Source organism: Crinia signifera, chromosome 1 (genome assembly GCF_055691185.1).
Source record: "Crinia signifera chromosome 1, ASM5569118v1, whole genome shotgun sequence".
In the NCBI taxonomy this organism is placed as follows: domain Eukaryota; kingdom Metazoa; phylum Chordata; class Amphibia; order Anura; family Myobatrachidae; genus Crinia; species Crinia signifera.
Window position 1 is genome coordinate 232,754,091 of NC_139217.1, and position 60,948 is coordinate 232,815,038.

General features: G+C 43.4%; 1 protein-coding gene across 1 annotated transcript; it reads right to left on the bottom strand.

Moving 5' to 3' along the window:
- Positions 1 to 19,960: 19,960 nt before the first annotated feature.
- ABHD17A (abhydrolase domain containing 17A, depalmitoylase) lies at positions 19,961 to 55,016 on the bottom strand. The gene is made up of 4 exons (XM_083179429.1): positions 53,741 to 55,016; positions 52,060 to 52,254; positions 24,288 to 24,467; positions 19,961 to 22,819 (listed from the first exon to the last, which is right to left on the bottom strand). The coding sequence occupies exons 1-4, from the start codon at positions 54,052 to 54,054 to the stop codon at positions 22,588 to 22,590; spliced, it is 921 nt and encodes a 306-aa protein (XP_083035555.1). The 5' UTR covers positions 54,055 to 55,016; the 3' UTR covers positions 19,961 to 22,587.
- Between the last annotated feature and the right edge of the window lie 5,932 nt (positions 55,017 to 60,948).

The following is a 60,948-nucleotide window of genomic DNA, read 5'->3' on the forward strand; positions in this document are numbered from 1 at the left end:
TCAAATTCAACCTCTTTGACTTATAACTACTGACTTGAGTAAGTCATATCTATAGGATTCCCTTAGTGGCCAAAATGTATCCAGTTTTGATTTAAATTCATTAACAGTAGTTTCTGTAACCACCCCCACTCGAAAGGGGAAGCGGTCATCTGTCAGATCAGACTTAGGTTGACAGTCATTAGGTCGACCTCGGAAGGTCGACTGGCCCCAAGGTCGACAGGGTTAAAGGTCGACATGACTTAAGGTCGACATGGGCCAAGGTCGACATGGGTTTAGGTCGACAGTCATTAGGTCGACATGAGTTTTTCACTTTTTTTGTTGAGCCGACATGCGGTATTTCATGCCCTACCATCCACTAGGGTGTGGTGGGAGAATAAAATAGTGTGCCGTGCCCGAAGCATTGAGAGCGATGCGAGGGGCTGCGGTTCAACTCCAACTGTGTCCATATCGACTGTGTCGACATTCGGGTAAAAAAAACATTGAAAAACTCATGTCGACCTAATGACTGTCGACCTAAACCCATGTCGACCTTGGCCCATGTCGACCTTAAGTCATGTCGACCTTGGGGCCAGTCGACTTTCCGGGGTCGACCTAATGACTGTAAACCTAAGTCTGTTCTGACAGATGTACCAGTTCCAGGATTTTACTGCTCTAATGGTGAAGAATCCTCTTCTTAATTCAGTACGGAATTTCTTTTGCTCGAGCCTCAGTATATGCCAGTGTGTCCGTATAGGCCTGTTACTCTGTCACTGAACAAATCATCTCCCAGTTCTATATGATTCCCAATCCTGTATATGAACATACTAATCATATCACCTCTCAACCTCCGTTTCTCCAGTGAAAACATGTTCAGCCTGGTTAGCCTAACTTTGTATTCTATTGATTCGAGACCTTTAACTAGTTTAGTCTCCCTTCTCTCTACCTGTTCCAATTCATTTATGTCCTTTTTAAGGTGTGGCACCCAGAACAACACAGTATTCTCACCAAAGTGTGGTCTCACCAATGCCTTGCAAAGAGGCACTATCACATTGGCATCCCTTGAATCCATTCCCCTTTTAATGTATGCCAGCGTCTTGATTGCTTTTGCTGCTGCACTTGTGCAGTGTGCACTATTATCCAATTTATCATCTATGATGACCCTATGTGGCCAGAATAAGTCCTTCTCCACTGCAGAATTCCCTATATTAACCCCATTAAGCCTATAAAGTAGCTTCTTTTTTGTTCCCATAATGAATTACTTTACATTTTGCAATGTTAAACCGCATGTTCCATCTTTCCAGTTTAAATAAGCTTTTTTGTAGTGTATCCACATCCTCTCCTGAGTTAATTTCCTTACTCAATTTTGTGTCGTTCACAAATATTGCAATCTTACTCTCTGTCACTACCTATATCATTAATGAATACATTTTTTTAATAACCTTTTATGAGGCACCATGTCAAAAGCTTTAGGGAAATCAAGTAGTATTAGATCAACAGATTTCCCTAACTCCACCTTCCTACTGATTTCTTTATAGACCCTAATCTGGCACAATCTATGTTTGACAAACCATGCTGAGCCTTAAGGTCCCCATACACACCGCTATAAGCAGCGTGCAATGCGATGCTCGCTCCCGCGGGCATCGCATCGCACAGTACAAAAAGTATGTGCTGCACATATTTTTTGTACTGCCTGCAGATCGCATCGCACGCAAAATGCATGCGTTGCGATGCGATCCACCCGATAATGCATCGCATAGCACCTTTACTTATAACCTTCTCCTGTTCGAAGAAATTTTGGATTTTATCTTATTTTTCCTTGTAATATTTTCCCCACAATGGATGTAAGTAGGGATGCCAATCCCGGGGCATTTTTTCAATCCCGGGATCCGGGATTGAAAAATGCTCAATCCCGGGATTCCCGGGATCCCGGGATTGGCATCCTTAGTTTCCTGGCGTGTACCCGATACCCACCCCCACACCAGCCGACCCGCAGATTTACTTACATGGGCGGGCGGGCGGCCGGGAGTGGAGGTGGGTTCTGAGGTGCACGGTGCCGTCGGGCTCGTGCACCTCCTCATCTTATCATCACTGCAGCGGGAGGAAGGCGCAGGACCGGCGTCGGTGAAGGGGCGGGCTGGCCGGCGCAGGAGGAGAGGTGGGGGGCGGGCGGCCAGGAGGAGCGTCAGTAGTGTGGGCAGTAGTCAGTAGTGTGGGCAGCGTGCGTGGCCTGCGCAGCGTGACCGTCACGCTGCGCAGGACGCACGCAGGGGTCTGAAACATCCGGGCACTGGGCAGTGTCTGAGCGAGTGCTCAGACGCTGCCCGGTATTAGACTGCGCATGCGCAGTCTAATACCGAAATCCCGGGATTGGATACTCCAATCCCGGGTTTGAAATCCCGGACTTTTTAGGGCCAAATCCCGGGATCCCGCCGATCCCGATCCCGGGATTGGCCACCCTAGATGTAAGGCTGACTGGTCTATAATTTTTAGGTTTAGTTTTGCTACCTTTCTACCATATTGGTACTACATTAGCTATACGACAGTCACCGACTCTATTGATTCATTAAATATCAGAGATAATGGTAGTGCTATGACAGAGCTCAATTATTTTAGTATCCTAGGAGGTATTTCATCCGGGCCAGATTTGTTACTCTTTAGGTCCTGTAATCTATTTTTACTATTTACTCACTCGAACATACTGTTTGGGGGCAATCAAGAGGTGCGCATTCAATCTGTGGGAGAATGAAGATTCTTCCCTTGTAAATACTGAAGCAAAAAATTTATTGAATATTTCCGCTTTCTCTTTTTCTTCTATTACCAGGGTTCCCTGCTTATTTTTTAGTGGGCCAATATTTTACTTATTTAACTGTTTCCCATTTATATAGCTGTAGAATTTTTTGGGATTAGATTTGCGATCTGTTGCTATTTTTAGTTCGGTCTCTAATTTAACCATCTTGATTGTATTTTTAGATTTCTTATTGCATTCTTTATATGCGGCAAAGGATTCAGGTGTCCCATCTTGTTTAAACGCTTTGAATGTCCTCCTTTTTGGGGGGCAGGGCCTGGACTAGTATGGAGTAGGCAGCAGATTTACTGAGCTGCGTAAATATGTTATTGTTATAGATTGTTAATTATCGTGATCTGCTGCCACCAAGGACCCTAGCCTCTGCAACGGGTGTGGGATATCCTTCATACCACCCCGCTTATCCGCTGGTATATCCCTGGGTACATCTCGGTGCCGGGCTAGAGGAACCTGCATCCACACTGAGCCCCGGGTGCCGCCAATCATCTGCTGTACCGCCGTGGTTCTCACCTAACGCTTCTCTCCTGGGTCATGCAGAGGGCGGAAGGGATGGACGTTGGCTTCTTTCTGTGATTTGAGCAGTGAGAGCGGGAAGCACTCCCATCTGGGACGTGCTGCCGGGGTCCGCGCGGAGAGGGCTGGCGCCATCTTGCCCGTGCATGCCTCCTGGGTTGTAGCGTCTGCCTTCACCTGTTACAGTCTTCCTGGGACCGGTTGAGACTGCTGGCTATTACCTGGTATTGGCATTCCGGATCCTCTGTAACTCACCTATAGCTACGTGTCACAGCTGTCCGGCTACTACTGGTGTTAACGTGGGAGGCGGTACTGGGCCCATACGCCATATCCTCCAATTAGATACCAGGTGCATTTGGTCAGTATACCTGTCCTTTCTTGGCCTTTGCCTATCATACTCCCTGGATTACTCCCACTGTTCGAGAAGGCGGTGCACAGCGGCTTGCAGTTGCCTTCTGGCTATATTACTGGGGTGAGCTAGCCGTCCCCATCCATCACTGGAGCTTCCCTGTGGCTGTGAGGCTGCTACTGCGTCCCCTTTTTGCTACGCTTAAGATGGAAGCCTCACTGCACTGTATCCTGCAGGCTATTACCTCCTCTGCAGACAGGCTAATAACTAAATTATCTGATATGCAGCGGGATACTATTTCTAACTCCTGCATCAATGATGCACTTGTTGACGTGTCTGAAGACATCCTACATACATGCTGTGACGCCGAAACCCCTATGACTCCTGCTTCTCTACTTATTCAGGACATATGCCCACAGGGCCCTGTTTCAGCAATTGGAAGTTCTTCTAAAACCCTGTCCTGGTATTTCATGTTTGCTGACACCTGCTCGGGACTGCCCCACTTTACGGTTATGCTGTATGCTATCCGGTTTCTTCAAGAGTTCCTGAAGGTGAATTACTTATCACTTTTTTGTGCAATTATGGCTCTGTGGACTGGCCGGACTAAGATCTCGCATGACATTGATATTTCTGTTGTTTCATCCAATAACCCTTTATTTTGTCCTTCTTAAGCTGCTCTCCTAACTGAAGTATAGTATACTTTTGTATTTATATCCTGTTTAATATCTTACTGCTAATGTTGTGATTTTAAATGCCACATATTGCTTTGACTATCCTCATACCCCTTGAAAGTGAGTTTGGCATTGTATTGTTACTGGACCAGGGCCTTATGTGTGGCCAGTTTAGCTAGATGGGAGAATTGGACCGTGCTCAATGTGGCCCGGGGCTCTACCTACTCTGTTTGTGGATCACTGGAGGATTAGCCTCCTTTTCTTTTTGTCGCATGTACTCCTGGACTCTTTGAAATCCTTATGCTCAATTTGCCACTATATACTAAAAAGTATCCTGTTTTCTTTGCCTCTGTCAGCTATCCGGTCAATATCCTTTTTGTAGTTGGGTGGGATGGGTGGGGGGAATGTCTTAGTTAGTATAGTTAGTAGGGTAAGGGATATGTTAATTGGGATCCAGGTATACCTAGGCTGGGTAAAGGTCATACAGGGTGGGGGGTTATGGGGAGGTTTGTTTTGGGGCTTTGGGATTTTGTTTTGTAAGTAGAGGGTAGGCTAGATTTAGAGTATTTAATAATTGGACGTCCAATATTTTCTTATCCCATATTTTGGGGCTTTTGCGATATACAATTGTCTTTAAATTATGATTTGATATGAAACAATCGAATACGCCAACAATGCTCTATAATACTCTGTCACTTTACTCTCTCCTCCTTGAGACTGCCTGCCCGAGTGGCGCCTTTGGGTATTGGTATTTCTATAATGAACGTAATACACTGTGTTATACTGCTAACCCTGTTACAATGTACACTCTTGGTTTTTATTTTTTGCTCTTATGTATGAAACTGTCAAACTGTGACATAATTCTACCATATATGTATATATTGCCATAATCATTACGTTCGATTGCTATGTTTGCTGGTGTTAAAATCTTCAATAAAAATTACTGAATAAAAAAAAAAAAAAAAAGAATGCTCTCCTTTTTTTTAGCCATTTCGACATTGTTCACTTATTTAACCTAGGAATACATTTATCAGTGCCCTACTGCAGTCATTTTTTTTTAAGTTTGCCACCTTTGAATAGTATCCATACCTCTAAATAATTATTTCCTGTTTGTATCCCTTATGGACTCCTCAAACTTATTAAAGTTTGCTTTTCTGAAACGTAAGTACCTAGTTGCTCCAATGTAATTATCTTAAAATTAAAAAATGAATTAAAATTTAAATCAAATATGATCATATTGTGATCACTGTTCCCTAGTGTCTCCCTTAGGGTTATGTAAGAAAGAATGTCCCCATTGTTGCTTATCAGAAGATCCAGGATATTATAATTGCTAGTAGGATTTTCAACAAACTGATACAAATAGTGGTCATTTAGGGCAGTGGTTCACAACCTTGGCCCTCAGGGACCCCCATACGGTGCACGTTTTCCAGGTCACCTCACAGATACACAGGTGTCCTAATTACTCACTGGCACATTTTAAAAGATCACAGGTGGAGCTAATTATATCACCTGTGAGTCTGTGAGACCTGCAAAATGTGCACTGTTGGGGTTCCCAGAGGACAGAGGTTGAGAAGCACTGATTTAGGGCAGCCAATAAAACATTTCCCTTAGCAGTACTAGTAAACCTAGCCTTCCAATTTATTTCTGGGTAGTTAAGGTCACCCATAATAGTAATGTTTCCTAAACTGCCCGCTTTTTCCACTTTTAGCAAGAGGTCTTTTTCCTCCTCCATATTTATGTTACTGTAGGTGGTTTAGAACATGTTCCTACTATAAGTTTCTTTAGCCCCTTTTATATTACCTGTGATCTCTACCCAGACCGATTCTATTGACTCCATTGTGCTCTTGTATAGGTCTTCCCCTATGTATGGTTTTAAGGATGGTTTAACATGTAAACATACCCCCCCCCCCCTCCCCTTCTACCTAATCTATTTTTTCTAAACAGACTATAACCTTCTATGTTAGCCTCACACTCATATGATTCCATCACCAAGTTTCGGTAATAAGAACAGAGTGCACCCATGGCGAAATTCACATAGTCTAACTTACACAATAGGCAAGTATACTGCATATCGCAGTTTTGTATATTTTTCTTAAGTGCTAGAAGGACTTAAAAACAGAAAGGACCATAGTGCAAATATTGTTTGCAGCATGAAAAAGATATATTTTTACACAATAAACTCACATGTGAGCAGACTGAATAAGCATATCAGAGGTCTTTTAATTCTGAATGATGTTCTGCCTCCAGATAATCCTGTGTGTGCTTGAAAGAGATATATTTAGTGCAACACTAATTGTAAAACTGTAAAATATATTTATTGGACAAACTCACGTTTCACAAAAAATAAAAGCGTGTTAGCAGCAATGAGGTAATGGATTCCTCCCAATGGGTGGTGGGTCTCAGGACTGCAACAGCGAACCGGGCAGCAGTGAGTGTAGCAGCATCTGATCCTCCAATCCTCCATTCCCAATATTGGAGAGGGGGTCCAGTCAGCGGCAATCACAGGCATAAGCGCTCTTTCGCGCTGGAATACCCTTCGTCAGAAGCATGAAGACTGCCGCTGAGTTTTAACCCTACATCTGAATAAAAAATGACAAGCAGTTGTGTCACTGAGTTCTTAAATCCGGAAGTGACATATCGGTAGTCCTTCTGTCACTCAGGAATCTGGAAGTGACGTTGAGCAAGTCTCCTTTGCGTTTCACATAATTGTTTATTTTTATTGGGATTTCCGGTCTATGGAGTGGGGTCTAGGACATGCGGATATGTACTGAGGCTCGTGGAAATGAAATTCTGAACTGAATTAAGAAGAGGTTTCTTCACCATTAGAGCAGTACAATTCTGGAACTCATTGCCAGTGGGGGTGATTACAGCAACTACTGTTAATGAATTTAAATCAAAACTGGAAGCATTTTTGGTCACTAAGGGAATCCTATAGATATGACTTACTCACGTCAGTCAGTAGTTACAAGTTAAATAAGTTGAAATCGATTAACTAACATCTTTTATCAGCCTTAATTACTATGTATTTTACTAAGTATCTGTTGTTGTGTGGCGAGGGGAAGGCTGGATATATAAGAAATCCATTAAAAAAAGAAACTTTCCACTTGTTTACCTCTATCTACAATTGCCTCTTCAATCCATCCTAAATAAGAAATTATGTTTAGAACTAACGGTAATTGTGGATGTGGGGGTCAATTCAGCCTGATGACTAGTCTTCTTGCCTGACGCACTAAAGGCCAATAACAGTGTTTTGCTTTTTATTGTCATGCGAACATTAGCATCAAACACACCTAATATCGCCCATTCTGAGATAAAAGGTACAAAAGTAACTAATTTGGCTTCCGCGTAACATCTAATGAGGTGCCAGAGTTAGGGAATGATGGGACAACTCCATAGTGGTAGGTGTCTGCATTTTCTTGACAACATTTTGGGCATATATGTGTATCAGAGTTTCCCATATGGAAATGCCGAAGAGGAGACAAATAGGAGTTGTGGTAAACATTCAAGAAGAGTTCATTATACATACCGGCTTTAAGAACTAGTTGGGGTTACAGAGGTAACCAACTCATCCCGACAGGTTATGGACTCTAACGACAATTTATTCTGAATTAAAACAGATTTCCATCTTCATCTTCAACTCCCCAACCCATTGCCTTTTGAGATAGTTCACCTGGATTGGATCCACCTACCCGCACACTAGTGAGGCCATATGCTGCTATCCTCCATTCACCTCCAGCGGTGACTAATCAACTATATTAAGTTGTGGATTCCAGTGGTGAGATTATCATCCTGAGTGTTGTCATTGTACAACACACAATTGGTATATGGAACGGTGTTCCATATACCAATTGTGGAGTATTTTAGGACTTTATGACAACTTCTGAGTGTGTCCATTAATAATTGTATTACCTTTTATACACATGCATGTCTTAGCATTATAATAATAAAAACAATTCTATGAGATTGATCCAATTTATAATACCTTAGCACTATCTATTTATCCTTTGTACACCCCGTACATGTGCAAGAAAAGAAAGAAGGTGATGCTGCTTTGGTGACAGACAACGCAGATCATTCTTCTGACTCTGAATTCCTACCAATGCTGCTGTCCCAATGTATCTCATTTGACCCTACTCATACGTTAACTTATGAAGAAGTAGTACAAGCAATTTGGATACTTTTACACCAATATTAGACCAAAAAGCTATCAAGTTTGCATGAGCCCATAAGGAAGTTAAGGACCATAAGAATCTACAGACATTCAGGTTGTCCAAAATCAAACAAGATAGAAGAACATGATCAGGCTATTACAGACTTAATGCAACAGGTTGAACAAGAATGGAATACCAATTACTTAATAAGGTTGATGATCTTGAGCACCATTCGAAACGGAACAAATTTAAAATTGTTGGTTTACCGAAATCTGTGAAAGGTCCGAGCTGTATAAATTCTTGAAAAGGAGACTTACTGTAGTCCTTAGATCTATTTGTGGATCTTCCAAATCTTATAATTGAAAGGACCCATAGCATGGGTCCATTTTGTGATGCCAAACATCCTTGCACACTAATTTTCTGCTGCTTGAACTTCACAGCATAATTTTTTTTTATTAGATTGTCCCGATTTGTAGATGACTACCTATTATTTCTTTCATCAACATCTTCTTATACTCCTTCTATTCTACAACAGATTAAAGGCCAGATGCACTAAGCTTCAAAAGTGATAAAATGGAGAGTGATAAACAGGCAGCCAATCAGCTCCTACCTGCCATAACACAGGCTGTATTTGAAAAATGTCAGGCAGCAGCTGATTGGTTGTTGGTGTATCACTCTCCATTTTATCACTTTTGAAGCTTAGTGCATCTGGCCCTAAGACATTCAGCTCTATTACAGGATATAAAGTAAATGTATCCAAATCTGAAATACTACTGCTTTCTATACCTGAACATGTGCTACCTTTGCGACAACATTCCCAGTTATCTCCTCTAAACTAAAATATATAGGTATTTATATAACTTGAATTAACCAAATGTACGCAGCTAATTACCCTCCTATAATAGAAAAAAAGTCCCATAAAATCCAAAACTGGATGCAGCTTCCATTGGGTGGCTATAATCAAATCAGTCTTAATTCCTAAATTTGCAGTTCAAATTATCCCATTCTTCTTATCTAAATCAGATGCCAAGAAATGTATAGTATTTCAATGTTTTTGTGAAATCAAAAGAAACCTAGAATAGCTGGAATCAACTAAAAATGAATGAGGATGTGGCTTTGCCCGATTCATACTTACTCATATGCAACGGCCTTTCGCTACATATCAGACTGGTGCCTTAAATCAATCAATTTTTTCCAATTGATTACTGGAAGAAGAATTAACCTTGCCTTATGCTGCTGCCTCTTTATTTCATTTGAAAAACCAGGTTTTACCTGATGGGATCAGATCCAACCTTTAAATTCCATTCCTAGAGTTTCTATTTTTTTTACTCTATGGGGAAACCTGGAATTTCTTCCTTCATTGTCGACATCCTTTTGCAAAGTCTGGATTAGAAAGGTATTTTGGCTATTCAAAATGTTTTTGATACTGATGAAAATCTCCTTTCATTTACCCAAATCCAAAATAAATATGATATAACAAAGACATTATATTAATAACAAAGTCATAAACTTGGACTATGAAAATCTACTGCATATCTGAAAATCTAACCCTTCTAACTCACTCTTTTCCCTAGCTGAAACTTTTAAATATAAATGCTTTCTTTATAATGATTTAATTTCCAAATAATATAATCTTTAATATGGTCCAAAGCAGGGCCGTAACTAGGGGGGGGCTGGGGGGTCACGCGCACCGGGCGCTGGAGGTGGGGGGCGCAATACTGTCACTGTCACTGTCCCTGAAGGGGTCCCCAAGGACGCGCTGTGCTGCGCCTGAACCCGGATGCGGGGTACCTGGCTGTCCTGTCTATGTGCCCCGCTCGGCGCTCAGTCACAGCCGCCTGTCACAATAGAGAATCTATTGAGTGACAGGCGGCTGTGACTATGAGCGCCAAGCGTTGCACAGCACCGCGCGGGGACTGGCCGGCTGATGGATGGAGGCGGACCACAGTGGACCCAGCGGTGGAGGCGGAGCAGCACTGTGTGACTGACTGCCTGCCTGGTAGTGCCTCCCCCTCCTGCTGTCGGGATTGACCACCCAGGGGACAGAGGAGGGACCCGGGCTTATATGCAGGCCTGTTCCAATGGCTGTGGTCGCGGGAATAGAGGTGCAGGAAAGCAGCCTCAGGCTCGGCCGGCACCTGGAGAGCGGCAGCCAGGGAACGCAGACTCGAGCAGCAGCCTCCAGCCCCTGGTAGGAACGAGACCAGCCTTCTCCCCACTTTCTCCACTTCCACCTGTCACCTCACCCCAGCAACCCAACCCTCTAACCCACCATCACCTCATGCCCTCTCACTCCCTCTTGCACCCTGTCAGCTCGCTCCCCATCAGCTCGGCCCCTTTCATTCCCATTGCCTCCAGCCCTCTTGCCCCCCTATAATCACACTCTGTCAGCTTACATCCCCCCCTTTGCATGCCCTGAGGATGTAAACCCCTGGCCCTGAGCATGTAAACCCCTGGCCCTGAGCATGTAAACCCCTGGCCCTGAGCATGTAAACCCCTGTCCCTGAGCATGTAAACCCCTGTCCCTGAGCATGTAAACCCCTGGCCCTGAGCATGTAACCCCTAACCCTGATCATGTAAACCCTAGCAATGTAGGTAATTGGCACTTATGTGGCATAATATATAACGGGCATTACCGTGTGTGGCATATTGTGTAATGGGCATTACGGTGTGTGCTATAATGTGTACTGGGCATTATGGTGTGTGCTATAATGTGTACTGGGCATTATGGTGTGTGCTATAATGTGTACTGGGCATTACGGTGTATGCTATAATGTGTACTGGGCATTACGGTGTGTGCTATAATGTGTACTGGGCAATATGGCGTGTGCTATAATGTGTACTGGGCATTACGGTTTGTGGTGTAATGTGCTCTGGGCATTACGGTTTGTTGTGTAATGTGCTCTGGGCATTACGGTGTGTGCTGGAATGTGTACTGGGCATTACGGTGTGCTCTATAATGTGAATTGATACTACTATATGACCACACCACTCCCCCCAAAAACAAAAACATGCCCTAAATTTTTAACGCGCGCCTACGGCGCGCACTGTCCCTGTTTGATGTCGCCCTTTTGCTGTCTGTAAGCACATAAATGGCTTCTGATTAATGTTTTTCTTTGTGTGCAAAACCAAATGCCAAATGTGTGCCTGCTTCTGAACAAAAAAAAAAAATTATATATATATATATATATATATATATATATATAATTTATTTTTTTTGGGGGGGGGGGGGGGGGGGCACTAAATGGATGTCTTGCCCCGGGCACCAGAAACCCTAGTTTCGGCCCTGTCCAAAGTATGGTTTTTTGGGGGACAGGGGAAAAGGACGGTCAGTCGCACAGGTTTATTTACAAATGTATTTCAGACAGGACCCTCATGGAAGTAGAATTATTCCTTTATATTTAGGAAGAGGGTGTGCTACCACTGGACATGGATCGAGGCTCAAGCAAAAAGGAGAAAAGGAAATGTCTTTCTGTGTGGTGCACCTCATGAGAAAAATAGCATAAAATTTAGCTTTTATTAACTTATATTAAAAGACAAAGAGGCGAAATATAGACAAAACAGTGAAACATAAAACACGGACAGTGTATTAAAAAGGATAAGCGAATTTATCCTCACTCAGTGTGGCCCAATTCCCCTGTGGTCCCCTTTAAGAGTTTGCAAATGGTGTTTCTTTTTTAATTAGAACCGTGCTGATAGGCAGTGAGTACCAGTATTGTGGGAGTACAACATGCTTTACTATATGTGCCCTGTCAGATTGGAGTTGTGTCCAGAAATCTGGAAATGCCTATCACCTTAAGCACTATGGCTTGGAAACTGTGTAACCAATATACCAATTAATCCCAGATAGTGTGGTATTAATTAGGGAGTTACAGAGGCCCCTCCAAAAAGCACACCAGTGTCTGAGCAATCACCATACAATTGGGACTGCAGATCTCCCCAGCCTGCGGTAGCCAATGAGGACTGCCACTCCTCTGGCACCCCGTGTTAGCCGGGGGTATAGAGATGATACACTGGTGGTTAACCCTTCAAGAGCTAAGGCATGCGGTGGCGTGTCAAATACAGCGCCGTCCGAGTTATTGCCCGCTCTAGAAGGTAAGGAGGAAGCTCATACACAGCGAGCAAGGCAGGCGGCAGCGTGTCAAATACAACGCTGTCCGTCTTATAGCCTGCTCCTAATAAATACAAGGTAGCGGCAAAAGTAAACAGAGACTATGGTGAGCGGCGGCGTGCCAAATACAACGCCGTCCGACTTAACACCAGCTCTGTAAAACAGCAAGCTGCAGCACAGACGTCTCACGCTGCAGCCTGAGACAATTAGTGAGCCCAGTGGAGACTGGCATTCACTCGGTCTAAAAATTAAACTAGACACAATCAAAATGCAGTATAAGTGGGGAGGGGAAGAGGGAATAAGACACTGAGGGTTAGGTCCTAACTGTGGTCCAAAGTATGGCCATCATGGGTTAATGTTTTTTTAGATTTCACATTTTACACGGATATTTAAACAAACACCTCCAATGCTTAAATGGGTCTCTACAGCTAAATGACAGGCAATCCATATTAAATTCATTAATAAAACTTTTATATCTCAAGCACAATGGAAACATAACTCAATCTGATTCAAGTTGTTGCCCAAAATGTTTTTATACTCACCGTTTTACCATAATATTTATTCTAAAATTCAATGATTTGGGGGCAAAATTAACAATTTTGTTCAATCTATAGTGGGTACCACTGTATTGGTCAGCTTTTGTACTAACAAATTATTAAAAACGGTCTCTAGCACTACTACCCTCCCATGTGCTGCCCTTTTTGACTATCTTGGTTAATCTAGCTAGGAAATTAATTTTTCAATGCAGGTTATCTAAAAAAAAAATCACCAAAGATAGAAATGTTTAAATTGTTAAATATTATCTACTTGGATAGAAGATCTGCTCTACAAGATATTGAAAAAGGAGTGAATAGATTGGATTTGAAATGGGAGATATATTTGAAATTTCTGCCAGATAATACCACTATGACAGTAATAAAAGTTTTTTAAAAATACTATGTGGTCCCTCCTGAGAAGTCTGACTTGACAGGTCCTCAAGAAACTAGGAAATGTTTCTTAAATTTGATTGCTGGATTCTCATTCTCATTGACGTATAAGTATATGACTTCCGACTCATTTGCAATGCATCCTTCTTGCTTTCCCTCCCCCTCTTTCTCCCCCCCCCCCCCCTTCATTTTTTTCTTACTTTTATCTACATTCCCCAAATACTTGATCTATTCTCCTTTCTTTTCGCTTATCTTTGATTCTATAAAATAAAAACATTTTTTTCTGGATAATTGCAATCCTGAATTAAACAATAAAATTGTTAAATAAAAAAATAGAAAAAGAGACAAACCGCTTAACAAACAAAACATTCTCATGTAGGGGGGGAGATTCTAGGCTGGCCCCAGCTGAGTAAATTAAAAAATACAAGTGTAAGTACCATAGAGCTACAAACATAGGATTCACTTAAGCATAACTGAACATGAATTTCTACTGGTCATAAACAATAAAATTATTGGTCACTGAAAGTTAGTGGACAAATGATATGATGAACATACTGAATCAATGATATTAAGCCCACGTGAAAAATTGAGAACAAATTGGTAAGTAACTGGGTTTCAAAAAGTAGTGGTTAAAGAATATTTAAATATAAGAAAGCTATCATCGTAATATATCCAAATGAGTATATAACTAAAGTGTGTATGTCCATAACACATATGGGGTTATTCAATCCTGGTCAAATTAGTGGTTTTGTCGAGATCCTCTTCTTTTCTGAAAGAAAAAGTAGTCATATTGCTTTCGCCTATTCATTGTTCTGTTTTTCCGACTGTCTAATCCATCTTGCCTGTTTTTGGTTTTCATTTCTATCGTTGGTCGAAATTCTTGTTCTCAACTTTTTTTACCATTTTGTCTAGTTAGAGTTTAGAAAAATGGCATTAACCTATTCAATGTGAAGTTGTCGATTCAGTTTAGACAGTTTTTAGTCATGATTAGGACAATTTGAACTATACAGTTTTTTTCTTCCGGCAGCCGTCTTTATTCATCAAAATCTTGATAGATTTGTATTCTCCAACCTCTTCTGGTCCTAGATGTGAATCTGGTTCCAGTTCTGAAGCTGGTTTTGGTACTGGCTCTGGTGCCGGTCCCCTACAGCTCCTATTACATAACTCCGAACATGACCCATTCCAGGAAGGACACAATGCTCTGTTTCTGGACTTCTCTTTTAATGTATGATTGCCATCACCTGTTCTAAGCAGGTTAATTGGTAAGAAAGGTATCTCAATACAGGTGATTGTAATCATAAATTAAGAAGGAAATGCAGGAATAGACCATTGTGTCCCTCCTGGAGTGGGTCATGTTGGGAGGTATGTATTACAGCATTGCAGTTCGACATACTGGCACCAAACCATACAGAGCAGGGATTTATAGAGAAACTGTCGAGGTGGGAAGGTGAGTTAGGGATGACTATTTTGCGCAACATTGGTCTAAATTCGACAGGAGACATTATGACAGTTTCAAACAGTAAATAGGGAGAAAACTCAACTGTCGAGTTAAGAATTGACAGGCAAACAAAACCAAGTCAAGTTGACAAATTAGAAGGTTATGACCAGGATTGAATACCTCCCCCTTGGTAAGGGAGGAAAAGGTTAGTTTCCCATGCAATCATAGCTGGAATCACGAGGAATGAGTCTGTATCAGCAAAGTAAAATCTTTGATGGAAGATCCAGAAAAGATGCGAAGGCGAGCCGGGAAGATAAGAACTAATTTTTAATTGTTCTTGGCTAAGTGGGAGCATAGCGGTGTACATTCCTTTTGAGCATGAATGAGGAAATGGAACCAAACTTTATATATTTTATGATTATTCATCAGATGTGGATCTGATGAATAATCATAAAATATATAAAGTTTGGTTCCATTTCAAGTTGTCACACTGGTGTCTAGATGCTGACCAAATGGTGTTCTTATGAAAATAAATAAGGTAACTGAAGATTACTGCACACGGTCTACTATCTGGGGAGTCATGCTGCAGGCCAATCCGACATGCCCATTTACTACCATTGCTAGGACTTGAATCTGCAGCATTGCCGGCAAGGTTGATTGTAGGAATGTGATAAGGGCTGGTCCTTTAATGGATTTAGGCAAACAGCTGATCCGAAGATTATTTCTTCTCAATTGTTTCTCAAGATGGTCTATCTTGTTTATGATTTGATAATGTAAATCGGCTACATAATGAGAAATTTCTCCCAAGCATTCACCTTCTTAGTAATACCCCTTTTACACCAAAATCCCTGGTCGGACCCTGGTCTTTGAACATGGGAGTTTCCAGGGTTGGACCCAGCTTCATACCCCATTTACACAGCACTGTGACCCAGGTCGGACCCAGGTCTGCACCGTTTACACTGAACCTGGGTCAGCACTGCTTTTCCCTATGGATGACATTAAAAATGTCCGTTTTAGGATAAACTGCCATCCAACTTTCCCTCAATGATTTAAAATAAAAATGAAAAGACATGACAAAGTAGCACTGAAAAATGTTGTTTTTTTTATTTAGTAAAATATTTTTCAAAAGTTGTATTCACTGCTCAAGCACACATAGTGGTGTAAAAGTGCAGCATCACCCATGTGCTCTCCCCAGCCCCTTCCACTGCAGCAGCAGACCGAATCTCCCATGTGCTCCCCCCCCCCCCCCAAAAAAAAATATAATAATAATATAAATTATACTGCATCCAATTATCCAATTATGATTTATGTGTGCACTGCCCGTATCCTTCCTGCTGTCTTTTGCCACTGCAGCGCACTGTGGAAAGGCGTCCAGCACTTCTGGTATCCTTTCAGCACTACCCAGATGTCCCAACCTGGGTTGGTACCATTTACACCGCCCACGACCCAGGTCCAACCAGTGTTCAACCCTGGTCAGGACCTGGGTAGGAGACCAGTGTTACTGGACCTGGGTTGACCCCTTTTACACCAACGCTGACCTGGGTCCGACCTGGGTTATTTCTTGGTGTAAAAGGGGTATTAATTGCTTTATTTGTGATTTAAAATCCTGTACTGCCCATGTCATTTTGGCAGTATGTGAATCCAGCATTGGACCAAAAGTATCTTGGATTGCTCTCTCTAGGTAAGTTTTTGTCATGGGACCCTCTGATGGAGAAATTGTAGGCAAAAGGGGAGGGGTGGAATCAGGCTGAGAATTAGAGGGGCTGGGGAGAACCTCTACACTTACATACATACATACCTCCCACTGTCCAGATTTTCTCGGGACAGTCACATTTTTCTGTGACTGTCCCGCCCAGAGCCAGCAGTATACCACGGTGGGGGAGGGATCAGTCATCCCTGCTACCCACTGCTCTGCTTAGCAAGTTAAGTCACACTGGCCTCTAGCTACGGACCAAATGGTGTTCTTATGAAAATAGTTAAGGCATCTGAAGATTAGCAGACCAGCAATTAGTAGAGCAGTGGGGTTTATATGCTGTGCGCATGGGGACAGGGAGCATGGCCAGTAGCACAGAGATCTGGCCATGCCCCCAAGGCAGTAAAATGGGGGCTTGGCCCCTTATTGGGAGTCCACAGCTCTGCGGCGCCCAGAGTACATATTTCCAAATTTGGGAGGTATGTACATACAGTATGCTATGTCGGCCATATTGGATTCCTCCTTCACCTTAACAGCCTTCAATCTGCTATTCTGCCAGGGCTGGTGCGGCAAGGGAGCAAACCATCAGGTGTAGATGATGTTCCACTGCAGTATGCGGCATCTGGGTGTGTGGGTCCACAATGCAGCGTGCAACCTGGGGCTACCACAGAGCTCAGGCTGCTGCAGCCGCACTCATTGGAGCTGAAACCGGAAGTATAGACTCATTTTTAATGGTTATCACTGTATGACCAGCATAATCATAGTAGTATGCACAGCACAAAGAAAGGGTGCTCTTTTTTATATATACCACAATACAAAGGAAGCATAGTATTAGCAATGTATGATTACAGTACATATACATTTACTTTGAAAATAATGTGTTTTTTAATAAAAACATTCCTGTAATGGGGAAAAAATTTACTTTAAAAAAAGAAAAAAAAAATCACGTTTGTGCATTTGATAGTACACATCCGCCCTGATTCTGGTTGACTCAGTAAACTGTAAATCTCGCAGCTTACTGAGTCCCAGAGGGTACACTCTGCCGCATTGCCACCTCCACCCCCCTCTCGGGTGTATCCCCTTGCAACCATGTGAGGGCAGCCTGCATGTCCTGCTGGCGAATCATTCTATGGTCACCAACCAGCTTATGATTTCTTCAGGCCACTGAAATACAAGTCAGTGAATATGGACTTATATTTGCCCATGAAACACTGGGCATACCCATGAGTGACACCCGGGCCTGCCGCGAACGGCACAGTGATTTTGTAAATCACCACAGACGTTTGCATAGTGGACTTCCACGTGCGCATGCGCAATGCATCAACCATCGGAACAGGGCCGAATTCAGCCCCGTCTGAATGGAACAGAATGACCCCATTGTCCTCATGTTCTGCCTTGCATCATCATCACCTAAAACACGTTGCTCAGCATACATGCCTAGAACACATTCACTGTTTGATATACAGGTATGCACAGAACTACACATTTGCAAATTACAAATGTAAAATGAAGCAGCATTTTTGCTGTTGTTTAAATCACATTTTTATTTCCATTCACTAAACCTTTCCAACAATAGGCTTTCACCATGCACTCTGTTACTTTTAAAATGAAGTTTCCATTTGTAAGATTAACAAAACGGTTTATAAAATAGAACATACATATGCCTTATTCAGTTACATAAAGGAGATCATTAGCACACACTGCATGCAGAAATTCCATATGAAATCAATTTGCTTTAGCACTCACAGGGCCAGATGTGTCAAGCTTCAAATAGTGATAAAACGGAGAGTGATCAACAAATCAGCTCCTACCTATCATTTTTCAAACCCAGCCTCCTACAGCTAGGAGCTGATTGGCTTGTTGTGGATCACTCTTTTTAATAATTTTTGAAGCTTGATACAGCTAGTCCTTAATTGGTAAATTGTTTACAAAAAATAAAATTTTATTTTTAAATCAAGCCAAAAAACGTAAAAAAAAAAAAAGTAAGTATTTTAGTGAGAAAAACAACATGCCATGGGGTATCTAGTACACCTCATCTGTCTTCACAAATTGCCTCTCCATGCCTGGGTGTGTAGGCCCCCTATACAGAATTACTCACGTCTCACATCGATAGTATATTTCCACCACTTCCACAATGGCAATAATTACCAGTTCTGCACTTGTACAGAATAAAAATATAAAATAAATCCATCCATCTGGCAGCAGTTGTATCCCATGCAGATATGCTAGGTCAGTGGTTAACAGTGATGCCAAGAGAGGGGGTACTAATTACCCGGGCTCAGGTCTGATGTAGGGACGCATTGGGGCCCCCATTATCTGGCAGTAGCTCTTCTCAACCCAACACATGAGGCTCTGTGCTGGGATGCAGTGTGGCCTGGGAGGTGCTTAAAGTACAATTTTATTTTAGATTTTATAATAAGGGTGCACGGCCTCACCTCATACATTTAGGCCACACCAATAAAATGTGCCTGGACCAGGCTCTCTACTGCCCTGGTTAACATAGATTAGCACTGGGGTAGCCAACCCTAGTCCTCGAGAGCTACCAACAGTGTATGTTTTGCAGGTCTCCTCACAGAATCACAAGTGAGCTAATTAGCTCCATCTGTGTTTCTTTTAAAATGTGTCAGTGATTAATGTGTGCAGCTGTGCAGCAGCTAGGTTGTCTGGAAAATGTGAACTGTTGGTAGCTCTCGAGGGCTAGGGTTGGCTACCACTGGATTAGCACATAGCATCCACAAAGCAATTATCTCCAATGATACAACCCACTCTTGTGCAGTCACTTGAGCCAAGAAACGCCTTAATTGTATAATTGAAGGCTTCAGCAGTAGTAGGCATGTTACCTTAAACAAATAGTATCAATTTATAAAAACAAAATATCAGCGCTTTGTAATAGGCTGAAGTTGTAACAGTCTATCTGGTTGGCTGGTTGAAATAACGGTCACTTTGAAAAGTTGAACACATTCTTGAAAGTATAAATACTATGGAGGTCTATTCATGAAGCAGTGAAAAAAAAAGGGATTAGAGAAGTGGGTCAATGGAAAAGTTGCCTATGGCAACCAATCTACTTAGAGGCAACAATTATTAAATGCATGCTATAAATTTATACATAGCCGCTTATGGGTTGTCATGGGTAACTTACCCACTGGCTCACTTTTCCACTCTTTACATTGCTTCATGAATAGACTATATATGTAAAACACAATATATATATATTGCTGGCAAGGGAAAGAAAACATGGTTTGTATACAATTGTGGAGTGGCACCCTTAGAAGTAGGTTCTCTACATACCTCAGTTGGCGTCACCAGTATTAACACAAAAGTCCATGTAAAAAATTATTTCTTTATTAAAAGTCTTTCTTTTCAGTAAAAATGTTCAATGATGACATTTGTTGTACAATTGAAATAAGACGTGTTGCATCACCCAACACATTTCGTCCCCTAGGTGACTTCTTCAGGGTTTTAGCTAGAATAGTTTGGTAATCTTCATGGTAAATGTGACGTTATGGATCCACGATTGTTCTGGATATCCAAGTACTATACACTCTGGTTTTAGTTAGCAGATATACTGATAAGGTGGTTCTATGGCCGCAAAACGTATTGGTGTATGAGGGCTTGATTCCTCATTTAAGTTAAGAATAATTAAAATGCCAATTATTTCCGTAAGGAAGGGTCCCACAGGAAAACGGCTTCAATGAGCCCAAATGAGGTTAGCTGCTGAAATGGATCAATAGTATACAAACATTCTATAGGTGCCCAATTGGTCACCAATTATCTCACAGCCAGGAGGAGTGTTCTCTTGATCATTTTCAGCAAGAATCTTATATACATAGAAGTATACATATACTATTGAACAAATACGCTATGCGATTTGGACCAGATTCCGGCAGTGCGGACCAAGAGATAGGGTGAAATTGGCCCATAATCGCATGTGCATAACATCTGATCCAATATGCATCGGACTGGAGTCGGAGGTCGGGCGTACTGCATGTCCGAACTCTGAGTCGAACCCTCTACCGGTGGTGGGGAACTGGATCACATGCAGAAGGATCTCCGAGAGCGGCTCAAGGGGGATCAGATGTGACCTCTCCCCTCGGAAAGTCACATAATATATGGGGGCCTTTAAACGCACTGCAGGGAACTATTCAGAGCACAACATTTCTGATATTTATTTTTAAAAGAAAAAGTAATTCTTATCTTCATTTTCCTTTTCAATCTTATTATCGGATCACTTAATTTATAGTCAAAGATTAACTATAAATATATAAATTTGCTTTCTTTTTATTAGAACTTTTTTCTCTCGGTGCTGCAGGTATTTTTTGCCAAGAGCCTGGGAGAATGATATAAACCAAAAACTGCCCAACTTCGTGCAATGATAATTACATTATGAAGGCAGAGAGCCCTCCTCTATTATATACATAAGCAGTCTTGTGAAAAGCCAATGGAAACAGTTACTGCCAATATGCACAGAGGAAATGTGACAGTCCTGACCCATGTGCTTGTGTACACTAATCTTCAACACAAATACAGACACATCTGCAGTTATTGCTCTCAAGTTTTTATTCTTCATTCATCACATACAATCCTTGCTCAGTAACCCTAACCCTTTTCATATTAAAAATTATAGTCACCACCAGAAATGTGGACACTTAAGCCCAGGTCAGTATCACATTAATAATATGGGACGTGCCTTTCATGAAAATGACCTGCAGCCATGTCATGGTTCACATAGGTGTATACCACTCGCTAAGAATATGCCTCTAAAACTGTAGTGCCAGCTAGTGATAATACGAATGATGTCCCTCCTTCAATACGATGATCTCTAGATTGCTTCATGCAGTCAGTTTCTCAGGGGCTTCTCTAGCAGATGCAGATTGTTGTGGGATGCATTTGGCGTAACGGTATTCAAGGATGCCGGCAGTGGAAATCTGGAACTCTGACACCACTCACAAAGCAGAGGGCACGCTCCTGACTGTCAGCATAGTGAACTTAAAGTATGCCGGGGATAGTTAGGGTAGGCATTAAAACGGAGGGTTAGAGTGAGGCCTTAAGAGCATACAGTTAGATTCGGGGGGTGATAAAGTGCAGCTACGGAGGGTTAATGGGTAGCATAACAGTGTTGCTACTGTTGGCCTTCTGGGCCCCAGCCAGTCTGGGCAGTAAGGCATGCCGTACCAATATGCCGTACCCAGCCCAGTACTAGTCTTCCCACTCAAACACCACTTCTTCAGTCAGCATTTGGAGACAGCATTACTAAGTTGCCAACAGAGCCCCAGTAAAAGTGATTGCATGTAACACCCAGAGTCCCTGGCTAGAAGGAGAAACATTAGTAAAATATTTTAACCTAGGGGTAGTGTTTCTTTAATATAAAACAGATGTAATTTCATGAAAACCAAAAATAATTGTGATGACCTTTCCAACAGAAATGATTTGCAGTCTGCAATTATTTTAGAAATCAATGTTCCATTAATAGGCTATGAATGAATTTAAATGACAGCGCATAGGACCCACTTATTGCATACTGCCTCATGTCAAAGTACCTAGGAGTACCAGAAACCGGCATCACACAGAAAAAATCCTGCTTCACATATGTACAATATAAGAAATTAATTCATTCTGGACCCACTCACAGGGCTGTATCATGGTTTTTAAAACTTTTCTTTGGCCAGAAGATGAACAACTTATTTGGTAAGATCCATCTGCTTGTGATTTCAGAGTGAGAGGTATAATACATTTTCATCAGGTGCGCTTATTTTGTACTCTGCAGAAAGCACTCATTAAGTTTGCTTAACACAGTCAATTACGACACACAAAAAATAGCAAACTTTATCTAGACTTTTTTAATCAAAAAAAGCTGAATCGCCATTGGCCTCGAATCATTTTGAAAATATAAAAGCCAGGAAATCCTTTTCTTTTTCAGTCAACGGAGAAGTTGGCCATTACTTTGTTCACAGTGTCAGTTACTGTTTTGGGAGGAGATCAACTCTTGCGAGATGAAGCGTCTCAGACGTTCCAGATATTGACTGTACAATTCAATGTCGTTATGCCCAGCACCTTCTACCCACAAAGGCTCCACCGTTTTGGGACAACGCTCATAAAGTGCTAGCCCATGGGAAAAATCAATTACTTCATCTTCTGTCCCATGTATTATCAACACTGGAGATGTGATCTTTGAAACCTTTTCGATACTGAAAAGAACAGAAATATTTGAAAATTGATTAACTGTTTTCCATGTATGTATGTATGTATGTATGTATGTATGTATGTATGTATGTATGTATGTATGTATGTATGTATGTATGTACATACATATCTATCTCTATAGATTTCATTCTAGCACCCGCTATCTTTGACAACCCATGCAGTTCCTCTTCCCTGCCAGGGTGTCGCTGCCTGCTGTAGTGCTTCTAGCACAGTATGTTCTGTATATCAGCACTGATATGCAAACCAGACCTGTGCTAAAAACACCACAGCAGACAGCGACACCCCAGGCAGGGAAGAGGAACTGCATGGGTTGTCGAAGATAGCAGGTTCTAGAATGAACACATTTATTTATTTCACACACATACAGCATATGAGAATGTGGAATACTATCTAAAATGATCTTTCAATAGTTAAAAGAATACATGAAAAAAAGGTAGGGGGTGAATATCCTTACAAAGAATTAAGGATCAAAAACAGTCTAATTTATTCCAAAAGGGTATAAAAGAGGCATACTAAGGGCTGTTTCACACGTTCCGGCTTACGCTTCTTGGCCGGCTGACGAAACCCCACACGGCTAAAAAGCTGTGCCATACACAGTAGTTAACAATTGACAGGATTGTGCACATTCACAGCGGTTGTAGCTGGATGTCACCACTGGAAAGGATGGCTGCCGGGCTGTGGCCATCCTGACCATTGTTTTTCTGGGGAGCGCTCCCTAGGAAAAAAAAAAAAACACCACTGGGTCCCCAGGTCCGGGCAGCGCCCCTGAACCGTGCATCAGACGCTGCCCAGCCCCCCGGCAACCGGCATGATGATGCCGCACAGTCATAGACTGTCACACAGCCAGGGGGGGGGGGAGACTGAAGGGGATGTGCCGCAGAGCAGCTGGGCAGCGTTAAAGCTGATTTCAGCCATCAGCTTAGACCGGCTCTGACCAGCGGTAATTCCAAGAATTTTCCAGGCTGCCAGTCTGGGCAGTAAGGCATAGGCTGGAAAATTCTCAGGATTACCAGTGAAGGGGTTAAACAAAGAGTTAGCTAAGTTAGGGCTTGAGGGGTGCACATGCAAATTCAGGTTGTAGAATTATAAGAAATTGATTTGCCCTTTGTAGAAATGCATATTTCCCTATGCTAGGGTAAGTTATGTGTAAAGTCCAGACAACCAGAAATTTTATAAAAGTGGTAACCTTATCACAAAGCAAGCATGGTTATAGTGTTTGCCAGTGGACTAGGGTTTAGCACTGCATGGATACCTAAATATTGTTTTATTGACACAGATAAGTAAAGAAAGGACAAAATATACAGTGTGATACATTGTGATATTTGGTCACATTGCTGTGAGAATTTGAGCATTTTTGTAGAACTACATAGAAGGCTTTCTCTAGGAGTCTGATCACCTTACAGTATACAAATTATTTCAATAACATTGTAAACACAGCCCTATGGCACTTACTTTGGGAAGGCATCAAAACAGTAGGTTTTCTTAGTGTCAGGAAATGCCACTCTCATGCCAGACGTTAGTGGCGAGTGTAGAATTACAGCTGCACACTCATAACGAGATGCCAGGTCCACTGTTGGAACTGTACCGATGCTCTGTCCATACAGCAGGATGTTCTCAGGGCAGATCCCATAACTAGGAAACATAAAAGGGTAGCTCACTTTAGGATCTGGTACAGGTATTAAAATAAGATATGCAGAAAAACTATTTTTGATATGTAGGATTTATTTTGAGTTTGTTAGTCAGATTAGTTGACTTATTCTTATTGTTCTTGATAAAAGTGCTTTGGGAGCTGAAACGTTGAATATTAAGATATTTGAGTTATTTGTTCTAATTCCTGAGTGAGTGAGAGAGACACACACAAAGAGGGATTCGCCTCTATTATATATAAGTTCAGTGTTGTAATAAGGACACTCACCAGTTCTTTTCAGCAAATGTCAAAAAATATTTATTCGCATAGGCGAGTAACCAACGTTTTGGTCCAATATTCGGACCTTAAGGGCCCCATACATCAGCAATTAATTGTGACAATTTTCAGATATGGAGATGATTGCCACAATTAATTTTAGATGTGTGGGCTCCCCCTTTTGGCAATCCCAATCAAAATCGCCAATCGATTGCTTAATCAGGTTTTTAAACATGTTTAATAATCTGGTATTATCTGCAGATCTTTTTTATATGTGTGGGCATTCCCAATTCGTCTTCTTCATCTATTTACATTATGAACAGCAATCGATTGGGCAATTTCCAGATATGAAGATGCAATCTTTAGATGGAAAAATCTGCCGATCACTGAAATAAAATTGTAATGTGTGGGCAAAGTCAGATAGATTGTAAAATCCATTTATCTGGCCAAAAAATCCCTGGATCTGGAAATCCATTAATTGTGATTGCTGATGTATGGGGCCCATTAACCCCTTCCTGACAGAGCCAGTTTTTGCGTTCCTGACAGAGCCCTTTTTTTCAAATCTGACATGTATCACTTAAGTGAGGATAACTTTTTTTTGCTTTTACTTATCCCAGTGATTTTGAGATTGTTTTTTCGTGACACATTGTACTTCAAATTAGTGGTAAATTTGGGTCGATACAGTCTGTGTTTTTTTGTGAAAAATACCAAAATGTCGTAAAAAAATGGAAAATTTAGCAATTTGCAAAATGTTAAATTTTCTGCTTGTGAGACAAATAATCATACCACTCAAAATAGTTAATAACTAACATAGACCATATGTCTACTTTATGTTTCCATCATTATTTCAACTTCCTTTTAATTTTTTTGGACACTAGGAGGCTTACAATATGAATAGCAAATTCTCAAATTTTCAAGAAAATTTCAAACACTGATTTTTTTAGGGACCAGTTCAGTTCTGATGTGACTTTGAGGGACTTGTATGTGAGACACCCCCATAAATTATACCATTTCAAAAACTGCACCCCTCACAGTATTCAAAACAGCATTTTGGAAGTTTGTTAACCCTTTAGGTGTTTCACAGGAATTAAAACAAAGTGTAGGTGAAATTTCAAAATTTCATTTTTTTTGCAGATTTGCAATTTTAATACATTTTTCTAAGGAACACAGTACATTTTACTAGAGAAATGTGACTAAAAATTGATTCCCCCAATTCTTTTGTTTTCATAAATATCCTATATGTGGCCCTAGTGTGCACGTTGACCAAACCACAGGCTTAATAATAGAAGGAGCACCTACTTGATTTTGGAGCCTCCTTTTTATGAGATTATTTTTTAGGCACCATGTAGGTTTCTAGGCACCATAAGATGCTAAAATTTAGGAACCCCCCCACAAGTGACCCCATTTTGCAAACTACACCCCTCAGGGAATTCATCTAGGGGTATAGTGTACATTTCAAACCCCCAGGGGTTTCACCAATTTTGATACAACTGGGCAGTGAAAATGAAAAATTACATTTTTTACACAAAAATGCAGTTCTGGCTCAAAATTTTTCATTTTCATAAGGTATGAAGGAGAAAAAGCACCCCAAAATCTGTGCCCCAATTTCTCCCGAGTATGGCAATGCCTCATATGTGACCAAAAAATACCATTTGGGTGCATGGCAGGACTCAGAAAGGAAGGAGTGATTTTGGGATTTTGCAGCTCAGATTCTGGTGGAATTTTGGTGGGTGCTATGTTGCATTAGCAAGACCCCCCAAGCACCAATACAGTGGAACCCCCCCCCCCACAAGTGACCCCATTTTGCAAACTACACCCCTCAGGGAATTCATCTAGGGGTATAGTGTACATTTCAAACCCCCAGGGGTTTCACCAATTTTGATACAACTGGGCTGTGCAAATGAAAAATTACATTTTTTACACAAAAATGCTGTTCTGGCTCAAAATTTTTCATAAGGTATAAAGGAGAAAAAGCACCCCAAAATCTGTGCCCCAATTTCTCCCGAGTACGGCAATGCCTCACATGTGACCAAAAAATACCAGTTGGGTGCATGGCAGGACTCAGAAGGGAAGGAGTGATTTTTGGATTTTGCGGCTCTGATTCTGGTGAAATGAATGGTGGGTGCTATGTGGCATTAGCAAGACCCCCGAAGCACGGTGAAATTATGAACCTAATAATCCATAGATGTGTGGTATAATTTAAAACACTCCTTTATACATAGGCCGGGTTTGTCGGGGCAAGTTTCACAGTGGAAAATAGTTTGCTTTCTTATTCCCTTTTTATAGCAAACTTTGCACCTTTTTTGTGTCCTGCCCTTTCTTGCAGTGGAGGGGATTTCGTTGGGAAAATGCTGCCCTGGTACAATACGGGGGCCAGTACTAGAAGTACTGGGGCCCTCTGCCTGCTGGTTCCCAAATATTAGGCCCTTTATGACTTCCTCTTGAAAGTGCATAAATGTCCCCCTCTGGCCGGTAGAACGGAATAGCACGTAAGCGTTATACAGTGCCATCTGGATGATATACACGGCCAGCTTCTTGTACCAGATTTTTGTTTTCCGCAGGGCACTGTACGGCTTCAGTACCTGATCTGAAAGATCCACTCCGCCCATGTACCTATTGTAATCCAGGATACAATTAGGTTTTGAGGTGTGGGTACTGGTACCTCGTACAGGGACGGAGGTGGTACTGTCTCCGTGAATTGTTGTCAGTATAAGGACATCCCTCTTGTCCTTATATTTGACCAACAACATATTTTTGGTGCATATTCCCCTGCTTTCACCCCTTCTCATTACTTGGGCAATGTGCGTTTTTGGGAGGCCTCTTTGGTTCTTGCGCACAGTACCGCAAGCTGCTGTACCTCTTGAACCAAGGGCCTTAAACAGGGGGATGCTAGTGTAAAAGTTATCCACATAGAGGTGATAACCTTTATCCAGGAAGGGGTGCACTAAATCCCAGACAATTTTTCCACTAACACCTACGAGGGAGGGGGGGCATTCTGGCGGTTCAATTCTTGAATCCTTCCCTTCATATATCCTAAACCTGTGAGTGTACCCTGAGGTGCTTTCACACAGCTTATACATTTTTATGCCATACCTTGCCCTCTTATTGGGAAGGTACTGGCGGAATTTAACCCTTCCTTTAAAATGTATAAGGGACTCGTCTATGCAAATGAATTTATCTGGGATGTACATCTCTTCAAATTTGGCACTGAAATGATCAATGACCGGCCTGACTTTGAATAGCCGGTCAAAGGTGGGATCATCTCTGGGTGGGCACTGTGCATTATCGTTGTAATGCAAAAATTTAAGGATCGTCTCAAAACGAGCCCGGGTCATGGCCATACGGTAAAATGGGGTGCTGTACAGAACATCTGTACTCCAATATTGCCTAATTTCTGGCTTTTTTACTATGCCCATATGAAACACCAGACCCCAAAACGTCATCATCTCTACTGCATCTACAGGGGTCCACCTAGCAAATGATGACGTGGGGTTTTGAGCAATAAACTGCTGGGCATATAAATTAGTTTGGTCCACCATTAAATTTATAAAATCATCAGAGAAAAATAATTTTAAAAAGTCAATTTCTCTGAGACCTGTGGAATCAAATTGGATTCCTGGCATGGCCAAAAACTCAGGAACCTGGGGCTCAAAATTGTCTGGTGGTGGGGTCCATACGAGATCAATTATTGGGGGGGGGGTCTCAGCTGCTCTACGGGGGCGTCTTTGAGGGGGTCCCTCATCACCAGAGGAGGAAGAGGAGCTTAAGACGAATCCTTCAAATTCCCTGCTTGCCTCACTGGCTGTGTCAGAGGCAAGCATGGCATATGCCTCCTCCGCTGAATACATTCTTCTGGATGACTGGGATGACATTTGGGATGACATTTGGGATGCCATTTTTATTTTTGTGTTACTGGTAGTGAAATGTTTCAACACGTGTATAGTGTAGGGGGGGTACAAACTTTATTTCAACCCGGGGGGTATGTAGTGTGTATGCAGTGCAGAAAAAAAAAATACTTTATACCCAAAAAAAAAATTGAAGGGGTTAAAAAAAAAAAAAAAAAAAAAGGTCCTGCGCCAAAAATTGAGCACAGATGTTGGTCAGTAACGTCCGTCACTGAACAGCGCTCAAAGGCAACAGGAATTTGATAAAAAAAAAAAAAAAATAGATCAACCCTGTGCCGAAAAAGATGATCAGTGATGTACGTCACTGATCAGCGCACAGTGGCCACAGGACACCCACAAAATCACAGTGTGTGTAAAAAAAATAAAAATAAAAAAAGACCCCACAGCACCCACAAAAAACAAAAAAAGGTGATCAGTGATGCGACACTGATTACCAGTGAGGGGCAGCAGGTGCACAACCTTTGGTGCAACTGACAGTGCAACTGGCAGCAACTGACAGGTATATATATAAAAAAAAAACCTCTGCAACCCCAAAAAGTTGCTGATCACCTCAGATATAGTGATCAGCACAAAAGGCGGGGGCAGCAGACACAAAATTTAGCACTCTCTATCACTCTCTGTCACTATCTCTCTCTATCTCTCACTATCTATCACTCTATGACACTGCAGCAGCAGCACTGACAGTTATATATAGGAAAAATAACCCCTGCACCCCCAAAAAGTTGCTGGGGGTGCACAAAAGGGGGGCAGCAGACACAAAATATAGCAGTCTCTATCACTCTCTGTCACTATCTCTCTCTATCTCTCACTATCTATCACTCTATGACACTGCAGCAGCAGCACTGACAGGTATATATATATATAAAAAAAAACCTGCGCCCCCAAAAAGTTGCTGATCAGTTAATTTATACTGATCAGCACAAAAGGGGGGCAGCAGTCAGTTATATAAAAAATATATAGCACAATCTGTCACTATCTCTCTATCTCTATCTCTCTATCTATAACTATATCACACTGCAGCAGCACAAAATATAGCACTCTGACACTATCTCTCTCTATCTCTCTCTATCTATCTCTCTCTATCTAACGCTATTACACTGCAGCAGCAGCACAAGTTCACAACACAGGAAGTCACAAGTAGTAACAGGATCCAGGAAGCATCCAGCACACTACAAGCAGTGATGAAGCAGCGATCAGGTAAGTATTTTGCTCAGTTCAGGTCAGTAAATGGCGGCAGCTGGGCACGGTGACCGCACTGCACGCAATTCCAGACCGGAATGGCGTCTGCAGTGCAGTCACCGTTAGTTTAAATCCCCCTCCTTGGCTGTGATTGGTCCGTCGGTCCGACGAACCAATCACGGCCTTTGGGGGCGGGCGGGGTGAGGTGGGGTGACACCAGTGTCACCCTTACACCCTGCGGTGATTGGTGCTGTACTTTACAGCACCAATCACCTCCGATCGCGTGTCACCGGCGAACGTTATTCGCCGGTGACACAGAAAACGCTGTGAATGGCTGTTCACACTGAACAGCCAATCACAGCGATCGCCGACGGGGGGGCGGCATCGCAGCCCCCCCTGGGCATGCAGGGACATGTCTGCTGTCAGGGACAGCAGACATGTTGAAACTGTCACCGCGTCTATAGACGCGGTGACAGTTACAAGCCATGACGTACATTTACGCCATGTGTCGGGAAGTACTTCCCGACCATGACGTAAATGTACGTCAAATGTCGGGAAGGGGTTAATCATGCTGACCAATATCCTTCACAAGAGATAGCAGACTTAACTGCCATTTCCACAAACCCATATTTTTAGTACATCAATTATTGGAGTCCCACAACACATGAATCACTGGTCTAGCTTACAGGAAGTCTCACACTGACTGCAAAGACTAAAAAAAACTATTTTTGTCAATTGGTTTATACCAATTCACAACCCCCATCGTCCCCATCAAATATGTATAACAACCATGGAATACTTATCTTTATCCGATACCCGAATTTACCCACTATTCTACTTGATTACTACCAAGGGAGAGCGGCGTGTGTTCCACTGCTGCCGTCTTGCATTCCACTGCTAACAGGAAGCGGAAACGCATCATTGGTGACTCATGTACATCATCCCAAAAAGATGGATGTGCGTTTCACTTGCGCACCACGTATACAAAAGGCAAAATAATTACTTATCCAGCGCTCAGGCTGGTTGTACTGTCAGTCTCTCACATTACCATTTTTTGCGCTCTGCACCTATGATACACCACATTCAAAATACTAATACAGTCTCTTAAATGAGCCTAGCAATAATGCAATCTCCAATAAATATTAGTGGTATCAATTAGGATTTATTCAGAAGCTTCCTATGAATAAATCCTAATTGATACCACTAATATTTATGAATGTCTAATTTGTGTGTGTTGGGATTAGTCAGTGTGTGCAACACAAAAATCACATTTAAACAGGTAAATTCCCTAAACAAATTGAGACTTATGAAGCACCAATAGCTTTCTATGACACCCGATGTGATCAAGCCTATGGGAGACAAAACACACATCATCAATCGGTACCCAGTGCCGTTGGCACTTCCATGGAGACTACACGGCTCTCTGCGGGAGACATACACAACTGCGGCTAGCAAGCTACTCGGTCACCCTCTCACTGATGCCAGACACACAGCAGATCTGCACTGTGCATACACAACAGGACAGTGTGTACCGTGAAGCAGCAGAGGTGACCCTTTAACTTTCTTCTGCCCAACGGTCTGAGCCAGCCTCACTCATCCAGAGTCCACTGCAACAGTAAGACTCAGTGAAAAGCAGAAGGTTGAATCAAGCGGTACTTGTGTAATAGCACGGAGCCCAGCTATGCTACGTTGTCAGCGTAGCCCAACGGCTGCCTAGCGTAGTGACTCCACGGCAGCCCTGCGTAGTCAGCGTGGTGTCCCCGACTGGCAGCAAGTCACTGTACTGTCCCCGGCATGCCTAGTGAGCGCCTCTCACACAGCACCGGTAACCACCAGATGCCCTGCACTGGCGGACGCCAGCGGAGAGGCGCTCCATCTGTCTGAGATGCAGGAGCGTCTCAGTAATTATTGCAGCAGGGTACGGCAACCCTGCCCGTGTTCGCTTCAGGGAGACGGGGTTAGGGAGTTTGGTAGCAGGTGCATCTCATGCACAAGGGGGGGGGGGGGGATGCGGGTGCAAGTGCGTCATGCACAATAAAGAAGGCATTTGCCTGTGCGCCATGTTACATACTGGCGAATGCCTCCTTTTCAAACCCGCACTATCCACATCAGCCCAAAGCATGGCAAGGGGACGCGGTACGCGTCTTCCCGACTTGTTCATACCCCCACTATCCACGTAAGCGTGGAGTTGAATTTATAAAGTGTGGCGAGCGCAGTGAGCCCGAAGCGTGGCGAGCGCAGCATGTCCCCGCAAGGGGATGCTGATTACTTGATGTGTATACTGCATCCTCTCGCGGGGCTCACCACACTTTATAAAATAAAGTAATCAGCATCCCCTTGTGGGGGCATGCTGCGCTCGCCACGCTTTATAAAATCAACTCCACGCCTACGTGGATAGTGGGGGTATGAACAAGTCGGGAGGAGGCGTACCGCGTCCCCTGGCCACGCTTCGGGCTAGCGTGGATAGTGGAGGTGTTTCGCGTGTTTTAGCGTAGCCCAACGTCTGCGGCCGCGGGAACACTATGCTGAATCTGACACGGACGCTACGCTAACTACGTAATGGGCGCCGTGCTATTACACAAGTACCTAAACTAATTTTTAACATTACAATGTACTGCATACTGCACTTTATTTCATTTCCTGACAGTCTCATTGGAGATTGATGGTATATTGCCCTGCAATGTCTTAGAGATAGCCAAGTGGAACAGCTATTGTCCTGTTAACAGCAGAAGTGTATATTTTCCTGTCCCTTCTGACCCCAAAAACCTACCCAACTCCTCTCATCCTGACTCCTCTGCAATTTAGCATGAATCAAGAGAAAGCAGGGCTCAGGAATTAAAGGTCCTACTGTATTTTGTACAATACAGAAGGACAGCATCCAGGACCAATACATTGTCCCGAAATACAGTCCAATTAGGTTCAATCATATTATATGTGTCGTCTGACCAATGGGATAGAGTATGTATACACACACCACTCTTTCCTTTTGGACGGCTACAGGTAATGTGTCCAGGATAAGGAACTGACAGAAATGTGCTTCTCAAACAGTATCCCTAGGCAGAGGGAAAACATTAGGAAATATTGGAAGCCTATGTTGCTCAAGTTCATTGTCACTAAGTCCATAATGTTTCTATTTGTGTGAAACAAAGAAATTACCATTTGTAACCATTTTGCCTACACAAAGCTATTGTGGACACCTTATACTTTGTTATTTTCTTGTACCTTACTGTAGAATGTTACCAGAAGATCTCTATGCTAGCATGTGATCAGATTGTTTGCCCCAGAGGAACATACACACATATATATATGCTATCGGAGTTTGATCAGAGAATTTACCTGTTTAACTGTGATTTTTGTGTTACACACGCTTGGACTAATTCCAGCACACACAAATTAGGCATGTTCATAAAAAGCCTAGCGTGTTTATAACACGTTGGGAATAAATACGGTTACAAAATATGCAGCACCTCTCATTTAAGTCGTATTATTGAATAAAAGTAAAGTTTTACTAATTATCCAATTAAGAGTGCACCTAAAGATGTGAGAGCTTCACTATACCGCAAAACATTTACATGCTTGCTATGTGACTGCAAGATTTTGCAATGGCATTGTGGGGAGGTACCCGGTATGCAGTGCAGCCTTGCCCTGTGCTGGGCATTCAGCCGCATGCTAGCCACAGGTGGGAAACACCCTATTGTAGAGAGAACATTTAGTTAAACCACATTTTGAACATGGAGTACCATTTTAGGCACCACATTGTAAGAGGGATATAGAATAAATTGTTGAAGATTAAAAGCAGGCAACAAACCTAATAAAATCAAATGCAGGCTGCCTTAGATGCTACCTACTTTAATAAATATTCAAAGTCAAAACAGCTTAGTGTAAACTTTACTTACATGTACAATAATTACATTAGAAGTATTAAGCAGTGTGAACAATATTTTCTTTCTTTAGAACCTCAATTTGTTCAAAAACCAGAAAATGTGTTTTCCAAACAATTCAGAGAAACAAAGTAACGCAGTAATTCCTTGCACATTTTTGAAAATGCAACAGGAGCATTCCAGTAATGTTGTTGCAAGGTTAAGCATGGACACAATAGGCTATGTGACTGTAGTTGTTAATACCCAATAACTCTTCATACAATGAGGAAGCCAACTACTGACAATGTATCCCTCCATTTCAGTGTGTAAATCAGGAGCAAAATACTTATAATAGAGAGAGTGGCACATATATATATATATATATTACACACACACACACACACGGAGTAGCCTTGCTCCTGGTGCCACTCTTAGGGGTGGAAGCCCCTCACATCCATACTCCAGCAAAAGGAAGGCACTTAGTAGGCTTTCATAATATAGTAAAAATACTCCACTCTTTATTTGTCAGTCAACGTTTCATGGACCGCATCCACTTCCTCAGGACTATCAAACAACATAGAACATACATAATTAGTAGTGTTCATTCTAGCACCCGCAATCTATGGAAACCCATGCAGTTCCTTTTCCCTGCCTGGGGTGTCGCTGTCTGCTGTGGTGTTTCTAGCACAGGTCTGGTTTGCATATCAGTGCTGATAAACAGACCACACTGTGGTAGAAGCACTACAACAGACAGCGACACCTCAGGCAGGGAAGAGGAATTGTATAGGTTTTCAAAGATGGCGAGTGCTAGAATGAACACTAATTAGTGTAATAACATATATAATAAAAATTGTATTATTATTTAGCAAGGGAGAATAGAAGTATACAAAATCTATGGTATTGTTAAGTGATTATAACAAATATATAGTTACGACAAATATCAATCATTAGAATAATAATGCTAAAAAAATTATATCAATAATTAACACTGGTGAGCGAGACGATACTATTAATGATTTCTCTCCCCTTCGGAAATAAGTCAGTCAGAACTAACTTTTATTTCCTTTGGTGTCCGCCAAAGAGGGGGTGGGTGCTGACATCATGTGATATCAAGTGCCCGCCCCCCAGCAGGCATCAGCCCGTCCGCGTTCCCCACGCTCATAGTTTTCATGGGGACGCACTTAAAATGCGCCCCCTGCATCTCCTACCCTTATGAACCCCTTGGCGACTGTTAATGTTGCCAAATGCATCCGTACAGTGGCCCTGCTCATACGCAGAGCCGCACAATCAGTCCCCGGGGCAAACACGCCAGGGACCGATTGATCTTGAATCATGCCCATAATCTCTATAGCAGAAGTAGTGATGTCCTCCATTCAGTCTTAACAAACAGAGGTAAGTTTAGCATTGACCCGCATAACACTTATGCTATCTATAGACTATCACGAGAGCTATATGGTATCCATTGCCAAGACCCAGCAGTAGCCTTTCTTAATTCAGTGAAGCCTTTCAGACATTGCTGGGTCCTAGGAGAGTAATGTGCAGACTTCAGACCCGATGGCTGGGCTGCGAAACTTTGGAGCCTAGCTTTCAGGTAAACGCTGCCCCACCAGATTCTGCCTGACACGGTGCATGGTTGCAAAATGGGTTCACAGTCATACACACAGGGGGAAATACATTCGCAATCACTCACCATTGAATGAATTTATCCACATGTTACATGTGCACATGTTGTGCCCATTTTAGAAAGACTTTGCATTTGCAATCAACTCTGAATCCGGTCTACTGTAATGTGGATAAAAAAGTAGTGAGGCAGAGCGATTTAATTATTTGCTGCACTTAACCTGGAGCTATTCAATATTTCTCTTAGCAAGCCATAGTTCCTGGGTCATGCAATTTCCGCCAGAGGTGCACTCGCCATAAGCCCCATAAGCACTAGTTAACTCAAACTCTGCTTGCAAACACACACACACACACACAAACAAACACACACACACACACTCTCTCTGGAAGTTAATCATTTAGGTGTGGAGAGAACAATGCGGTTAACGGCAGATGCATTGAAAGGTGACTTATAACACCTTGACTGTACAGGAGTGCTTTTCTATATTTGCCTAGCAACAATCACCATGTATCTATATACAAAATCAGACACAATTACATTTTTATAAATTTCACAAAGTGATAGACGTTCTCAAGCATACCTGGCCATGGTGTCATGTTGCAGCTAGAGCAATAACATTTGCCTATGTCTGACACAGGCTAAGAACCTATAGTCAATTATTCTTTAAATAAACAACCACAACAACAAAAATAAATTAAGCCCCTAAGGATGGGACAGGCCTTTGCTTAATATCATCTGTTTTGAGGGGGAATGACCAGATCATTTAGAATATCCCATCTTCCTCCAAAGCAATACTGTGCATAGTACTGCTTGATGTGGCACCACCTTTATGTTGCTTGGAACTGATTGACTCCACAAGATAATGCCTCCTCTTTATGGATTCTGCTTCGTCATGTATCTTCTCTACACTTTAACTCCAGTAATGCCCCCCTTGCACTCTTGATAGTTAGTCCCAGGTTTGCTTATATCTTATAAGGCCTGGCATATTGCCCCCCCCCCCCCCGTACTCCCCCTTTTTTACTACACTCCTGTTTCTCTTATTTCCAATCCTTCCTCCCAAACACCCATCCCTATGGCCACAGTTACCACAGGGTCATTCTACATCAAATAAACACACTGTTAAAATTTTACCTCATGGCCTCAGAATTTGATAAAATTTGGTAAACTGCCACGTTTGAGCAGCTGGTGCTGATCTACCTTAAGGTGGCCATACACACGCAGATTTATCTTCAGATCTGTCTGGTTGGAACAAAAACATGGTTATGGATGAGAGCAAATGACAGTTGACCATTTGCTTGGAAATGCTGGAAAACTGACAAACTGTCACTCATCCATAACCATGTTTTTGTTCCAACCAGCCAGATCTGAAGATAAATCTTACTAGTGTATGGGCACCTTAAGAGAAGTGACCAACACTATGGACCCCATGCAGTTTGCCTACCAAGCCGAACAGAAGGGTTGAAGATGCAGTCAAAGTAGGGCTGCACCATATCTTACACCTGAACTGTCCATGTGAGGGGTCCTATTTGTCAACTTCAGCTCAGCATTTAACACAATTGTCCTATGCAGCCTGCAGCCAAAACTGCTCTCCTTAAGGGACCCAGAATCAACATGCTCCTGGATCATTGGTTTCCTGACAGCAAGGAAGAAAGTGGTGGAAACCATGACATTCTTCTCCAGTGTGCACACAATCAGCATGGGTGCCCCTCAAGGATGTAACTTCCAAAACGGTTAGCAACTAAAGGCTGTTCACGGCTCCAGCTTAATTTCTCCCTTTCACCCAGTCCTCCTTTGAGTGCCACCAGCAGCCGTGATCTGTTTCTGCATATCTACGTTTAGAAGGCACCAGGGGCCGTTGTCCACTGTACCTGGGAGTGACGTTTTTTTCTGCATCGACTATATATCTCACATACACACACACTTATTTATTATTTAAATATCTCATGTTGCTTCCAAATTATGGGTATGTAAAGTTTGTAAAATCGGAGCTGGTGAGATAAAATCAGTATCTTATTTGACACACTCCTCCTAATGTTTCTTACCACTTCTTATACAATTTATGACAGTTTCCAAAACTCTATTACAGTGCAGGTTTTAAGGATATGGATGCTTGAGTTCAGATGGTTAACGCAAATTGACTGAGGTACAAATTAAGCCACCTGTGCTCAAGCATGGATATCATTAGCACCTGGACTGTATTGGTGGCATTTGGGAATAGTTTATATGACCTTGGATACAGATACCCGTGCTAACAGACTGCAAGTGACTTGTTCACCTGGCAGTGAGAAAGCATAGGCTTGCAAGGTAAATTCAAAACTTTTACGGGATACTGCACAAAAAAAAAAAAAAAAAAAAAAAAATTAATAAACCCACAGCACACATGAAATGCTATTAGAAATAAATATAGATCAAATGGTTTTATAACAGCCGCCTTGTATTATCGATAAAAAGGTTAAAATAAAAAGGTGTTCAATGTGTGCTTATGTGAACAAGGAAATGGGTGCCTAATGCAGCAGTAGGTTCTCATTTGTGAGCTAACCTCACTTTTGCCTGGAGGCAAATTACAGGCCAAAACAAGAAAACGAAGCGAGGTATTTGAGAAGTTATGAACTTTATTTAACACAGAGACATTCTAAAATGAAGCAAGAGAGGAAGGTAAACCAGTAAATACCAACACCATAAAATTATTAACCCCTTCCCGACATTTGACGTATATATACACACACGTCATGACCGGGATGTACTTCCCGACACATGACGTATATATACGTCATGACTTTAAACTGTCACCGCGTCTATAGACGCGGTGACAGTTTGGAGATGTCTGCTGTCCCTGACAGCAGACATCCCCCCTCGCCGCCCAGGGGGGGCAGGGATGCCCCCCCCGGTCGGCGATCGCTGCGATTGGCTGTTCAAAAGTGAACAGCCAATTGCAGCGTTTTCTGTGTTACCGGCGGCTAAGCCGCTCGGTAACACAGAGATCGGTGGTGATCGGTGCTGTTAAGTACAGCACCGATCACCACCGATCGGCAGCCCAACCTTCCACCCACCCGCGGCAGCCTCTCCCACCCGGCAGCCTCCCTCCACCCAGCCAGCAGCGCCAGCCCCCCTGCCACCCCCCCGCCAGCCGCAGCACAGCAGCAGACGTTTATAAATTATAAATGAAATGATATGGGATGAAATTAACATATATATATATATAATATATATATATATATATATATATATATATATATATATATATATATATATATATATATATATATATATATATATACACACACACACACACACACATACACACACACATATATATATATATATATATATATATATATATATATATATATACAGTGATCGGTGCTGTTAAGTACAGCACCGATCGCCAGCCCCCCCCCCCCCTCCCACCCGGCAGACCCCCCTCCCACCCACCCGGCTGCCGCAGCGCCAGCACCCCTCCCACCCCCCCACCAGCCGCAGCGCCAGCCCCCCTCCCAAAGCTGGTGAGCAAAATGGGGTCACATGTGGGGGGGTTCCACTGTATTGGTGCTTCGGGGGTCTTGCTAATGCGACATAGCACCCACCATTCATTCCACCACCAAATATCACTCCTTCCCTTCTGAGTCCTGCCATGCACCCAAATGGTATTTTTTGGTCACATATGAGGCATTGCCGTACTCGGGAGAAATTGGGGCACAGATTTTGGGGTGCTTTGTCTCCTTCATTTCTTGCGAAAATGAAAAATTTTGAGCCAGAACTGCATTTTTGTGTAAAAAATTAAATTTTTACACAAAAATGCAGATCTGGCTCAAAATTTTTCATTTTCGCAAGGAATGAAGGAGACAAAGCACCCCAAAATCTGTGCCCCAATTTCTCCCGAGTATGGCAATGCCTCACATGTGACCAAAAAATACCAGTTGGGTGCATGGCAGGACTCAGAAGGGAAGGAGTGATATTTGGATTTTGCAGCACAGATTCTGGTTGAATGACCCCTGAAGCACCCATACAGTGGAACCCCCCCACAAGTGACCCCATTTTGCAAACTACACCCTTCAGGGAATTCATCAGGGGGTATAGTGTACATTTCAAACCCCCAGGGGTTTCACCAATTTTGATACAACTGAGCTGTGAAAATGAAAAATTAAACTTTTTCATTTTCACAGCCCAGTTGTATCAAAATTGGTGAAACCCCTGGGGGTTTGAAATGTACACTATACCCCTAGATGAATTCCCTGAGGTGTGTAGTTTGCAAAATGGGGTCACTTGTGGGGGGGTTCCTAACTTTTAGCATCTTATGGTGCCTAGAAACCTACATGGTGCCTAAAAAATAATCTCATAAAAAGGAGGCTCCAAAATCAAGTAGGTGCTCCTTCTATTATGAAGCCTGTGGTTTGGTCAACGTGCACACTAGGGCCACATATAGGATATTTATGAAAACAAAAGAATTGGGGGAATCAATTTTTAGTCACATTTCTCTAGTAAAATGTACCGTGTTCCTTAGAAAAATGTATTAAAATTGCAAATCTGCAAAAAAAATGAAATTTTGAAATTTCACCTACACTTTGTTTTAATTCCTGTGAAACACCTAAATGGTTAACAAACTTCCAAAATGCTGTTTTGAATACTGTGAGGGGTGCAGTTTTTGAAATGGCATCATTTATGGGGGTGTCTCACATACAAGTCCCTCAAAGTCTCATCAGAACTGAACTGGTCCCTAAAAAAAATCAGTGTTTGAAATTTTCTTGAAAATTTGAGAATTTGCTATTCATATTTTAAGCCTCCTAGTGTCCAAAAAATTTAAAAGGAAGTTGAAATAATGATGGAAACATAAAGTAGACATATGGTCTATGTTAGTTATTAACTATTTTGAGTGGTATGATTATTTGTCTCACAAGCAGAAAATTTAACATTTTGCAAATTGCTAAATTTTCCATTTTTTTGCGACATTTTGGTATTTTTCACAAAAAAACACAGACTGTATCGACCCAAATTTACCACTAACTTGAAGTACAATGTGTCACGAGAAAACAATTTCAAAATCACTGGGATAAGTAAAAGCAAAAAAAAGTTATCCCCACTTAAGTGATACATGTCAGATTTGAAAAAAAGGGCTCTGTCAGGAAGGCAAAAACTGGCTGTGTCAGGAAGGGGTTAAAGTTTGATTTGTTTTCAAAATAAAATATAATACACACACACACACACACACACACACACTACCCCCTGGGGTTAAGGGCAGTGGTCACATATTTTGACTCCAATGTTGAAGTAAGCACTGGCATTTTAAGAGCTAGGACTTTATTTTCTTAACTCAACTGGGTCACCACACAAATCTCTTACATTTCACATATAGAAGGGAAGGGACCACAGTTAAGTTGCAAGGACAGTCATAAAAATAAGGTAGATGGAAGTACATTTACTAGGGAGGAAGTCCTAACAGAACTGTCAAGACTGGAAGTGGATAAATCAATGGGGCCAGACGGAGTTCATCCAAGGATACTAAAAGATGTGTTGGTAGCGCCATTAACAGATTTATTCAACCAGTCACTAGATACAGGTGCAGTTCCAGAGGACTGGAGAAGAGCAAATGTAGTTCCACTGCACAAAAGTGGAAGCAAAGAAGAAGCAAGTAACTACAGACCAGTGAGCCTTACATCAGTAGTAGGGAAATTAATGGAAACACTATTAAAAGAAAGAATAGTGGAATATCTTAAATTAAACCACTTACAGGATCCAAAACAGCATGGTTTTACTGCAGGGAGATCATGCCAAACAAGTCTCATTGACTTTTTTGACTCTGTGACCAAAATACTAGATGAGAGAGGGGGGCTGTAGATGTGGCATTTCTAGACTTTAAAGCATCTGACACGGTCCCACATCGCAGACTGCTAAATAAACTTGAAAGTGTGGGATTGGATTATAAAACAATTAAATGGGTAAGAACCTGGTTGCAGGATAGGAAAAAGGCAGTTGTAGTAAATGGAGTGCATTCTATGGGACATGTTACCAGTGGAGTACCCTAGGGATCTGTACTTGGACCCGTGCTTTTTAATATCTTTGTTAGTGATATTGCAAATGGTATTGAAGGGAAAGTATGCAGATTTTGCAGATGACACAAAGATATGCAACAGAGTAGACACACCAGGAGGGGTAAATCAAATGACTGATGATCTAAGTAAACGTTAGAATTGGTCAAGAGCATGGCAACTACAGTTTAATGCTAAAAAGGGTACTATAAATGGATACTACTGAGGAGGAAAGATCTAGGAGTCACTATTTCAAGTGACTTAACCCCTTCATGACAGAGCCAGTTTGTGCCTTCATGACAGAGCCCTTTTTTTCAAATCTGACATGTCTCACTTAAGTGGGGATAACTTTTTTTTGCTTTTACTTATCCCAGTGATTTTGAGATTGTTTTCTCGTGACATGTTGTACTTCAAGTTAGTGGTAAATTTGGGTCGATACAGTCTGTGTTTTTTTGTGAAAAATACCAAAATATCGTGAAAAAATGGAAAATTTAGCAATTTGCAAAATGTTAAATTTTCTGCTTGTGAGACAAATAATCATACCACTCAAAATAGTTAATAACTAACATAGACCATATGTCTACTTTATGTTTCCATCATTATTTCAACTTCCTTTTAATTTTTTTGGACACTAGGAGGCTTACAATATGAATAGCAAATTCTCAAATTTTCAAGAAAATTTCAAACACTGATTTTTTTAGGGATCAGTTCAGTTCTGATGTGACTTTGAGGGACTTGTATGTGAGACACCCCCATAAATGATGCCATTTCAAAAACTGCACCCCTCACAGTATTCAAAACAGCATTTTGGAAGTTTGTTAACCCTTTAGGTGTTTCACAGGAATTAAAACAAAGTGTAGGTGAAATTTCAAAATTTCTTTTTTTTTGCAGAGTTTCAATTTTAATACATTTTTCTAACGAATACAGTAGATTTTACTAAAGAAATGTGACTAAAAATTGATTCCCCCAATTCTTTTGTTTTCAAAAATATCCTATATGTGGCCCTAGTGTGCACGTTGACCAAACCACAGGCTTCATAATAGAGCCTCCTTTTTATGAGATTTTTTTTTAGGCACCATGTAGGTTTCTAGGCACCATAAGTGCTAAAAGTTAGGAACCTCCCCCACAAGTCACCCCATTTTGCAATCTACACCCCTCAGGGAATTCATCTAGGGGTATAGTGTACATTTCAAACCCCCAGGGGTTTCACCAATTTTGGTACAACTGGGATGTGAAAATGGAAAATTACATTTTTTTACACAAACATGCAGTTCTGGCTCAAAATTTTTCATTTTCACAAGGTATGAAGGAGAAAAAGCACCCCAAAATCTGTGCCCCAATTTCTCCCGAGTACGGCAATGCCTCACATGTGACCAAAAAATACCAGTTGGGTGCATGGCAGGACTCAGAAGGGAAGGAGTGTTTTTGGGATTTTGCAGCACAGATTTTGGTGGAATGAATGGTGGGTGCTATGTTGCACCAATACAGTGGAACCCCCCCACAAGTCACCCCATTTTGCAAAGTACACCCCTCAGGGAATTCATCTAGGGGTATAGTGTACATTTCAAACCCCCAGGGGTTTCACCAATTTTGATACAAGTGGGCAGTGAAAATGAAAAATTACATTTTTTTACACAAAAATGCAGTTCTGGCTCAAAATTTTTCATTTTCAGAAGGTATGAAGAAGAAAAAGCACCCCAAAATCTGTGCCCCAATTTCTCCCGAGTACGGCAATGCCTCACATTTGACCAAAAAATACCAGTTGGGTGCATGGCAGGACTCAGAAGGGAAGGAGTGATTTTTGGATTTTGCAGCTCAGATTCTGGTGGAATTTTGGTGGGTGCTATGTCGCATTAGCAAGACCCCCCAAGCACCAATACAGTGGAACCCCCCCACAAGTCACCCCATTTTGCAAAGTACACCCCTCAGGGAATTCATCTAGGGGTATAGTGTACATTTCAAACCCCCAGGGGTTTCACCAATTTTGATACAAGTGGGCAGTGAAAATGAAAAATTACATTTTTTTACACAAAAATGCAGTTCTGGCTCAAAATTTTTCATTTTCAGAAGGTATGAAGGAGAAAAAGCACCCCAAAATCTGTGCCCCAATTTCTCCCGAGTACGGCAATGCCTCACATGTGACCAAAAAATACCAGTTGGGCGCATGGCAGGACTCAGAAGGGAAGGAGTGTTTTTTGGATTTTGCAGCACAGATTTTGGTGGAATGAATGGTGGGTGCTATGTTGCATTACCAATACAGTGGAACCCCCCCACAAGTCACCCCATTTTGCAAAGTACAACCCTCAGGGAATTCATCTAGGGGTATAGTGTACATTTCAAACCCCCAGGGGTTTCACCAATTTTGGTACAACTGGGCTGTGAAAATGAAAAATTACATTTTTTTTACACAAAAATGCAGTTCTGGCTCAAAATTTTTCATTTTCACAAGGAATGAAGGAGACAAAGCACCCCAAAGTCTGTGCCCCAATTTCTCCCGAGTACGGCAATGCCTCACATGTGACCAAAAAATACCAGTTGGGCGCATGGCAGGACTCAGAAGGGAAGGAGTGATTTTTGGATTTTGGAGCACAGATTTTGGTGGAATGAATGGTGGGTGCTATGTTGCATTACCAATACAGTGGAACCCCCCCACAAGTCACCCCATTTTGCAAAGTACACCCCTCAGGGAATTCATCTAGGGGTATAGTGTACATTTCAAACCCCCAGGGGTTTCACCAATTGTGGTACAACTGGGCTGTGAAAATGAAAAATTACATTTTTTTTACACAAAAATGCAGTTCTGGCTCAAAATTTTTCATTTTCACAAGGAATGAAGGAGACAAAGCACCCCAAAGTCTGTGCCCCAATTTCTCCCGAGTACGGCAATGCCTCACATGTGACCAAAAAATACCAGTTGGGTGCATGGCAGGACTCAGAAGGGAAGGAGTGATTTTTGGATTTTGCAGCTCAGATTCTGGTGGAATGAATGGTGGGTGCTATATGGCATTAGCAAGACCCCCGAAGCACGGTGAAATGATGAACCTAATAATCCATAGATGTGTGGTATATTTTGAAACACTCCTTCATACATAGGCCGGGTTTGTCGGGGCAAGTTTCACAGTGGAAAATAGTTTCCTTTCTTATTCCCTTTTTATAGCAAACTTTGCACCTTTTTTGTGTCCTGCCCTTTCTTGCAGTGGAGGGGATTTCGTTGGGAAAATGCTGCCCTGGTACAATACGGGGGCCAGTACTAGAAGTACTGGGGCCCTCTGCCTGCTGGTTCCCAAATACTAGGCCCTTTATGACTTCCTCTTGAAAGTGCATAAATGTCCCCCTCTGGCCGGTAGAACGGAATAGCACGTAAGCGTTATACAGTGCCATCTGGATGATATACACGGCCAGCTTCTTGTACCAGATATTTGTTTTCCGCAGGGCACTGTACGGCTTCAGTACCTGATCTGAAAGATCCACTCCGCCCATGTACTTATTGTAATCTAGGATACAATTTGGTTTTGAGGTGTGGGTACTGGTACCTCGTACAGGGATGGAGGTGGTACTGTCTCCATGAATTGTTGTCAGTATAAGGACATCCCTCTTGTCCTTATATTTGACCAACAACATATTTTCGGTGCATATTCCCCTGCTTTCACCCCTTCTTAGTACTTGGGCAATGTGCGTTTTGGGGAGGCCTCTTTGGTTCTTGCGCACAGTACCGCAAGCTGCTGTACCTCTTGAACCAAGGGCCTTAAACAGGGGGATGCTGGTGTAAAAGTTATCCACATAGAGGTGATAACCTTTATCCAGGAAGGGGTGCACTAAATCCCAGACAATTTTTCCACTAACACCTACGAGGGAGGGGGGGCATTCTGGCGGTTCAATTCTTGAATCCTTCCCTTCATATACCCTAAACTTGTGGGTGTACCCTGTGGTGCTTTCACACAGCTTATACATTTTTATGCCATACCTTGCCCTCTTACTGGGAAAGTACTGGCGGAATTTAACCCTTCCTTTAAAATGTATAAGGGACTCGTCGATACTAATACATTTATCAGGGATGTATAGCTCTGCAAATTTGGCACTGAAATGATCAATGACCGGCCTGACCTTGAATAGCCTGTCAAAGGTGGGATCATCTCTGGGTGGGCACTGTGCATTATCGGTGTAATGTATAAATTTATGGATTGCCTCAAAACGAGCCCGGGGCATGGCCATACGGTGAAATGGGGTGCTGTACAGAACATCTGTACTCCAATATTGCCTAATTTGTGGCTTTTTTACTATGCCCATATGTAACACCAGACCCCAAAACGTCATCATCTCTACTGCATCTACAGGGGTCCACCTAGCAAATGATGACGTGGGGTTTTGAGCAATAAACTGCTGGGCATATAAATTAGTTTGGTCCACCATTAAATTTATAAAATCATCAGAGAAAAATAATTTGAAAAAGTCAATTTCTCTGAGACCTGTTGAATCAAATTGGATTCCTGGGATGGCCAAAAACTCAGGAACCTGGGGCTCAAAATTGTCTGGTGGTGGGGTCCATACGAGATCAATTATTGGGGGGGGGTCTCAGCTGCTCTACGGGGGCGTCTTTGAGGGGGTCCCTCATCATCAGAGGAGGAAGAGGAGCTTAAGACAAATCCTTCAAATTCCCCGCTTGCCTCACTGGCTGTGTCAGAGTCAGAGGCAAGCATGGCATATGCCTCCTTCACCGAATACATTCTCCTGGATGACTGGGACGACATTTGGGATGACATTTGGGATGCCATTTATATTTTTGTGTTACTGGTAGTGAAATGTTTCAACACGTGTATAGTGTAGGGGGGGTACAAACTTTATTTCAACCCGGGGGGTATGTAGTGTGTAGTGTGTATGTAGTGCAGAAAAAAAAAAATACAAAAAAAAAAAAATACAAAAAAAAAAAAAATACAAAAAAAAAAAAAATTGAAGGGTTCAAAAAAAAAAAAAAAAAATGGAAGGGGTTAAAAAAAAAAAAATGGAAGGGGTTAAAAACAAAAAAAAATGGAAGGGGTTAAAAAAAAAAAAAGGTCCTGCGCCAAAAATTGAGCACAGATGTTGGTCAGTAACGTCCGTCACTGAACAGCGCTCAAAGGCAACAGGAATTTGATCCAAAAAAAAAAAAAAAAAAAAAAATAGATCAACCCTGTGCCGAAAAAGCTGATCAGTGATGTACGTCACTGATCAGCGCACAGTGGCCACAGGACACACACAAAATCACAGTGTGTGTAAAAAAAAAAAATGTAAAAAAGACCCCACAGCACTCACAAAAAATAAAAAAAGGTGATCAGTGATGCGACACTGATTACCAGTGAGGGGCAGCAGGTGCACAACCTTTGGTGGTACTGACAGGTATATATAAAAAAAAAAACCTCTGTACCCCCAAAAAGTTGCTGATCACCTCAGATATAGTGATCAGCACAAAAGGCGGGGGCAGCAGACACAAAATTTAGCACTCTCTATCACTCTCTGTCACTATCTCTCTCTATCTCTCTATCTCTCACTATCTATCACTCTATGACACTGCAGCAGCAGCACTGACAGGTATATCTATATATAAAAAAAAACCTGCGCCCCCAAAAAGTTGCTGATCAGTTAATTTATACTGATCAGCACAAAAGGGGGGGCAGCAGTCAGTTATATAAAAAATATATAGCACAATCTGTCACTATCTCTCTATATCTCTCTCTATCTCTCTCTATCTATCTATAGCTCTATCACACTGCAGCAGCACAAAATATAGCACTAGGCCTCTCTATCTCTCTTTATCTCTCTCTATCTCTTTCAGTTATATAAAAAATATATAGCACAATCTGTCACTATCTCTCTCTCTCTCTCTCTCTATCTCTCTCTATCTCTCTCTATCTCTCTCTATCTCTCTCTCTATCTATAGCTCTATCACACTGCAGCAGCACAAAATATAGCACTAGGCCTCTCTATCTCTCTCTCTCTCTCTCTCTATCTAATAAATCGCAGCAGCACAAGATGTCACAGGATGTCACAAGATGTCACAAGCATAAGCAATATCAATGATCAGGTAAGTATTTTGGATGGGTTCTGGTCAGTATAGGCGGCAGCTGGGCACGGTGACCGCACTGCACGCTATTCCAGACCGGAATGGCGTCTGCAGTGCAGTCACCGTTAGTTTAAACCCCCCTCCATGGCTGTGATTGGTCCGTCGGTCCGACGAACCAATCACGGCCTTTGGGGGCGGGAGGGGTGAGGTGGGGTGACACCAGTGTCACCCTTACACCCCGCGGTGATTGGTGCTGTACTTTACAGCACCAATCACCTCCGATCCCGTGTCACCGGCGAACGTTATTCGCCGGTGACACAGAAAACGCTGTGAATGGCTGTTCACAATGAACAGCCAATCACAGCGATCGCCGACGGGGGGGCGGCATCGCCGCCCCCCCTGGGCATGCACGGACATGTCTGCTGTCAGGGACAGCAGACATCGTCCCTCTGTCACTGCGTCTCTAGGCGCAGTGACAGTTTTAAGCCATGACGTATATATACGTCAACGGTCGGGAAGTACTTCCCGGCCATGACGTATATATACGTCAAATGTCGTGAAGGGGTTAAAGGCAGGAAAGCAATGTAGCAAAGCAATGAGGAAGGCTAGTCAGATGCTTGGTTGCATAGGGAGAGGAATCAGTAGCAGAAAAAAAAGAAGTAATAATGCCACTGTATAGGTCATTGGTACGGCCTCATCTGGATTACTGTGTCCAGTTCTGGAGACCATATCTTCAGAAGGATATAAATACATTAGAGAGTGTACAAAGAAGGGCAACTAAAATGGTGCCTGGCCTACATCACAAAACTTACCTGGAAAGACTAAAAGATCTTAACATGTATAGTTTGGAGCAGAGAAGGGAAAGGGGGGACATGATAGAAATCTTCAAATATATCAAGGGTTTTAACATAGCACAGAAGGGAAATTTTCTTCAAAGGAAAAGTGATAGAACACGAGGACATGCACTGAAACTGGAGGGAGGTAGGTTCAGGGGAAATGTTAGAAAAAATTACTTCACAGAAAGGGGAATGGATAAGTGGAATAGCCTCCCATCAGAGGTGGTAGAGGCAAAGACAGTAGAATAATTTAAACATGCTTGGGATAGGCATATGAATATCCTTACAAAGAAATAAGGATTAAAAAGGGTTGATATTACCTGAAGGGTAAAAAAAGGGGCAGACTAGATGGGCCAAATGGTTCTTATCTGCCATCAAATTCTATGTTTCTAGATAGATGTATGTCAGCATATCTCCTAGTAATGCACAGCATACATTAAATCAGCTATAAAAAAGGTATGTTATGATGAAGACCTGGACCACCGTGTATGGGTAACAAGTCCTTCTACAATGAAAATAGAGAATTAAGTCTAGAAAGCATTTAGCAGAGTTCAGGAACAAGAAATCAAACATATAAATAGTTCTAGGTGTCCTCATAGGTATCCAAAAGACAGAGTTGTCACTTGTAGTCAGGGCCGTAATTAGGGATGTGTGAGCAATAGTGTCCCACAGAGCGCTGGAGGAAGCAAAGTTGCTGCCTCATGATACCTGCACCAGTGCTACTGTAGGTAGGCAGTCAGTGCAGCTGCCCAGAGCGTCCTTAGGACACTCCTGACAGTGCTCTTCTTCCCAAGGCTGCAGGCCCTATAACAAGACCATGATGCTATGATGGGGCCAGCACAGGGTGTACTGCTGCCCTGTTACCTTATTGCTTGGGACCCTCAAAAGTTAATGCGTAGGACATCAAACTCTGTACTACAAATAGGAACCTTTAAAAAAATAAAACATATTGCATTGTACATTGTTCACACTGCAGCTCTTAAACTGTATATTGCCGGTATTTTTTGCCTTTTGAAATGTTTAGAGCTGCAGTGTGAAAGCTCCAGGGTGCTTTACCCATTTAAGAAATACCGGTATTTTTTAAACTGGTAAAAAAGCAGTGTCCTACCCGTTTCAGACCCATTTTTTTGGCAGTGTGAACTGGTCTGAAACGGTATTTAGGACCCTGGCAGCAGTTATCACTGAGCTGGTCCCACTCTGTGCATATTTAATGAGCGGGTCCCCACCCCCTGCATATGAAATGAAATTATTACATATGGAGGGGACGGGGACCCGCTCATTAAATTTTCACTGCACTGACTCCCGCTCATTAGATATGCACAGAGTGGGTGCTTAGTGGCTATAATGCTGTAATTCCACTGTGTCCTGTGCCAGTGGTACGGGTCCCCCAGAGCTGCTGCTGCCGGTGCTGGCGATGCTGCTGCTGCAGGCGGGTGAGCAGGGGTGATGTGTACAGCAGGCACTGGGTGCCGCTGGCTGCTTGCTACGTACCCCATGTCCCTAATAGCGGCACTGGCACCCGCTGCTGCCAGTGGAAGGGGAGGGTGTTACTAGGTGCTGGCTGTGTGCTGCATTACGGGGTACAGGGGGGGGGGGGGGCTGCTGCTTTACCGACATTTGTGGCTGCTGGCCCCGGGTCACCCCCTGAACCCGCTCTGCCTACTGCCGGCGGTGCAGCTCTAATGCCCGGCAGCGGGACCCTTTGCTTTGGTGAAAGGACAGTGTGCGCTGGCAAGTACCAGGGGAGGGGGGGCGCATGCCAGTACCAGGGGAGTGGGGGGGCACAGGCCAGGTACCAGGGATTGCGTGGTATAATATTGGTTAATTACTGTGTACCTTTCACAATGGGTTCAATGTGAAAGGTACAGAAATGGTAATTAACCAGTAATATACCGCTTACAGTGTGAAAGCGGTTAAACTTGCTCTGACCCGGTTAAATAAACGTTTAAAAAAAAAAAAAAAAAAAGGGGTCAGAGCAGGTTTTGCAGTGTGAAAACAGCATGAGGTACACCAGCTCAGGTAAGATGAAGGAAGTTAAGATATGATTAAGTACTGTTATCCACTTTTCTGCTGCTGTACATAATTAGTATAAATACAGATGCTTCTAAATTATTTTCAGAGCTGACGAGTGCACACATAGGGCTTTGTACATTAGAAGGACTCTCAGCACCTTCTTTCCCAATTTAAAGCAAGACTTGGCAGGCATCCAAGACTTTATGCCACCTTCCTGCCAGCCTGAGACACTGGCAGAGGGGAGGATCAGCAAGAGTACAAATAACAATGCCTTCACTCAGAATTGTAAATGTACTTCTCTCCTTCCCAACAAAAGCTTTATAGATGATGCACTACCGCAGGAACAGCCAGAGGAGATCCCAGGTACCCAGCACAGGGTCAATGCACATGAGTAAATATGCTTTATTATAGATGATAGTGCAGACATAGGATTTTACAGAAGTGAATGGATTGAATCACATTCATTACAATTCCCAATTTATCTCAATGAGGTGTTAACCCCATGTGGAAATACTAATTAAAATGAATGGGGCACCACAGCAATGTGAATTAATTTTTTTCACATGCATAAACAGTGATTGGTTAATTTGATGTGTGATCATAGCAAGAAATCCTCACGTAGGAAAGCCGGTTTTTCATTAGCTGATGGCGAGAAGGACCGTCAGGGAGTCACTGCTTGGATAATTTAGGGACAGGAAATTGTAATGTACATGTAAAGTCACTCCAAGTTGAAATGCATTAACTCAAAGCTTTACTAATGAAATATGGAAAGTAGTCAAAAGGTCAACAATAACAATATCGACATTCCACATGTCAACATTGTATGAGTGTCGACACAGGGGAGGCTATGGTTAGAGGGATTAGGGTTTGGAGAGATACTTATTCGAATGCCAGAAGATCACAGCTATGGCCTGGTTGTCTGTCACATGCCAATAAGGATCCAGAAGATGTGTTGGAACGGCTGCATTTGTACCTCGAGTGACATGTTTTTCTTGAAATATAACTATTAGTTTACGCGACCTACATTTATTTCTTAAACTTTGGCATACCCGCCCTTTGCTGCTGTATATGCATTTTAAATAGAATATGACAAATGTATACGAGTCTTACCTAAATCAAATCTATGTAAATTTAGCCTGCAGCAGAATCCTAATTTCTGTCATGTACCTTTACAAGCAATGTATGGATTATATGTTTGTAGGTGACAGTTCACAATACAGTAACTGTGTCATGCAGGAATAGCCATACAGTTTCCTCCTGCACACCGGGATTTTTTTGGTTGAAGATAAATTCATAGTTTCCTCCTCCCCTGCTTGACATAGTGTTAATCTCATGGCAAAGGCTATGGGTCACAGCACTACAAAAAGGTTACCAATTACAAAGATGGACACTTTAGCAAAGCTGCAGTGGCTGTGGTAAAATGCCCCTTAAGTAAATACAGGTCTGATGCTAGTTTGTCGGAAAGGCTCCTGCGTCCAAGAACGCAGCATTGGATCTGGGTGATTATTGGCCATCGGAGTAACCTTTGGGTTACTCAGAATGGTCAGTGTATACGCGCTGTCTGGCCAAGTGAAGCTGGCACTGGACTCAGCATGCCCAGAAAATGTGGTCACAACGCTCCAAATTTCTAGAACACTGGCCATGCCTGCCACAAAATGCCAATCATTCTGAGGCCTAGGGTCCAGATGTTTTTCAGCCATGACGAAAAAGGTCTGGACACTCATAGTAAAGAATCTTGCAACACACAGATCTACCAACATTGGCTTTGCATACTCGTCTGAATGCGGCTCTATGTCATGAAATAAGCCCTTATTTAACAAAGTAATTCACTCAGGTATATCACTCACCGTGTACGTAGAGCTTGCCAGGCAGCATCAATGTCTGCATACAAGTTTTTTTCTGAGGGTCGCCCAGAGCTAGCACCATACCCAGAGTAATCATATGAGAAGATGTTACAGTTGATTCGTGTCCCTAGTCCCAAGTAGAAACTGCTCATTTGTCCCAAATCCACTGCATTGCCATGAGAAAAGAGCAGTGTGAACCTGTAGAAACAGGCAGACAAAAATGGGTTAATCACATAACCCCACATGTCCTCTGATCACACTTAAGGTGCCCATACACTAGTAAGATTTATCTTCAGATCTGGCTGGTTGGAACAAAAACATGGTTATGGATGAGTGACAGTTTGTCAGTTTTCCAGCATTTCCAAGCAAATTGTCAACTGTAATTTGCTCTCATCCATAACCATGTTTTTGTTCCAACCAGACAGATCTGCAGATAAATCTGCGTGTGTATGGCCACCTTTAGAGGACAATTCTATCGATAACACAAGTCGACATATAAAAAGGGAATTCCTCCAAATGTTCACAAAAATACTAGTTTCTAGAGCTTACCAAAAACATAGGCATTCAACAATAAGTTTCAAACATAATATATGTCATTATACATAGCAGCCTTTCTGTACATAACATAGTATCATTAAAGGAAAAAAAATACAGCCAGGCACTCTACACAATTATCTAATAACAGAACAAAGTCCCACTGTGCTGCACTGTAAATGTATCATCTCAACAGCTCAAGTTATGTAACTGTATGGAGGGGATGGCAGTGGTGGTGCAAATGTTATTAATAGGATGGCCTTTATTTACCAAGATAGGATGTTGCCCATAGCAACCAATCAGAATCAATCTACATATTTATTTAGCACCTCCTAGAAGATAATAGAATCTGACTGATTGCTTATAGCACCATCCCATATTCTATAGAACTCCTTTCTAAAAAAAAAAAAAACCCAAAATCTCTATCTCTACTTGTATTTAGGATTAGTCACATTTTAAAATGGATTTCATGACTACCACTTAGGTGTATATCTGCTGCATATATGGGGAAAAAGAAAAGTTTGCACACCGCCGATATTGATAACTATATTGGTGGTGGTGCTGCGGGAGAATAGCATAGTGCATACACACTGACCGATATTGGTCAGTGACGTAACCCAGCCCCCTGCTCTGTACAAATAGTCACTGACCATATTGTCAGATTGAGCTGCATATACAGATGATGGGAAGGGTCATCAATGTGCAGGAGCCCGCATCTTTATCATACAAACTGACCGATGTTAAGGATATTTGTATTGTGCACATCTTAACGATATATCGCCAAGTGTGTACCCAGCAGTTTAACCTTCACTAATGCCGCATGCATTTGTTTTTGTGGTTTCCAGAGCTATGATTTTTTTTTTCAGATTGTAAGCACATGCAAAAATAGATCTAAAAGGTGCCCATACACGTTACAATTATTGTATACAATATTGCATCTCATCACATCTCGGTTTTGCGATGAGATGAGATCTAGTAAAAAAGTATGTGCTGCACATACTTTTTGTACTAGATCTCATCGCAAAACCGAGATGCGATATTGTATACAATAATTGTAATGTGTATTGACACCTTTAGTGTATACTACTCGTATGGTCACCAATGTATATCTCTACAAGACAGCTCATTGAATAGAAAAGACTAGAAATACCTTGCACCGGGAACACAACGGATATACATGCAGGCAATTCTGTTTCCACGACTGCTCTTGGCCATAAAAACTTCTATGGTGTCCAACTCATGCTGAGTGTACTGGAAGTCAGCACGATCAGACAGATGCAGCTTCCAGCGCCCCATGACCCCGGTTCCAGCCCGGCCAGCAGCAGCCCTTGTAGAGGCATCTTGCTCTGGCAAGATAGTGTAGGTGGGTGAGGGGGGTAGGAATGCCAGCTTGGCTGCAATCCTGCCCGGAAACGGTGGGCAACAAAACAGGCAGCATAACTCCTTTATGGAAAACCCGTTCATCTCCCACAAAATTCAGACAAAACTAAAAACACTTTAAAATAATATTTAAAAAAAAGCCTTTGCTTTTTTGTAAAAAACAAATCAGGATCTAGACGTAATACCCCATAGTGGCATGGCATACAGTATTCCCCAGAGCAAGAACCCAAGAAGACCAGAACACAGTTTGATCGCCCAGTGTTTGGGAAAGGAGCATATCGGATTCAGAAAATGTAGCAAATTCGTCTGGTTTGGAAATTGCGCCTAGTGTTCCGCTGTTCCCATATATAGTGTATGTGTTACACAAGCCGGTGTCACACACACGACACTTGGAGGACAGCAATACTAGATGTTTGTGTCGCTGGACACCTGTGTATTACCACACAGACACAGTGTGCTGCTCATTGCAGCAGTGCGGGGGAGGACACGGGGAACAGGGGCACTGCAGTGCGAGGGTGACCCTAACCCAACACAGCAAAACTTCCCGATACTCAGTACCAGCTCTGCCAGAGGAATGAGAGGGGAGGCCAGGCTACATGTCCCTGCGGTGTCCCTATACACGGCCCTTCCTTGGGGAAAACCACTGATCAGCAGTCGATGCGCTGCTGCGGGACTCCCGATCTCTATGCGGGTGTCACGGGGGGCGCCCCACAGCTGATTAAGTCCAGAGGCTCCATTGCTCAGCAAGGTGACACCGTGCCCGGCACAGTCCGTAACCGTAACAGCTGCCTCCCCCAGTCCTTCGGTCTGTCTCTCCCCGTACACCGTGACGTCCGGCTGTCTCTGAACGTCTCTTCTTCTAGCTTGGATGTCTCCAGGTGCCGGATGTGACTCTCTAGCTGGAAGTGACGAGAGAGGGAGAGACCAGGAGACAAGGAAAGAGAGGGGAGAGGGAGAAGCAGTGTGACCCGGGGACAAGGCGGGGCCAGCAGAGAGGGGCGAGAATAAGGAGGGGATGGGGTGTGTGTGAATGGGAAACACACCCACCCTGTCTATAGGCGGTGACACTGTAACGTCTTTTGAGTGTTGATTTGGGGACATAGAGCCTGGAAAGAGGGCGTGACTGCGCTGCGATTGGCGGCTTAACCACGCCCTAGGGGCGCGTGTCTATCATAAATAACAGCCCGTGGTACCCCCGCCCCCTCACTCGCAGACGGTCACACGTCACAGTGTTTTTTTTAAAGATAGAAAGGTGAGAGAGAGCGAGTGAAAGCCGAGCAGCGGCGGCGGGGCTACACAGGAATGTGCTGCAGGGCCTATAATGGGGCTCTGGCTGCTGCCGCTTTCACTCCAAAGTACTTTATATAACAAATGGCAGGACAGTGGGCCTGATTCAGACCTGCTCGCTGGGCTGCGAGTGTTCAGAGCCCAGTGAGCATGTAAACGTCACCATGCCGAGTACCCTCCTCACACAGGGGGAAATTCATTCACCATTGAAATCCCTCCCAACGTCCAGTAAACACCTGCGTTTCCTGGGAGATGCCCAGCAGCACACTCCCAAAGGGATGGCCATCATTGCCATTGCCATCGATGGCAATTCTGCAACTGGCCATTGATAGTGCTAAACTATGCTATGGATGACCATCGATATTTTTACATATCGATGGTCATCCATTGTGTTTGTTTGATTGGCCTGTGTGCCAATCAAAACACGGGGACGGGGCTTCGCGGGTGTTGGGGGGCAGAGCTATGCTCTGTGTCCCGGCACTTTAAAAAAAAAAAAGAAGCAAAATATTGTTTTGCTGTTCCATCGATGGAGGGAAACCATCTGGTTCTCCCCCATCGATGGCTAAAGTATTCGACATCGGCCATGAATCATCGGTGGTCGATGGCCATCCCTACGAACCCAAAGGCTGTCAATCACCCTGCAGGCAGTGAGTGAAGGCTAGCCTTGGCTTGCTGCCTTGGAGTGGATGGCTTGCGCACTGTGGGCCTTATTCTAGTTCTCTCTTTCTGACAAAATCCTTCTTAGATGGACAAAACCATGTGCACTGCAGGTGGGGCAGATGTAACTTGTGCAGAGAGAATTAGATTTGGGTGAGTTATTTTGTTTCTGTGCAGGGTAAATACTGACTGCTTTATTTTTACACTGCAATATAGATCTCACTTTGAAGTAAAACCCCACCCAAATCTAACTCTCTCTGCACAAGTAACATCTGCCCCCATGCAGTGCACATGGTTTTGTCCATCTAAGAAGGATTTTGTCAGAAAGAATGAACTAGAATAAGGCCCTGTGTACCATGTGCATGTGTGGTCGTTTGATTATCTCTTGGGCTGAGAATTTACAGCCAGTGTGAATGAACCTGATTTGGGCACATTGTGTGCAGCATTCTCAGTGACATATAGGCCAATTCTGGTTCACTCAGAGAGAACCGAATTCGGCCCCTGCCCTGCTGGTCATGGTTTGCGCAAAGCAAGACTGCGAACAGCCTAGATGATTTACAATGTCGCAGAGCCATTTGCAGCGGGGAGGGGGCCGAGGGCGGGATGGGGGCAGTGGCGGTGCACAGACATGGGAATGCCCAGTGTTTTCATGGGCGTCCCCATGAAAACGTGGAGCGTTCCCATTGGTTGGAGAGCAGGATCAGGTGTGCCGGGGGAGGGCTGCTGACGTCACATTAGCAAGACACCTACAAAATCTCTCACATAAACAGAATGTCAGTGGCATAAATCTCTTGTACTCTAGAGCCATGTACACACGGGACTCAGGCTGCATTTCTCGCATGTGCAAACCCAGGCAGTTCACAGAGGGGAGGGAGGGGCGGTGCTGGGACATGGGCAGGCCACTGACATCACATGATGTCAGCCGCCTGACCTGTCTTTGTCCTGGCACACGCAAATTGTTGAGAATGATATATTTGCAAAGGCAGGAGAAATGATTTGATCGTTGGAGACCATCAATGATTTCTCCTGCTGCGGGCACATGCGAGGGCATGTGCATGGTTGCAAGGGGAAATGGTGGGGGGGCATTATTCGGCAGGGCGGCGTCACAGGGACTCGATAAACTGTGAGCTTCGCAGCTTATCAAATCAATAAGAATGACCCCTGTGTGCGGCTGCTTAGTGAAAATGTCCTTGCCTGTACAGTCTATTTGGCTGGACGATAGTGGGGCTACGCCTCGCTGTCGCCCTCGGTGTACATATGGAGCGATCTTGGCTAACCTAGGCAATTTTCACCATCTATTGCCTGACCATATCACAGCGTGTGTACACCCCTTAAGTGAATTCCTTACATATAAAGGCCCATACACACTAGGCGGTTTTGAGCTTAAAGTAGGTAACTTTTCGCCTTTTGAACTACTTTGAGCTCAAAATCTAGTGTGTATGGACGGACAATGGCCCTTATTCTGGTTCATTCGCAGCGGACGCAAATTCACACGGGGACCAATGTTTTGCTCATGCGCAGCAGCATTTCTGCACATGTGTATACGCTGGGTGCGTGTGAACTCGGCGAAAAGTCTGTTTGCTGGTGCACGCCCCCAGCTTTGCAAGATGGGGGTGGAGAGGGGTGTGGGGATGGGCCGTTAGCATATGTGAATGCGCAGCATTTCATGGGCATTCCCATGAAAACGCTGGGCGTACACATGCCAATATGTCTGTGAAGCACGTTCGGGGGGGGGGGGTGGACAGTTGACACAACCGGATGTCAGCTGCCCGCCCAATTCCCTGCAATTCTACAGGCATATGTAAGGGTGATCTGGACCACTCTTACATATGCGTGCGCCTTCACCATCATTCGATGGTCGACGACCATTGAAAGATAGAGGAGCTTCCCACTGGCATGTCAATGGATGTTCATGTAAAACATCCATTCGACAGCCTTGTGAACCAATACCGCTTGCGAATGGGTGGTGCCGGCTAACCATTCGCAAGTCGGGGTTAGGGTGACTTGCAAGGATGCGAATTCGCATCCGAGTGAGTCAACCAGAATAAGGGCTGATGAGCGGTGAGCGCTGCTGTGGCTCCCGCATCATCGCTGGCCTGTATGACAAGCCAAGTGAACTTTAAATACATTTTAAATACTTATCCCTCCCTCACCGAACCCATTAGTTACTATCAGTGCACAAGATCTTGCTTCCTTTATCTTGGACACAATAAAGGCCCACACACACTTGGCGACTTTGAGCTCAAAGCCGACCAGGGTGTATGCCCTGGCAATGAGCTGTGAGCGCTGCTGCGCACTCCTGCATCATTGCCGGGAAAGCCATTAATCATGAGCGGCTTTGCATAGCGCTGCGCTATGCAAAGCCATCCTCTGCCCACTGATGGCGCCGGGCAGGGGGAAAGCCACTCAGTGTGTATGGACTGAACAGCTTTCCACCCAGTGATGACAGCGATCATCGCTGTCCATACACGCTGGGCATAGTCGCCCAGTGTGTATGGACCTTATTATCTGAACTAAAATGGTATGCTCTTCCTCAGCCAGTAGCCTGCTTAATTCTCTACTTTTTTTTTTGGAGGGGGGGGGGGGGGGCTGGGGGGGTGTACATGTAAGATTCGTTCTGCTGCTGCAGGGGAAGGGGCTGGGGAGAGCACATGGGTGATGCTGCACTTTTATACCACTATGTGTGCTTGAGCACTGAATATAACTTTTTGAAAAATATTTACAAAATAAACAAACCAACATTTTTCAATTCTAACTAGTCATTTCTTTTAATTTATTTTTATTTTAAATCATTGAGGGAAGGTTGGATGGCAGTTTATCAGTCCTAAAATGGAAATTTTGGTACTTGTGTATTATCACGGCGATGTTGGTCGTGCAATGTTTTAATCGCATCGCATGCCATGCACCCGATGGCATGCGATGCAACGCGATTTTTGCCCCCTATGCGATGAAAGATTGTATAAGCACCCTAAACAATGTTAAATGCACCCCCACGCCACCCCCCTACTATAAACATGAACCCGAAGTATGGTGAGCGCAGCGAGCCCGCGAGGGGCGGCGGTACGCATCCTCCGACCTTTTCATACCCCCACTATCCACGTCGGCGTGGAGCTGAGAATAGAAAGTGTGGCGAGCGCAGCGAGCCACCAAGCCCGAAGCGTGGCGAGGGGACGCGGATAACTTCACAGGTATCGGCGTCCCCTCGCGGGCTTCACAGGTATCCGCGTCTGCTCACCACGCTTCGGGCGAGCGCAGCGAGTATGACATTGTACAATATCGCGCGGTATCGCATACCATCGCATGCCTTTTGGTATAATACACAAGTACCGAAAATTTTAATGTCATCCATAGGGAAAAACAGGGCTGACCCAGGTTCAGTGTAAACAGTGCAGACCTGGGCCACAGTGCTGGGTAAATGGGGTATGAAGCTGGGTCCAACCCTGGAAACTCCCATGTTCAAAGACCAGGGTCCGACCAGGTATTTTGGTGTAAAAGGGGTATTATTCTGGCTTGATTCGCAAGGCTGCGAATTCGCTACCTTGCATGTCCACTAAACCCCGCCTTGCGAATGGTGGTACGCCGGTCCACCATTCGCAAGGGTGATTCCCTTGCTGGGATTGCGAATGGATGTTACACAGTAACATCCATTCGCAGCCTTGTGGGATCCGCCCACATCATTCTATGGTCGACGATTATCAAATGATGGAGAAGGCACAAGTATATAAAAGTGACTGAAGTCACTTATATATGCGTGGACGCTTGGGGGGAAGTGGGTGGGAAGCTGACATCTGGTAATGTCAGCTGCCCGCCCCCCGCACCTGCATCATCAGCACATTAGCATGAGAATGCCCAGCTTTCTCATGGGAGAAAGCCCATGAAATGCTTGGCGCTCCCATATGCTAACGGGCCGAAAAACTCTCCCCAAATCTCTCACTTTCTGATTCTCACACCCGATTACATTTAGCCCTACAATTCCTATGTCTTCAGGACACAGCCCTTGTTGGGTTTTATCCTACCTACCTAAAGGCCCCCATACACGATGCGATTTGGTCCCGATTTCACCCGATTCAGATGGATCGGGCAGTGAAATCGGGCCAAATTGCAGATTTAGACACTCGGTCTGACCCGATGCGAATGGGACCATGCGCATCGGGTCAGAGTTGGAAGGTCGGACCGGCTGCACATAAGATTTGCTAAATCTTATGTGCAGCCGGGCATGGGACACAGAGGACGCTGGCAAGGGAGACGGGCAGGGGGGCGGGGGACGCCGGCGAAGGAGTGGAGCAGGGGGACACAGGGAGTCGGGCAGGGGGACTCTATGCTCCGGGAAGGTGGAGGAATCAGGGGGGCGGGGGACGCTGCTAGTAGTCTGCGGGGAACACAGAGGCGGCAGTAAAGTAGAGGCGGGCAGGGGGAGCCGGGAGCTGTCAGCGTTGGAAAAAAAAACATATAATGAATGGGCAGCCTGTGATTGGCTGAGCGCTCTCTCAATCACAGGCTGCCCATTCATTGTATGGGCTTTTTTTTTTAGTACTGACAGCTCCCGGCTCCCCCTGCCTGGCTCTATGTTACTTCCGCCTCTGTGTCACTGTCGCCCGCAGCGCCAGCTGCCTCTGCACTACTAGCAGCGAACCCCCCGCCAGCCGCCTTGCAGCATTCCCCTCCCACCACCTCGATGTCCCCCCACCCGCTGCTCCCTCCACCTTGTCCTAAGGACGATTTCTCTTAAACTTCCCCGGCAGTTCCCTGGGAGGGTTTACATACAATTTTAGCATTTGATTTATCGCATGTATCTCCTGGAGAGCTGAAGGCATGGGACAAAATAATTTAAAAAACCTTATTCAAAAGAATGGGTGGCCACTGATTGGCTGAGATAGCAATCAGCGGCCTCCCATTGTTTTGTATTGTTTTTTTATTTTTATTTCCTGGCCGCCACCCAGAGGGGATGCAGAGCAGGGGTAGCACTTCTTCTGCCTGGCACTTCCCCCGCTCTGCATATAGTTGTGTACCAGTGGTGCAGCACCGCTGGCACAC

Coding starts and splice junctions, on each gene's coding strand:
- ABHD17A (XM_083179429.1), bottom strand. CDS start 54,054: ATGAACGGGTTTTCCATAAAGGAGTTATGCTGCCTGTTTTGTTGCCCA. Junction 52,255..53,740: donor CGTTGTGTTCCCGGTGCAAG/GTATTTCTAGTC, acceptor CTGTTTCTACAG/GTTCACACTGCTCTTTTCTC. Junction 22,820..24,287: donor TGTTTTGATGCCTTCCCAAA/GTAAGTGCCATA, acceptor TGTTCTTTTCAG/TATCGAAAAGGTTTCAAAGA.